This window comes from Triticum aestivum, chromosome 3B (genome assembly GCF_018294505.1).
Source record: "Triticum aestivum cultivar Chinese Spring chromosome 3B, IWGSC CS RefSeq v2.1, whole genome shotgun sequence".
Taxonomy (NCBI): domain Eukaryota; kingdom Viridiplantae; phylum Streptophyta; class Magnoliopsida; order Poales; family Poaceae; genus Triticum; species Triticum aestivum.
The window spans coordinates 546,961,828-547,033,916 of record NC_057801.1 but is presented as its reverse complement, the minus strand read 5'-3'; the positions used below and the strand labels follow the sequence as shown (position 1 = coordinate 547,033,916).

Genomic DNA, 72,089 nt, shown 5'->3' with positions numbered 1-72,089 from the left:
GATACATGTCAAATATACCACTCGTATGTCAGTTATCGACGTCCTTTCAGAAAAGAAGAAGAAAAAACAGTATTTTGAAACCTCAAAAGGTTCTGAAAAATATATGCATGTACATATCGATGTGTAGTATGTATATACATTTTCCCTAAATACATCTTTTCAGTTGAGGTGTACACAAAAAAAAGACACGTGGATTAAAATAGTTACTTCTTGTGTAGCCTAATGTATATAAAACACATCTATGTATATGCCCATGGGGAAATTGGATTTTTCTTTGAAATTTCAAATCTATTTTTTAACATTAAAAAAGACTCCAATTTACGCTCTCTTGTTTGTTTACACTACATGAACTAGTAAGTTGCATGTTTCTAGATTGCCTATTTTTTTGCATTAGGAAAACATCATGAAATATATATAAAAAATCATTCTCGACATTTTCTTTCCTTCCATGTTAATTATATTTGACAAGGCCCAACTCTCTAGGACATGGACTATCTTATCTCTTTTTTTTATTGGAGAATCAGATTCTTTGTACGGAAATAAAATGCTTCTAGAACACTATGAGACAATAGAGTGGTGGTTCATGTGGCGAAGTCTAATGAGATGAAAACTCTCTAACGGATCATCTCTCAACCACTGGATGGAGCATATCAAAGTTGTTGTGGTACTACATAGTGGTATAGGTAGACAAGTCAGGAATCTCTGTGAAAAATTAAATGGTTCAATCACTATAACAGAAACAAAGCAAAAAAAAATATCATTAAATGGTCTAAGTGAACATTATTCTCCTTGTAAATTGCATGCAGAAGCAGTGTGTAGATTTATCGATTTTACTCAAGTATTTAATCCTACAAATTAGACAAGACTTACAGAAAACATTCTTAAGAGATAGTATCCTCCAAAATTTCCATGAGAACCCTTTGAAGCGAAGAAACCCTAATATGTGTGAAGCGCAAAGAACTGGACTGTAATGTTCCATTCAACATGACTAACATTTATTTATTTCATCATAAATCCTACTCAATGAATTATTTGTTAATTATTTTGGAGTATGATCATTACAGGGTAATATTCCAGTCTAGTCAAGCAGAGCTGACGCAGAAAAATCAGATGCCCAATGATTGCATCGCAACTTAAATCTGTCTAATGTATTTAGCAACAATTTTTGCATCCTGCTTGACGACTGTCAAGTGATAAATATAATGTGCGACAAGGCCATTTTGATTGGTGTGGCCTTGTAGGGCAAGATAGCTTTGTACCAGTACACGTTCAAATTAACCACCACCGTGCATCACTTGGCAAACCTGCAGACCACAACAAAGCTAAATATTCTACATTCTTCAAGGAGGGAAATTTTAGTTTCTTTTTAATTGACTAGTACATGCTTGGCGAGGCATATTCTCGCGCACAACTGACCTGAGAAGCTGATTGTGGTTTGCTCTTAAGAAAGAATATGGCTCCCATAGTCCTGGTTAAATTTTTCATAACGATGTGCTTGGAGATGGGCTGACGGCCTTGTGTTGCTCAAAGCAAGTTCGACGTCTTCAGGTTTGAGAGGGCCAACCTCAGGCAGCTCTACACCACGAAGGGTAATAATATGTTTGATCAGATCGGCAAGAACAAGTCTAAAAACTTAGGCACTATTGTATTTTACAGGAAAGTACAAAGAGTTTTAGGAAATCAAGAAATCAAAACTAACCTTCCTCTGGCACCAGCTCATCACTGGCCTCAAGAACTGACATGAGACGTCTCAGTGGTTGCATGGCAGCTTCTTTGCACACGAGACGGATGTCTGAACCTGAGTACCCTTCAGTCTTTTCGACCAGGATATCATATGGGACCTCTAGATTTGAGGTCATTGCTGGCAAAAGTTCCTTAAACATGGCTTGCCTTGCTTCAGCTTCAGGAAGTGGTACAAGAATCTGATGAACGATGCCAAAAAAAATTGTGCAGTTAATTTATCAAATATATGGCATGGATTGTTTCCTACGTATCACACCTTCTTTCTTTTTACAATAAAGGCCTCACCCACACAAGCATGTCTTCCTACTTTGATCTGTCCATGATATGCAGTTGCAAATCAATGTTCTGTTGTAATGGGTTTGGGTATAGATAAACTATAAATAAGAAAAATGTTGATTTTAGTCTTACCGCCCAGTAAAGAAACAATATTATATGTTAGCATGCCCTCTTCTAATATTTACTACTAATCGAATACTCTGGATACATCTCAAGCATCCATTTTCATAACAGTAAGATATGCTCTTCTTGAGACTGATTGGAATTCAAATAAAAGCTTCTTCAGGTCTGACATATAAGCCCCACAAAAGAATATTCAACCAAGGCATGACTGAAATGAAAGGGTAGCTGTTTGGAAAAACAATTTGGAATAAAAACACAGTAGTAGCCATACCCGCTTCTCAAGCCGACGGAGCATAGCTGCATCTAATTCCCAGGGTAGATTTGTTGCTGCAAGCACAAATACTAAGTCGTTCGTCTTTGTTAAGCCATCCATCTGCAGTAAAAATTGGTGTATATATGACTAAACTGAAATCAGAAGCTTAGCACGCTTCAAGCTAGGCTTAGGAGATCATGTAGTAGGAAACCATGCATTAGAATACTAGCTTTATATTTGTGAACAAGTAGACACCTGAATAAGTAGCTCAGTCTTCAAGCGTCGACTAGCTTCATGCTCACTACGAGCTTCACCACGCTGACTAATAATAGCATCAATCTCATCAAGAAATATTGTTGATGGTGCATGATGTCTTGCAAGCTCAAAAAGAACTTTGACTAGCTTCTCAGAATCTCCTGCACTTGTACAAAAGAACATTCCATTAGTTATTCTTTCATCAAACAAACCTTAACTATGTTGCACATAACAATATAAATATGATATGATAAATGACCACCTGAACAAATTACCTAATTGTGCAAAGCATGCCTAAATTACCAGTTGTTATGCGATTAAAGTAATTTAATCAAATAACTGTATGCAGGACAGAGAGAAGTTAACAACACACACCACGCCATTTGCTGACAATTGATGAAGCCGAAATGTTGAAGAATGTAGTATTGCACTCAGTAGCAACTGCTTTTGCCAGCATTGTCTGAAAATAGAAAAGAGCTACTGCTTAAATACTTAAATAGGCAACACAAGGGAATTCTTAATAGCCAAAAAATGGTTGAAAAGAAAAGGGAAAACTATATAACTCTAAAATGTATACAAAAGACCCCTCCCCCAAAGAAAAAAAAACCCACACGTATCTATAATGCGAAATGGCACTCGGAATCACTTTTTTTCGAAAAGGAGGATGACCCCCGGCCTCAGGACGATGCATGAAGCTATTTTATTAATTATTCACCAAGACCTTACAAAGTAATACATCAATAAGTCTGAAGCCACCATCTCAGCAACATCTGTCGCTACTCCTATCAACTTGATGAAGGGGTGCAGATTGTCTGAGCCGCATACCCAGACATCACACCAAAGCCCAACATCTAAAGCCGGAGGCCCCAACCAAGCTGCATTGCGAGTTTGGGGCACACACCGGTCAGGCGCACTCTCGGTGGTCACTGAATGCGCACGTTGCAGAGGCCACCGCAACCGTCTTCCACCGATCCATCTTCAGAGCAGGTACTGACACATCGACCTTGCCAGCCATGCCGTCGACGCCACCACAGCGCTAGACAACGCCACCTCCGTACGTGCGTCCATCATCACACATCCGTCGCCGAGACCCTGCTGCGACATGCCGTCGAGACTCCACATCGTCGAAACCGTCCACGGGTCCCTCGAGCCAATGCACACCTCCAAGAATGACGCCCCCAAGGGGTGAGCGACACAAGAGCTCCACCGTCATCCGATCTACTAGTCTAGGGTTTCCCCTGGAGGTAGCTGCTAGAGGTCTGGAGCTTCTTCACGGCGATGCCTTCAAGAAGAGGGCGATGAAGAAGGACGCCGCCATTGCTGGCCTTGGCAACTAGCCAAGAGCAGGGTTTTCACCCGGATTTGCTCGACGAACCTCCATCCACCATCGTGTGCACCGGATCGCCACCTTCAGAGATCTCGACTACGGCCACCATTAGACACACGCTGACCCGAACCGAATCAACGGAGTTTGCGGCCATGGTGCCCGCGGCGGTCGGCACCACCAAAACGAGCACCATGGGGGGATGAATCACCGTCTGAAGAGGCCTAGCAGGAGCGCAAAGATCCCCACGACCGCACCGCGCTTGAAGACTGACCCACGCCGTAGGAGGCGCTGATCTGCCTTGCACCGATCCGCGCCGATCAGCCTGGTGCCGATCCGCGTTACCTGAGCCGCGCTGATCCGCCTCCATGTTCCACGCCGCCGGTGCAGCGCCAACTTGCCGAAGAGCGTCGCCGGAGCCGACCCGACCATGCGAGGGCCCGACGCCACCGACCACCGTGAGGGCTTTGCCCATGCGTTCCGGCCGGCGATGGGAAGAGAAGGGTCGGAGGGGGGGGGGGGCAAGAGTGGGGCGGCGGCGGAGCCACCCATGTCGCCCGCGCGGTGGTCGAGCAGGGGCCGATCCACTTTTTTCGGCCCGTACGTGCAAGCTCTAAAATTGGGAGGAGAATTTCACTTCCTGGCCTCTGCACCAACTAGGGATGCACACAACCTTTTAAGCATGAGTACCAGGATTTTTAATCTTGATTATGCACCAAGCCTAGTCCTCAATGATAAATGCGTGAGTACCAGGAAAGCCTGGTCATCAAGAATAAAAGGAACCTAAATTCGCCTTCGCGAGGATTTGAACCCAGGTGTTGGGTTTGTACATCCACTCCCCCAACAAGTTGAGCTAGGCACTCGGAAGCACTTGCTGCCTTTTATAAAAAATCATTCTTCCAATATTCTCACATGTAGATGCTTCTTGATTATGTTCAGATATCAAGTTTCGTGAAAATCATGATATTATTATTGTGAACTGGAAAATAAACAAACCCCAAAAAATTCACAACCTAAAAATGTTTTTAGCCCTTTTTTTTATGCAGACTACAAATCAACAAAAAAAATACAAAATACTTGACGTTACATGATTCCATCTCAGATTTTTTTTTGGATTTTCTAAACTGATCCTCTGAAAAATAAATTAAGTGACCATGTGAGCTTGGGTGCAGTAAACCTACAAGTATCCCTTACATATTAATTTTTGTACACATGACTATTGCTAAACTTAGAATGAACTATGATCAGAATGTTATCTCTACTATCATATCTCTTGCTACAAAATACAGTGAAGTAGTGATTTATAAAGTCCCAGGGTGTAGACATAAGAATACGTGGGAAATAAAAGGTATGTAAAGGAAAATATGGACATATATTTTTTGTGTAATAAGTGCACTAAGATGTAGACGTAACATCTGGAACAAGTTTACAACCTTCCCTGTTCCAGGAGGACCAAAAAGTAAGATGCCTTTCCACGGTGATAGTAGACCAGTGAAGTATCTGAATATTGTAAAAAATACGATTAGGAATAATTGACAGATCAATCATATGCAGTACGCCTTTAAAAGGTTTAGTATCGAGGTAGACAACTGGAGCGGGACCATTCCGAAAACTTCCAAACCCACACCTCAGAGCCCCCAGACCATTCCGAAAAAAGATCAGTGACTATTTTGCATAAAATGAGTAAACTAATACGACTACCATTTTCCAATCTGTTCCAATTATGTGTTAGACAAAAGTGATGGGTACAATTTGATAGAAGTAATTTATTTTTTCTAAAATACATTAAGAGTTCAACTATAATATGCTCTTCTCAAGTGTGCTTAGCAAAGCCGTTATTTTGCCATTCTTCATTAATTCATTTAAATACATAGGATAATTCATTGCGGTTGGTTGCTCTGCTCCCTATAAGCTAGAGAATCAAAAGAAAGGTGAACAAGAATATAAAAATTTATATGATATTAGGCATCAATTTTTTCTGCTACAAAAAGACCTTCACTGCCTTCCTTCTCTGAATTTCTTACTTATTTATAAAAGAGAAAACCATCACACAAAGAAGCTGAGAATCTGAAATACCACTAGGGAAGGGCACAATGATGGTACAGTTGAACACACTATGAGGTAATGTCCAAAGATTAACTTTAACCTTATGAATCATAAAGTACCAATCTTACTTTGGGTACTTTATGGGCATGACGACTGCTTCTTTTAGGAGACGTTTTGCAGTCTCTAGTCCCTTGATGCTTTCCCATTGCACATCAGGGCTCCCACGGATAATATCCCTGAAAGGAGGAGAATAAGTCGATAGCTAGACAATGTCATCCCTAATTCTATGTGAAGCTTAGATTACTCCTTACCGCAACAATGTCTCTGCTAAGTTACGCATTTCAGCTGACTCAAATTGAGGTAGGAGAGGCTTCTGGCTGCAAAAGTAACCTCCATAATTGTAATGTTCAAGAAGAGTAGATATTCTGAATAACTAAGATTTGAACATGCAAAATCATTTTTCAGGGAGAGCAAATGTTGTAATTGAAGTGAAACATAGTGGCAACTTAAGACTTTCCATATGTTAGTTTGCTGTGCTATGTAAGAATTTTTGGTGATGACGCCTTTTCTTTCTCTCCGTGACAATTACCATACGGAAGATAGCACAAAGATATGAAAAGAACTGGACCTGTGTTGGTCTTTTCTATACAGGAAATGAGAAACTGTTAATAATTCAAGTTATGCTCCAGCTAAAACCCGAATATCATGCCCAAAATTGTCCCCTTAAAGACATCCCCGGTAGCACCAATCCTAGATGGTTTCAAAATTCTCTTGCAAGACACATTCCAAAGTACTTTCACAACTCTATAAGCAAGATGTCCAGCGCAACATGGACAGTTAGTAAGGTTTGGCACCGGAAAATCTTAATCTCCAGTTGAACTAGGGATGCACCTGATGCAGCCGAGCCCCTTCAGAGGAACTGCATTGTGCACTCATGCATTCAACAAACCAGTCGAAATAACATGAATCAGAGTCCCACATTAATGGCCATATATACTTCCAAGCCAACTAGACCTCTCTACCCATTCCACAACAAACGCATTCCAAGAAATCAATAGCTTTCACTGAGTCAAACCCCCTTCATTTCGCACCAAAATTAATGCCCAAACCTACAGTTCAAGGTCTAATAAGCAAACCCCCCACCGCCGAGCACCTAAACAGTGGATCTTAGTCAAGACAAAAACGAAGAAATATCTCACATCACATCAGCATTCCCATCGCGAATCGCCGCCGCGCGCATCTCCGGCTGCCTGGCCTGTAACAGCAAAAACGGGATCGGGGTCAAGCGAACAGGACCAGACAAGAACACCCGCATGCACGTAATCGATCGCCAAGGAAGCCAGCACACAAACACACAGTGACACAGGGCACGGACCTGCTGCTCGTACTGCTCGTAGATGGCCAAATCGGTGGTCCTCTTCTTGACGCTCCCGTTGGGCGCCGCCCCGTTGGCGTGCCCGTTCTGCTCCGGCCCCTGCTTCTTGCCCCCGAAGAACGCCATCAAATCCTGAAAACAAGGCGGAGAGAACGAGCTGATGATAGGGAGAGCCAAGGCGCGGGATCACGAGATGCGAAGGAAGATCAAGCGAGCGGGGCCAGAGAAGCGTGTCTCAGTGACGCGCACCATTGCTTGGATCTGCCGTCTTCGTGTAAGGGCGCCGGAGGGGAGAGTGAGAGCGAGCGAGCCGACTAGTGTGCTGTTCGTGAGCTCGCTCGGACTCCCCGGAGAATCGGGAGGGGGGCGGGACAGGGACTAGTACCAGCGGTTGGTTGCCGGAGATCGGCGGGTGGGTCCCGCCTCGATTTGTCAAGATGCCACCCATGCCAGGGGAGGATCTGGATCCACGCGATACTATTTCCCATCGGCCTTCGGCACATGCGCTCGCCACATGTGCGCATGGGTTCCTCTCGTGGACTCACCAACCACACCAACAGGAATCTCTCCTGTAACTGAGTTTTTTCTTCTTCAGAAAAGACAAGATCTGTTATAAAGAAGTTCATCAGAAATACTAAGCACCCTAAATATAATAAAAATTACATCAAGATTCTAAGCCATTGAACAACCGCTACCGTCGTCAGAACGAGTAGCTTCCCTACCTTTGCCGGCATATCTTGTCGAGAACGGGTGAGAAGTCTTCGTGCACATATCCAAAGAGCCAACTCCTTGGAGACGATGTTTTTTTATAACCCTTGGAGCCGATGTTGAACCCTTGAAAATATCTGAAGTGTCTGAGATCTCACCGTCACACACATATGGCAAGAAAGTCTAACCTTGCCTCCCCAAGGAGACAAGAAAAATTTATGTCAAAGCTACTTCGACTCCGTCTTGGCGGACGAAGTCAATTAGAGCCCGAAATACCAGCTCGAAGGCGAGGTGCCGCCATCCGCCCAAGCGCCACCCCTACGAGGGCTAAAAGTCCCTAACCTAAATTACTAGCTGGGGCCCAGGCATCGGGGTCCCATGCCCCTTCATTGACCGCGAAGCGATAGGCAAAGGGCGAGGAAATCCACGACTCGTCGACAGAGTCTCAAGGGGACGGATTCTTCGTCCTAGCCGCCACTTTCATGAGAGAAGAAGGGAAAGAGAAGATTGGGTTTTGATTCAGATATTTAAAACAGTTCTCTCTTTAATATTAAAATAGAAGTCTTCTCAAACCACAAAACTAACTCCTTTTGAGCCAACGTAAGGGATCTTTGGTGCACCTTCTTCGACATACCTTAAAACAACCCCCCCCCCCCTCAATTCTATTTATCTTTTTTTCTCCCTCTTGTGCATACTCAAACAATTTGAACTCATATTCGGCATGAAAGCAATTCAAACTTGTATGATCCCACCACATAGAGTTCAACAACATTTTTAATCCATATTTAAAAAAATCACACTCAAATTTAAATTTAAACATAACATGCAAAGCAAAGTGATGATCATAAACATAGAACAGAAGTTTATCCAAAATTATCACACATGGAGCATCAAATGCGACCATTGTTGCCCTTAAACCTACCCACCTTTGATGCCAAGACATTTCCATGAGTGCCTCCGTGTGTGATCTTTGTTGTCTAATAAGGCCACTATTGTCCATAAACATAATCTTTTTACCCTTGATCCATTTTATGGGCCATCACCTCATCTCTAGTGATCATCAACTTCTCCAGCTCAATGGCAACCATGTGTTCTCCAGTGCCTTGAGCTCTATCCATCTCGCGGCCTTTTCTTCATTGGGATTGGAGTAGGAACCTAAAAAATATTCTCATTGGCCACCTTAAATGGCTTTGAGATTTGGATATAATCAATCCCGATGGCATCATTCATCATGTCTGTAGTCACAACACCATGAAAAGTATTATTCGGCTTTCTATTGATGCAATGTGTGTTGGAAAAAGAATATTAATCAGTGCGCTCGAAAGAGACAAATCATGGTTCATAGTATTCAATTTAAGGCACAACAAAAAACCATTTGCATGTATCATTTCTTTGGCATGATCTTGTCACCGTAAAATGAAAGTTTCAACAAGCAACGATGGAAGGAGTGCTTGCGAGCCTTTATAAGGCGATACTTGTGGGTGTTAGTGAGTTACTCTAGCAACATGTTGTCTTCTACATGCCTTTCAATCCCTTTTCATTGCAAAGTTCTTCTTGGCAAGCAAGTGTAAGCTAAATGAAGTAGAATAATTGTGAGTTGATTACTTTGTCTAAACTAATGAAAACTTTATGTTAATTATCTTGAGCTAACCCGCTTGCATAATAACCATTGTCATCGCTACAACTATGCTAAGTTTTCAGATGAAGAAAGTGTTGGGATATCTAGGTGTACCCATCGTAAGTGAACCAAAACCTTCATCTTATTTCGATTGTTTAAACCGAGTTCCTTACGGTTTTGTTCTTACTCGAGGACAGTCAAGGTTTAAGCTTGGGGAGGTTGATGAGTGTACTTATCCTTCCACTATTTAAACCGGATAATCGTGGATATTCCGAGAAAACCACTCTAATCTTATCACTAATGACTAATAAACGTAAATTACAAATATATTTGCTCAATTTGTTTTTACAGGAAATGGACCATTAAACGAAAGGAAATGAAGCTATACACGGGAATATGAAGTGTGGAGATCAAGCCAAAAAAATGGGAGGCGCCACAAAAGCAACAGAGGAGAAGACAATATCTGGTATGGGCACGAGCGCTTGTACCACCCTCCACTAGCTCTGTGACATCAGCCATGACACACTTTATAAAAGGCTCGTGGCCCCATTCGCAATAGAACAATCCCGTGGAGAGCAGAAGAGTCGCTAGGATCACTATCACCACCAACCACCATTTCTTGGAGAAACCCTAGCCATCGCCATCTCCATCTCTATAGCCATTCTCCCCACAATCTGCCTTCTTGTAGTTGATCCATCACATAACACGACATTTTAAGACTATACAATCATTCATATATCAATGTCGTCTACAATGGTTTCCATCTGTCATCTGATTGTGATGTTTGAGTAATTCCCTCCGGCAATGGGCCGAGGCATAGCCTTGCAGCCCTATGTATTTGTGCACATGATCATTGGCATTGACTTTACTTAATTGAATGTCATTTGTATGTGTTATTTGCAACACATTTGTCTCTTATCTCTTTCTCGTTCTAAGGCTCCGCATGTACCCAGAATCTCATAGATCTATCAAGGATGAGGTAAAGTACAGGGACACATGGAAGGCTATACCAAAAGTATGTGACAATGAGGATTAGTATGGTAGCCCAAAGCAACTCGACTATGAGGTGCAGTCGTTGAACACCCAATGCATTGGTCTGTAGAAATCCTTAATAAGGGCATCTCCAACAGCAACCCGCAAATTTCCTCCCGCATACGTCCACAGACATGGATGCAGGAGGCCGCTATCCAACCGCAGTTGCATACATTTCAAACTCTTTTTCAACAAACCGGATGAAATTCGTACAAACAATGTCAGATTTCATATAAGCATGACGGATTTCAAACAAACCGAATGAAAATGGTTACATTTTGGATATATTTTCAAGTAAAAAGGTAAAACTATGTGCACGTACGGTTGCGCGGAGCTCCACTCCCACGACAGGGATACACTAATCTACGGCCAGCTGTGGCAGATCCCTTTGTTTTCCCCATGTTTGGCAGCTCGCTAACCAGACTGTCGGGAGTCCCGGAGACATATCCCCCCCCCCCCGTATCTTCCCTATGTCCGGCTATTGGGAAACGTAGTAGAAAATAAAAAAAATCACACCTATGATCACCAAGATCAATATGAAGATGTATAACAGGTTGTGATCAACGATCGTTACCAACTCCAGAGTGCAGCGGGAGAAGAAGAGTCGGTGTAGATCATGCTCAAAGTCCCTTGAACATTGATGATGATCCCGTAAACCGCCCTCGAACCAAAGACCGAAAGCACGTCCTCTCTACTTGGTGTGTTAGGGAATGTAGTAATAATTCAAAAAAAATCCTAGGTGTCACCAAGATCAATCTAGGAGATGCTAGCAACGAGAGAGAAGGAGTGCATCTTCATACCCTTGAAGATCGCTAAGCGGAAGCGTTACAAGAACGCGGTTGATGGAGTCGTACTCGCGGCAATTCAAATCGTGGAAGATCTGATCCAAGCGCCGATCGGATGGCGCCTCCGTGTTCAACACATGTACAACCCAGGGACGTCTCCTCCTTCTTGATCCAGCAAGGGGGAAGGAGAAGTTGAGGGAGAACTCCGGCAGCACGAGGCGTGGTGGTGGAGCTCATGGTTCTCCCGCAAAGCTTCACTAAACTTAACGTAGGAGGAGGAGGTGTAGGAGGGGGAAGGGCTGCGCCAGGGGCTGAGGTACGGCTGCCCTCCCACCCCCCTCTATTTATAGGGTGAAGGGGAGAGGGGGCCGGCCCCCCTAGATGCATCTAGAAGGGGGGGCGGCGGCCAAGGAGGGGTGCTTGCCCCCCAACTTGGTGTGTGTGGGGGGGGGGCGCTCCCACCCCCTAGGGTTTCCAACCTTAGGCACCTTGGGCCCTTGGGGGGCGCATTCCCACCCATATTCAGCCCACTTGGTCTTCCGGGGTAGGTGGTCCCACCTGGTGGACCCCCGGACACCTTTCGGTGGTCCCAGTACAATACCGATAACCCCCGAAACCTTTCCAGCGACTGAAACTAGACTTACTATATATAAATCTTCACCTCTGGACCATTCCAGAACTCCTCGTGATGTCTGGGATCCCATCCGGGGCTCTGAAAAACTTTCGGTAACCACATACAATTTCCCATTACAACTCTAGCGTCACCGAACCTTAAGTGTGTAGACCCTACGGGTTCAGGAACCATGCAAACATGACCGAGACATCTCTCCAACCAATAACCAATAGCGGGACCTGGATACCCATATTGGATCCCACATGTTACACGATGATCTCATCGGATGAACCACAATGTCGGGGATCTAATCAATCCTATATACAATTCCCTTTGTCCATCGGTATGTTACTTGCCCAAGATTTGATCGTCGGTATCCCCGTACCTCGTTCAATCTCGTTACCGGCAAGTCTCTTTACTCATTCTGTAACGCATGATCCCGTGGCTAACTCCTAAGTAACATTGAGCTCATTATGGTGACGCATTACCGAGTGGGCCTAGAGATACCTCTCCGTCATACGGAGTGACATATCCCAGTCTCGATTCGTGCCAACCCAACAAACACTTTCGGAGATACATGTAGTGCACCTTTATGGTCATCCAGTTACGTTGTGACGTTTGATACACCCAAAGCATTCCTACGACATCCGGGAGTTGCACAATCTCATGTTCTAAGAAAAGATACTTGACATTAGAAAAGCTCTAGCAAACAAACTACACGATCTTGTGCTATGCTTAGGATTGGGTGTTGTCCATCACATCATTCTCCTAATGATGTGATCTTGTTATCAATGACATCCAATGTCCATGGTCAGGAAACCATAACCATCTATTGATCAACGAGCCAGTCAACAAAAGTCTCACTAGGAACATGTTGTGGTCTATGTATTCACGCAGGTATTACGGTTTCTGGTTAATATAATTATAGCATGGACAATAGACAATTATCATGAACAAGGAAATATAATAATAACCATTTTATTATTGCCTCTAGGGCATATTTCCAACAATCTCCCACTTGCACTAGAGTCAATAATCTAGTTACATTGTGATGAATCAAACACCCATATTGTTCTAGTGCTGATCATGTTTTGCTCGTGGAAGAGGTTTAGTCAACGGATCTGCGACATTCAGATCCGTATGTACTTTACAAATATCTATGTCTCCATCTTGAATATATTCACGAATGGAGTTGAAGCGGCGCTTGATGTGCTTGGTCCTCTTGTGAAACTGGGCTCCTTGGCAATGGCAATAGCTCCAGTGTTATCACAGAAGAGAGTCATCGAGTGTCGGTGTCAAAACCGGTGGATCTCGGGTAGGGGGTCCCGAACTGTGCGTCTAAGGCTAATGGTAACAGGAGGCGGGGGACACAATGTTTACCCAGGTTCAGACCCTCTCAAGGGAGGTAATACCCTACTTCCTGCTTGATTGATCTTGATGATATGAGTATTACAAGAGTTGATCTACCACGAGATCGTAGAGGCTAAAACCCTAGAAGCTAGCCTATGGTTATGATTGTTTATATCTATCGACTAGCCTGACCCTGGTTTATATAATGCACCATAGGCCTAGGATAACAAGAGTCCTAGCCGAATACGCTGGTGGGGCAGGAGTCCTTGTCTTGATCACCAAGTCTTGTGGAATCTTCCTTGTATGCGGCAGTTGTCCAAACTGGCCCATGAGTATATGGCCATGGGGGTCCTCGGCCCAATCTAACTGATCGGGAGACGACGTGCTGAGTACCCCCTAGTCCAGGACACCGTCAGTAGCCCCCTGAACCGGTCTTCAAGTTGGGAACGCTCCTCGACTCTTCTGAACTATTCTTCATCTTCGGTCGTCGATCTTGAAAACTGGTTCAACAAATCTTCTCATCTTCAATCTTGAGGATCGCTGAAGTGCATCTGAAGAGTTTATACGTCGGGTATCCGAGGAGCCCCTTTAAGTTTCTGGCCTTTATCAATGCCTTGTTATTTTTATGCCATACCTCGGGTTTGAAGTTGTTCCCAGGCGGCAGTGTCCTCTTGCATCCGAGATCCAACCCCGGACTGCATTCGAGGTATCTTTTGCAGCCGAACTCCAATGCCGAACTGCATCCGAGCTCCAACGTCGGATTATATCCGAGCTCCAACGCCAGACCATGTCCAAGCTCCAACGTCGGACTGTATCCGAGCTCCAACGCCGGGACTATATCCGAGGTGTCATAGATCACCTTGGTTCAAAAAAGTTGAAGGATTTTAGCCGAGCTTAATGCCGGAAATGCCCTCTATGGAGCTAGCCACTGGCACCCGAGATTTATGCCAGACTGCTTCCGAGGTGGTGCACCACCCCGGCCGTGGGCTGATTTTTGAATGGTGCAATTTATTCTCTGCCGAGATATATAGCCAGTATTTCCAGTAGCCCTCAAGGTGTGTGTCAGTCTAAAACCCGAGATGCACCTGAAGGAAAACATAAAACCTCTGTTCCTAGTAGCACCTAAGACTCAGGTCGATGCGCGAAATCGGCCTAAGGATTCCTAGCTCGGCAGCATACCCAGGAATAGAAATGCAGTGTAATATATTAGAGATAATAGTGATCGGTGAACGGGCCCTTGAGAGAGGGTCTTGAGAAGCTGCCGCAATATATTATCTTGATGCCAGATAGGTCCAGATGGTACATATTGTTGTCCGAAGATGTGTTTGCCCATAGTCCGGTCAAGCCGAACACTAAGCACTTTGAATGTTCTGCATTGAACAGGCAACACAGTAGCCCCTGAGACACTGGTCGGGTGGCAACACCAGATCAGGAGATCGGTGTGCCCCTTTAATATTTATAAATAATGAGCGCAAAGCCTAGTAGCCCCCGAGCCTTAATGTGGGAACGGGTGGCCGAATTAAGGATTGATATCCATAGTAAAATCACAGATTATGTGTAATGATTCTATGCATCCAATTACTCTATATAATTAATGCTCGAATCCGTATTGTACAAAACTTTGTTGACCGACCATCGGCTTCAACCTCTTCGGCCAGTAGCCAAGGAGTGTTTCCCTACTTTATAAAGCCGTTATAAGGGCAAAGATTTATGGAAAACAAGGCAATCCGGCCATACGGTTTTATAAACAAAGGTACGAGGAGAGATATGTTATATTACTTAATGTAAGAAACATCTTCCAAGGAAAATAGTCCCGCTACCGGTTCCTTTCTTTGGGTCGTCATGCTTATCATGATCATGAAACCTCACCTCCGATCAATGTGGGAGGAAAATATTGAGGATTTAGTTTGGGGAAAGTTCCCAAATTCTATGGTATTAATAAACCAAACTTCCGTCGTTGCCGACCAATGTGATCCTTTAAGATTGTTAGCTTTCGGCTTCATCCAGTCTGAGGTACTAACGCGGATGACCCGGTAGTAACAATCACACAGGTGCTCCCTTTACCGCCTAGCCGAACAATCGGGAACGTAGGGGTAAGCACAGGAGCCAGGCAACCCAGCCTGGCCAAAATCTTAAGTCAAATTGATGCATATTCATGGCTTTATAACGATGATTGTGGAAGGCGCCCCTTGTATATTAAATACAAATGCTGACGCTATGTTTATTTTGACTCCGTTGCGACCGCTTATCAGTTGAAAGTAGCCCATCATCGGCTTCTAACCCTGCAGGGTGTTTCCGCAATAACAAGACAACCCTTAGCCGACGTCTCGGTGCCCGAAGGCGGTTATGTTAGCGGAAACGAGGCAATCAGATATCCGGACTTTATAACTTTCACTTAGTCATATGAGCTTTAAACTGGGAAAGCTAGCTATGGGCCCCCGGCTAGTGTTCGGCAACAGCCAAGGTCAAGCCGTAAACACTTCGGTCAATGTTATGAATGGCACGTTGATGTCTACTACACAACCTTCTTCTTGTAGACGTTGTTGGGCCTGCAAGTGCATAGGTTTGTAGGACAGTAGCAAATTTCCCTCAAGTGGATGACCTAAGGTTTATCAATCCGTGGGAGGCGTATGATGAAGATGGTCTCTCTCAAACAACCCTGCAACCAAATAACAAAGAGTCTCTTGTGTCCCCAACACACCCAATACAATGGTAAATTGTATAGGTGCACTAGTTCGGTGAAGAGATGGTGATACAAGTGCAATATGGATGGTAGATATAGGTTTTTGTAATCTGAAAATATAAAAACAGAAAGGTAACTAATGATAAAAGTGAGCGTAAACGGTACTGCAATGCTAGGAAACAAGGCATAGGGTTCATACTTTCACTAGTGCAAGTTCTCTCAACAATAATAACATAATTGGATCATATAACTATCCCTCAACATGCAACAAAGAGTCACTCCAAAGCCACTAATAGCGGAGAACAAACGAAGAGATTATGGTAGGGTAAGAAACCACCTCAAATTTATCCTTTCTGTTCTATCTATTCAAGAGTCCGTAGTAAAATAACATGAAGCTATTCTTTCCGTTCAATCTATCATAGAGTTCATACTAGAATAACACCTTAAGACACAAGTCAACCAAAACCCTAATGTCACCTAGATACTCCATTGTCACCTCAAGTATCCGTGGGCATGATTATACGATATGCATCACACAATCTCAGATTCATCTATTCAACCAACACAAAGTACTTCAAAGAGTGCCCCAAAGTTTCTACCAGAGAGTCAATACGAAAACGTGTGCCAACCCCTAGCACAGGTTCATGGGCAGAACCTGCAAGTTGATCACCAAAACACACATCAAGTGGATCACGTGATATCCCATTGTCACCACAGATAAGCACGGCAAGACATACATCAAGTTTTCTCAAATCCTTAAAGACTCAATCCGAAAAGATAACTTCAAGGGGAAAACTCAATCCATTACAAGAGAGTAGAGGGGGGAGAAACATCATAAGATCCAACTATAATAACAAAGCTCGCGATACATCAAGATCGTGCCATAGAGAGAACACGAGAGAGAGAGAGAGAGAGAGAGAGATCAAACACATAGCTACTGGTACATACCCTCAGCCTCGAGGGTGAACTACTCTCTCCTCGTCATGGAGAGCGCCGGGATGATGAAGATGGCCACCAGTGAGGGATCCCCCCTTCAGCAGGGTGCCGGAACGGGCTCCCAAGAGGTTTTTGGTGGCTACAGAGGCTTGCGGCGGTGGAACTCCCGATCTATCTTCGTCTTCGATGTTTTTAGGGTATATGGGAATATATAGGCGAAAGAAGTCAGTCGGGGGAGCCTCAGGGGGCCCATGAGGGTGGAGGGCACGCCCAGGGGGGTGGGCGCGCCCCCCTATCTCGTGGCCTCCTCGACGCTTCCCTGGCTTGCACTCCAAGTTCCCGGGATTGCTTTTATTCCAAAAATAACTTTTCCAAAGGTTTCATTCCGTTTGGACTCCGCTTGATATTCCTTTTCTTTGAAACACTGAAATAGGAAGGAAACAACAATATGGGCTGGGCCTCCGGTTAATAGGTTAGTCCCAAAAGTAATATAAAAGTGTATAATAAAGCCCGTACTCATTCAAAACAGTTAATAAAATAGCATGAATGCTTCATAAATTATAGATACGTTGGAGACGTATCAGCATCCCCAAGCTTAATTCCTGCTCGTCCTCGAGTAGGTAAATGATAAAAGAAAGAATTTATGAAGTGTGAATGCTAGAAGGTGCACAAGTTTGATCAATGATAATTTCAATCACCTTTTCTAGCATGATTATATGTCATAACAGTAGTTCATCTCATAAAACTTCTCAAGATCAAGTAACAAGCTATTCACATGTTAAAGTATAGACCATAAACTTTCTTGAAAACTAGCAAACTTCATTCTTAGTCATCAAACAATTACAATTCATCTTATTTTCAGGAAGGGTCTATGTCAGAGCTTTGATTTAGCAAACTCCACATACTCAACTATCATATAGTCTTCCATGATTGCTAACACTCACGCAATACTAATGGTTATGAAGTTTTAATCGGACACTGAGAAAGATAGGGGCTTATAGTGTTGCCTCCCAACGTATTCACCTTTGGGTGATGTCAACAATAATAGTTCATGCTAACTTACATCCAATTGGATATATATATATCAGGATCTTTCCAACACGAGGTGCTTGCCAAAGGATAAAATGAAAAAGGGAAAGGTGAAGATCACCTTGACTCTTGCATAAAGTAAAAGACATAAAGTAAAAGATAGGCCCTTCGCAGAGGGAAGCAGAGGTTGTCATGCGCTTTTATGGTTGGATGCACAAAATCTTAATGCAAAAGAACGTCACTTTATATTGCCACTTGTATATGGACCTTTATTATGCAGTCCGTCGCTTTTATTGCTTCCATAACAAGATCGTATAAAGCTTATTTTCTTCACACTAATAGATCATACATATTTAGAGAGCAATTTTTATTGCTTGCACCGATGACAACTTACTTGAAGGATCTTACTCAATCCATAGGTAGGTATGGTGGACTCTCATGGCAAAACTGGGTTTAAGGATATTTGGAAGCACAAGTAGTATCTCTACTTGGTGCAAGGAATTTGGCTAGCATGAGGGGGAAAGGCAAGCTCAACATGTTTGAATGATCCATGACAATATACTTTAACTGAGATGTGAGAAAACATAACCCATTACGTTGTCTTCCTTGTCCAACATCAACTCTTTAGCATGTCATACTTAATGAGTGCTCACAATTATAAAAGATGTCTAAGATAGTATATTTATATGTGAAATCTCTCTTCCTTCAATATTCTTTCATGAATTGTTCAAATGACCAATACAATGCTTGCTAACCTTCAATAAATTTACAACCTCTACTTCTTAGATGTGAAGTCATTACTCCCCATGGGATAAGCAAATGAAACATATATAATTTCAGATTTATGACATTCAACTCATTCAACCATTTACTCATAGGATATAAGTGAAGCACACGAGTAAATGACAAACTACTCCAAAAAGATATAAGTGATGATCAATGAGTAGCTAAATAATTATGTAACTAAGTGAAGACTCTCTCTCATTTAAGAATTTCGGATCTTAAGTAATTTATTCAAGCAGCAAGCAAAGAAAAATAAAATGACATTGCAAGGATAGCACAACTCATGTGAAGAAGCAAAAACTTAGGTTCAACTGATACTAACCGATGGTTGTTGAAGAAGAAAGGTGGGATGCCTAATGGGTCATCCCCAAGCTTAGATGCTTGAGACTTCTTGAAATATTATCTTGGGGTGCCCTGGGCATCCCCAAGCTTGAACTTTTGTGTCTCCTTAATTCTTCTCATATCATGGTTTATCTTTTTATCAAAAGCTTCATCCACACCAAACTCAACAAGAACTCGTGAAATAGGTTAGTATAAACCAATGCAAAAACTTATCATTTTCTATTGTAACAAATCACTAAAATTATTATTCAACATTTCACACTAAATGTCTCTGCATATTTAATACTCCTATCCTCAAATAGAATCATTAAACAAGCAAACATATGCAAACAATGCAAACATAACAGCAATCTGCCAAAACAGTATAGTCTGTCAAGAATGCAAGATTCATCATACTTCCCTAAATCCAAAAATTATGAGAAAAATACTACGATGTAGAAGATTTATCATAGCTCAATATGCAAAAAGTTTCAACATTATACCATTCTCTGACTTTTCTAGGGAATTTTTGTAGCAGCGGTAAACTTTATGTTTTCAAACAGCAACATGTATGCTTGTAAAATAAGCATGGTAAAGGCTATCCTTGACTTCTTTATTGAAAATATAAATGCAAAACATTATTATAAATAACAGCAAGAAAATACTAATAAAATAAAATGACGCTCCAAGCAAAACACATATCATGTGGTGAATAAAAATATAGCTCCAAGTAAAGTTACTAATGAACGACGACGAAAGAGGGGATGCCTTCCGAGGCATCCCCAAGCTTAGGCTCTTGGTTGTCCTTGAATATTACCTTGGGGTGCCTTTGGAATCCCCAAGCTTAGGCTCTTGCCACTCCTTATTCCATAGTCCATCGAAACTTCACCCAAAACTTGAAAACTTCACAACACAAAACTCAACAGAAAACTCGTAAGCTCCGTTAGTATAAGAAAATAAAACAACCACTTAGGTACTGTAATGAACTCAGTCTAAATTCATATTGGTGTAATATCTACTGTATTCCAACTTCTTTATGGTTCATACCCTCCGATACTACTCATAGATTCATCAAAATAAGCAAACAACACATAGAAAACAGAATCTGTCAAAAACAGAACAGTCTATAGTAATATGTATCAAACGTATACTTCTGGAACTCCAAAAATCCTACCAAATTAGGAAGTCCTAAAAAATTTGTGTACCAATCCAGAGAAAAAAGAATCAGATCAAAAGCATGTTTCTGTGAATTATCAAAACTAAATTATTGGGTGCAAAAGTTTCTGATTTTTAGCAGGATCAACACAACTAGCACCATAAGCTATCCTAAAGGTCTTACTTAGCACTTTATTGGAACAGAAGCTATAAAACATGATTAATAAAGTAGCATAATCATGTGAAAACACAAAAACAGTAATGATAAATATTGGGTTGTCTCCCAACAAGCGCTTTTCTTTAATGCCTTTCTAGCTAGGCATGATGATGACAATGATGCTCACATAGAAGATAATAATTGAAACATAACGGGAGCATCATGAAGCATATGACTAGCACATTTAATTATAACCCACTTCCTATGCATAGGGATTTCGTGAGCAAACAACTTATGGGAACAAGAATCAACTAGCATAGGAAGGTAAAACAAGCATAACTTCAAGATTTTAAGCACATAGAGAGGAAACTTGATATTATTGCAATTCCTACAAGCATATGTTCCTCCCTCATAATAATTTTCAGTAGCATCATGAATGAATTCAACAATATAATCAGCACCTAAAGCATTATTTTCATGATCTACAAGCATATAAAATTTACTACTCTCCACATAAGCAAATTTCTTCTCATGAATAGTAGTGGGAGCAAACTCAACAAAATAATTATCATGTGAGGCATAATCCAATTGAAAACTAAAATCATGATGACAAGTTTCATGGTTATCATTATTCTTAATAGCATACAAGTCATCACAATAATCATCATAGATAGCAACTTTGTTCTCATAATCAATTGGAACCTCTTCCGAAATAGTGGAATCATCACTAAATAAAGTCATGACCTCTCCAAATCCACTTCAATAATTGTCACAATAATACTCAACATCCTCCAAAATAGTGGGGTCATTACTTCCTAAAGTTGACACTCTTCCAAACCCACTTTCGTCAATATAATCATCATAGATAGGAGGCATGCTTTCATCATAATAAATATGCTCATCAAAACTTGGGGACAAAAATATCATATTCATCAAGCATAGCTTCCCCAAGCTTGTGGCTTTGCATATCATTAGCATCATGGATATTCAAGGAATTCATACTAACAACATTGCAATCATGCTCATCATTCAAAGATTTAGTACCAAGCATTCTATGCATTCTTCTTCTAGCACTTGAGCACAATTTTCCTTTTCATCATACTCATGATAGACATTAAAAAGATGAAGTGTATGAGGCAAACTCAATTCCATTTTTTGTAGTTTTCTTTATAAACTAAACTAGTGATAAAACAAGAAACAAAAAGATTTGATTGCAAGATCTAAAGATATACCTTCAAGCACTCACCTCCCCGGCAACGGCGCCAGAAAAGAGCTTAGTTGACGGGGTGTGAGTGCCGCTTACCTAGCCTCCCCGGCAACGACGCCAGAAAAGAGCTTGATGTCTACTACACAACCTTCTTCTTGTAGACGTTGTTGGGCCTGCAAGTGCACAGGTTTATAGGACAGTAGCAAATTCCCCTCAAGTGGATGACCTAAGGTTTATCAATCCGTGGGAGGCGTAGGATGAAGATGGTCTCTCTCAAACAACCCTGCAACCAAATAACAAAGAGTCTCTTGTGTCCCCAACACACCCAATACAATGGTAAATTGTATAGGTGCACTAGTTCGGCGAAGAGATGGTGATACAAGTGCAATATGGATGGTAGATATAGGTTTTTGTAATCTGAAAATATAAAAACAGCAAGGTAAGTAATGATAAAAGTGAGCGTAAACGGTATTGCAATGCTAGGAAACAAGGCATAGGGTTCATACTTTCACTAGTGCAAGTTCTCTCAACAATAATAACATAATTGGATCATATAACTATCCCTCAACATGCAACAAAGAGTCACTCCAAAGCCACTAATAGCGGAGAACAAACGAAGAGATTATGGAAACCACCTCAAAGTTATCCTTTCTGTTCTATCTATTCAAGAGTCCGTAGTAAAATAACATGAAGCTATTCTTTTTGTTCAATCTATCATAGAGTTCATACTAGAATAACACCTTAAGACACAAATCAACCAAAACCCTAATGTCACCTAGATACTCCATTGTCACCTCAAGTATCCGTGGGCATGATTATACGATATGCATCACGCAATCTCAGATCCATCTATTCAACCAACACAAAGTACTTCAAAGAGTGCCCCAAAGTTTCTACCGGAGAGTCAAGACGAAAACGTGTGCCAACCCCTATGCATAGGTTCATGGGCATAACCCGCAAGTTGATCACCAAAACATACATCAAGTGGATCACGTGATGTCCCATTGTCACCATAGATAAGCACGACAAGACATACATCAAGTGTTCTCAAATCCTTAAAGACTCAATTCGAAAAGATAACTACAAAGGGAAAACTCAATCCATTACAAGAGAGTAGAGGGAGGGAGAACATCATAAGATACAACTATAATAACAAAGCTCGCGATACATCAAGATCGTGCCATAGAGAGAACACGAGAGAGAGAGAGAGATCAAACACATAGCTACTGGTACATACCCTCAGCCTCGAGGGTGAACTACTCCCTCTTCATCATGGAGAGCACTGGGATGATGAAGATGGCCACCGGTGAGGGATCCCCCCTCCGACGGGGTGCCAGAACAGGCTCCCGAGAGGTTTTTCGTGGCTACAGAGGCTTGCGGCGGCGGAACTCTCGATCGATCTTCGTCTTTGATGTTTTTAGGGTATATGGGAATATATAGGCGAAAGAAGTCGGCCGGGGGAGCCTCGAGGGGCCCACGAGGGTGGAGGGCGCGCCTAGGGGGGGTGGGCGCGCCCCCCTATCTCGTGGCCTCCTCAACGGTTCCCTGGCTTGCACTCCAAGTTCCCGGGATTGCTTCTGTTCCAAAAATAACTTTTCCGAAGGTTTCATTCCGTTTGGACTCCGTTTGATATTACTTTTCTTCGAAACACTGAAATAGGCAAGGAAACAGCAATATGGGCTGGGCCTCCGGTTAATAGGTTAGTCCCAAAAGTAATATAAAAGTGTATAATAAAGCCCGTAATCATTCAAAACAGATAATAAAACAGCATGAATGCTTCATAAATTATAGATACGTTGGAGATGTATCACCCGTCATTTAACATAATCATCGGATCACTGACCGGTTTACGCTTATTTTGATAGTCAGTTTTCGGCTTTCTCCACTGAGGTGCTTAACCATGCGAGCTGGAAGCACAATCACAGTGGTTCTCCCTTTGCTCACCTAGCTGAAAAAAGCGGAACGTAGGAGGCAAGCGCAGGAGCCGGGCAACCCAACTATTGACCGAAGACACAACTTGAAACCGATGCATATATAACAATATCCGAGAATGTTTTTGCCGAATCTCTAAAGGTGTCTGGCGTTGCACATTTACTATAAAATAGCTCATGTAAATTTTAAGAGCCCCCAAGTGACTTGGGGAAAAGAATTTTATGTTATAATGATTGTGTGTACCGAAGTACTTATATCATATTTGTGTTCACCCGAAATTTAAACGCGTCTTAACCGACCGTGGACTTCTCCCTCTTCAGTCAAGGACCGAAAAGTGTTATGTACTCCACCTGTCGAGAATATCGACGGTGTTTCTGATAACCAGGCAATCAGGCCATAAGGCTGTAACACACAAAGCGCGCTCAGGGAACTTATGCTATATTACTAACGAAGTGTAAGAAGCATCTTCAAAGAAAATAGTCCCTCCACCGATACCTTTCTTCGGTTGCTCATTGTTATTATGAGACTTGTGCAATAGATTTTTTTGTACTCATGAGTTCCGTTGTGTGTCAACCATGATTGAAAACAATAAGAGCGCTAGCTTTCGGCTTCACCTAGTCTGAGGTCCGAGCTCGGATGACCCGGTCGTGACAATCGCAGAGGTGCTCCCTTTACTCCCTAGCCGAACAATCGGGAACGTATGTGTAAGCACAGGAGCCAGGAAAACCAGCTTGCGGAACACTTAGGTCAATATGGTGCATATTGTGGCATAATACATGAACAAGGAACGAAGCCGTACAAGTATAATCATATGCAAGAGGAAAGGCTTCATAAAGGAAGCCCCCAAGTAAACGGTGTATTTGAATTTGTGTGTCACAAACAAAGTTTTGACAAGGAATTTTGTCACAAACAACTTTTTGCCAAAAAAGTATAATGCTTGGTCAAACCGAGCAAAATTCAAAACAGAAAGTCTTTGAGCATGAAAGCGACTTAGCTGGTTAATGTGCTCGGTGTTGATGACGCGATTCGGGCTTGTGGTGGGACGAAGACGCCCATTGATATGTGACATATCTGACAAGGTTCGCAGTCCTCGGCATGACCGAGGTCCCAGCCCCCAAGCCCGAGGTGTCCGAGCAAGGAGTTCAGCACTCCGGAGTAGTGACATCGCAGTCAAAATCGACTACCTGCACACATAAAATAGTGCGGTCCAGGAAATAATAATATATATATGTATATATAATCCTTGCATAATTGCTTTACACAAAAATAATTTATTTAAAGAGATGTGGCCTGGTGCCGAAGCCAATGTCGATGCAGGGCATCGGCGTGACGCAGTGAAGGCGTGACAAAGGCTGAATTTACAGGGCGGTCTGGGCTCCAAATGCGGCGTTCAATGAACTACAGACGGGAAACAGACTGAACCATCGCGCAACCATCGTTAATGTGGCCATCATTTAACAGACATGTGTACAGATGACGGAACAAACCAGAGTAATAATTTTTCAAAAAATAAACCCAAGCAAAAAAATTACTAGGATTAATAGCACCTGGTTTATCTGTTGCAGCAATCTGAAAAAAGGTTACTCCCAAAATTGGTACTTGATCCGCACACCCATTGCTTGGTGAGCGATGGAGCGGCGGCATGGCGATGCTGGCAAAGGTTGGCTTGCTGAGGCAAAGCCCCCGGTCCAGCTAATGTGACGAAGTTGGTCGGTTGACGATGCCGAAGTCTCCGGAGTAGGTCGATGAAGGGATGACGAAGCCCCTGATCCAGACGAGGAGACGGAGCAGGTCGGTGAGGAGATGTTGCAGCTGCCATGTCAGCCGAGGTGCTGAAGTAGTTTGATGTGATGGACATCGACTCGATGAAGCAACAGTTCGGCCATGCCGATGCAGGTCGTAACTTGTGACGTGGTCAATGCTGGCTTGATGAAGTGACCATGCGGCGATGCCGGTGTGCCCGCTCCGTGTAATCCGTGGGGCGGCGATGTTGGTAATGATTTATCCTTCACGACGCTGAACTCTTGTTCGGCTTGCCGAGATGATGATCCAAAGAAGTCGAGCTCGGCTCAACAAAGCGGCGACGTGTTTAGTGCAGGTCAGTAGCCGTGGAGCAACATTGTCGGCCCGGTTTGACACCTACACGATGGTGAAGACCATATTGGAAAAGACTTTATGGTATGTGTTTGGGAATAAAACACAATACCCCATAGGAAACTTCCTTCAAAAAGGATGTCTGAAATCCTGTTCATAAAAAAGATGAATTCGGGTCGGATTCGTTCTCGCGCAGAAAACAGATCCAAAAAGTGATGCACTAATCGGAAGGTTCCCGGAGTTTGGACGATCGGATTGAGCTGAAATTTTGAGGGGTGGTAGATATGGGAATTCCGCAGCAGATGAACGATTGGATCCCCCAAAGGACCTCTGAGCTGGGCTCTGGAGATCACGCCCTAAACTTGTCCATATTCCCATCCAGCTTTTACAAGGTTCTGGTATATCGTGGATTGCCAGAGATTCCTCCATCGGAACTCGTCAAAATTTTCCATGGTTCTTGTAGACCCAATTCCGCATAATTCCACCAAAGCAATCATTAAAACAACACTTGAGGAGGCGATGGCGGCGGATACAAATACGTTGTCCAGAAATACAACACGGTCGCCCGAGGGCAATGTTGACGTTGAGCCCCCGAGCTCCATGGATGATTCCTCCATGATCTTGATAGGGATCATTGTTGATGTTGATGAAGGCCCTCATCCGAACATGACGATCGGAGGTAGGGCGTAGTACTTGGTCCAGCCAAGGTGACCAGTCGAGCCGGTGATGAAGAAGCCAACGTCGCAGTTGGTTTGCAATTGAGCCATTGATCCTTTTGCCGATCATACAGCGGAACTCTCAATGAAAGCACCAATGTCGGTGTCAAAACCGGCGGATCTCGGGTAGGGGGTCCCGAACTATGTGTCTAAGGCTAATGGTAACAAGAGGCAGGGGACACAATGTTTACCCAGGTTCAGGCCCTCTCAAGGGAGGTAATACCCTACTTCCTGCTTGATTGATCTTGATGATATGAGTATTACAAGAGTTGATCTACCACGAGATCATAGAGGCTAAAACCCTAGAAGCTAGCCTATGGTTATGATTATTTATATCTATCGACTAGCCTGGCCCTGGTTTATAATATGCACCATAGGCCTAGGATAATAAGAGTCCTAGCCGAATACGTCGGTGGGGCAGGAGTCCTTATCTTGATCACCAAGTCTTGTGGAATCTTCCTTGTATGCGGCAGTTATCCGAACTGGCCCATGAGTATACGGCCATGGGGGTCCTCGGCCCAATCTAACTGATCGGGAGACGACGTGTTGAGTACACCCTAGTCCAGGACACCGTCATCGGGCCCGGTGCATTGGGAATCACTCCTAGGTCGGTGATAAACTCCTTCATCCAGACTCCTTCCTGCGCTGCTTCCGAAGCAGCTATGTACTCTGCTTCACATGTAGATCCCGCCATGACCTTTTCTTGCAACTGCACCAGCTAACTGCCCCACCATTCAAAATATACACGTATCCAGTTTATGACTTGGAGTCATCCAGATCTGTGTCAAAGCTAGTGTCGACGCAACCCTTTACGATGAGCTCTTCGGCACCTCCATAAACGAGAAACATATCCTTAGTACTTTTCAGGTACTTCAGGATATTCTTGACTGATGTCCAGTGTTCCATAAAGGGATCATTTTGGCACCTCCCTACCAAACTTATGACGTTCACATCAGGTCTAGTACACAGCATGGCATACATAATAGAGCCTATGGCTGAGGCATAGGGGATGACACTCATCTTTTCTCTTTCTGCTGCCGAGGTCGGGCATTGAGCTGTGCTCAATCTCACACCTTGAAATACAGGCAAGAACCCCTTCTTGGACTGATCCATATTGAACTTCTTCAATATCTTGTCAAGGTATGTGCTTTGTGAAAGACCAATGAGGCGTCTCGATCTATCTCTATAGATCTTGATGCCTAATATGTAAGCAGCTTCTCCAAGGTCCTTAATAGAAAAACACTTATTCAAGTAGGCCTTCATGCTTTCCAAAAGTTCTATATTATTTCCCATCAATAGTATGTCATCCACATATAATATGAGAAAAGCTACAGAGCTCCCACTCAGTTTCTTGTAAATACGAGCTTCTCCATAAATCTGTATAAACCCAAACGCTTTGATCATTTCATCAAAGCAAATTTTCCAACTCTGAGATGCTTGCACCAGCCCATAGATGGAGCGCTCGAGCTTGCATACCTTTCCAGCATTCTTAGGATCGACAAAACCTTCCGCCTGCATCATATAAATCTTCCTTAAGGAAACCGTTAAGGAATTCTGTTTTGACGTCCATTTGCCAGATCTCATAATCATGGAATGCGACAATTGATAACATGATTTGGAAGAACTTCAGCTTCTCTACGAGTGAGAAGGTCTCATCATAGTCAACTCCTTGAACTTGTCGATAACCCTTAGCGACAAGCCGAGCCTTATAGACAGTCACATTACCATCCGCGTTAGTCTTCTTCTTAAAAATCCACTTATTTTCTGTGGCTTACCGATCATCGGGCAAGTCCACCAAAGTCCATACTTTGTTCTGATACATGGATCCTATCTCGGATTTCATCGCTTCAAGCCATTTGTTGGAATCCGGGCCCGGCATCGCTTCTTCATACTTCAAAGGTTCACCATTGTCTAACAACATGATTTCCTGGACAGGGTTGTCGTACCACTCTGGTGTGGAACGTGTCCTCATGGACCTATGAAGTTCATTAGCAACTTGATCCAAAGTTTCATGATCATCATCATTGACTTCCTCTCTAGTCGGTGCAGGCACCACAGAAACATCTTCCTGAGCTACGCTACTTTCTGGTTCAAGAGGGGGTACCTCATCAAGTTCTACTTTCCTCCCACTTACTTCTTTCGAGAGAAACTCTTTCTCGAGAACGGATCCATTCTTGGCAACAAAGATCTTGCCCTCGGATCTGAGGTAGAAGGTATACCCAATAGTTTCCTTAGGGTATCCTATAAAGACGCATTTATCCGATTTGGGTTCAAGTTTTTCAGGTTGAAGTTTCTTGACATAAGCATCACATTCCCAAACTTTCAGAAACGACAGCTTAGGTTTCTTCCCAAACCATAATTCATACGGTGTCATCTCAATGGATCTATACGGTGCCCTATTTAAAGTGAATGCGGCAGTCTCTAAAGCATAACCCCAAAATGATAGCGGTAGATCAGTAAGAGACATCATAGATCACACCATATCCAACAGAGTGCGATTATGACGTTCAGAGACACCATTTCACTCAGGTGTTCCAGGCGGCGTGAGTTGTGAAACAATTCCACATTTCCTTAAGTGCATGCCAAACTCGCGACTCAAATATTCTCCTCCACGATCTGATCGTAAGAACTTTATTTTCCTGTCACGTTGATTCTCTACCTCACTCTGAAATTCCTTGAACTTTTCAAAGGTCTCAGACTTGTGTTTCATTAAGTAGACATACCCATATCTACTTAAATCATCAATGAGGGTGAGAACATAATGATAGCCACCGCGAGCCTCAACGCTCATTGGACCGCATACATCAGTATGTATTATTCCCAACAAGTTGGTTGCTCGCTCCATTGTTCCAGAGAACAGAGTCTTGGTCATTTTTCCCATGAGGCATGGTTCGCAGGCGTCAAATGATTCATAATCAAGAGACTCCAAAATTCCATCTGCATGGAGTTTCTTCATGTGACTGAGACTGACCAAGGCGGCAGTTCCACAAGTATGTGGGACTACATTATCAACCTTACATCTTTTGGCATTCACACTATGAATATGTGTAACATCACATTCGAGATTCAGTAAAAATAAACCATTGACCAGCGGGCAGGACCATTAAACATATCTCTCATATAAATAGAACAACCATTATTCTCGGATTTAAATGAGTAGCCATCTCGCATCAAACGAGATCTAGATACAATGTTCATGCTCAAAGCTAGTACTAAATAACAAATATTGAGGTTTAAAACTAATCGTGAAGGTAGATGTAGAGGTAGCATGCCGACAGCGATCACATCTACCTTGGAACCATTCCCGGCGCGCATAGTCACCTCGTCCTTCGCCAGTCTCCGCTTATTCCGCGGCTCCTGTTTTGAGTTACAAATGTGAGCAACCGCACCGGTATCAAATACCTAGGAGCTACTACGAGCGCTGGTAAGGTATACATCAATAACATGTATATCATATATACCTTTGGCATTGCCGGCCTTCTTATCCGCTAAGTACTTGGGGCAGTTCCGCTTCCAGTGACCATTTCCCTTGCAAATAAAGCACTCAGTCTCAGGCTTGGGTCCATTCTTTGGCTTCTTCCCGGCAACTGACTTACCGGGCGCAGCAACTCCCTTGTCGTCCTTCTTGAAGTTCTTCTTTCCCTTGCCTTTCTTGAAACTAGTGGTCTTATTCACCATCAACACTTGATGTTCCTTTTTGATCTCCGCCTCCGCTGATTTCAGCATCGAATATAACTCAGGAATGGACTTCTCCATCCCTTGCATACTGTATTTCATCACAAAGCTCTTGTACCTAGGTGGAAGCGACTGGAGGATTCTGTCAATGATCGAGTCATTTGGAATATTAACTCCCAGCTGAGACAAGCGGTTGTGCAACCCAGACATTTTGAGTATATGCTCACTGACAGAACTGTTTTCCTCCATCTTACAACAGTAGACCTTGTCGGAGATTTCATATATTTCGACCCAGGCATGAGCATGAAAAACCATTTTCAGCTCTTGGAACATCTCATATGCTCCGTGTTGCTCAAAACACTTTTGGAGCCCCGATTCTAAGCTGTAAAGCATGCCGCACGAACCAGGGAGTAATCATAACTATGCAACTGCCAGGTGTTCATAACGTCTTGAGTTGCTGGGAAAATGGGTGCGTCACCTAGCAGTGCTTCAAGGACATATTCTTTCTTTGCAACTATGAGGATGATCCTCAAGTTACGGACCCAGTCCCTATAGTTGCTTCCATCGTCTTTTAGCTTGGCTTTCTGTAGGTACGTGTTGAAGTTGAGGGCAACATTAGGGCCATTGGATCTACAAGATAGATTTTTAAGACAATTTTAGACTAAGTTCACAATAATTAAGTTCATCTAATCAAATTATTTAAGGAACTCCCACTTAGAGAGACACCGCTCTAGTCATCAAGTGATACATGATCCGAATCGTCTATGTCGTGTCCGATCATCACATGAGACCGACTAGTCATCAACAGTGAACATCTCCATGTTGATCGCGTCTACCTTACGACTCATGTTCGACCTTTCGGTCTCTCATGTTCCGAGGCCATGTGTGTACATGCTAGGCTCATCAAGTCAACCTAAGTGTTTCGCATGTGTAAATCTGGCTTACACCCGTTGTATGCGAACGTTGGAATCTATCACACCTGATCATCGCGTGGTGCTTCGAAACAACAAACCTTCGCAACGGTGTACAGTTAGGGGGAACACATTTCTTGAAATTTTAGTGAGGGATCATCTTATTTATGCTACCGTCGTTCTAAGCAAATAAGATGTAAACATGACAAACATCACATGCAAATCATAAAGTGACATGATATGGCCAATATCATCTTGCACTTTTAATCTCCATCTTCGAGGCGCGACATGATCACCACGTCACCGACATGACACCATGATCTCCATCATCATGATCTCCATGAAGTTGTCTCACCAACTATTACTTCTAGTACTATGGCTAACGGTTCGCAATAAAGTAAAGTAATTACATGGCGCTTATATTGACTCTGGTTGTCATGCTCATTGACATGCAAGTCGTGATTCCTATTACAAGAACATGACCAATCTCATACATCACATATATAATTCATCACATCCTTTTGGCCATATCACATCACATAGCATACCCTGCAAAAACAAGTTAGACGTCCTCTAGTTGTTGGTGCATGTTTTACGTGGCTGTTGTGGGTTTCTAGCAAGAACATTTCTTACCTATGCAAAAGCCACAATGGTGATATGCCAATTGCTATTTACCCTTCATAAGGACCCTCTTCATCGAATCCGATCCGACTAAAGTGGGAGAGACAGACACTAGCTAGCCACCTTATGCAACAAGTGCATGGTCGGTGGAACCTGTCTCATGTAAGCATACGTGTAAGGTTGGTCCGGGCCACTTCATCCCACAATGCCGCTGAATCAAGATAGGACTAGTAACGGTAAGAAAATTGACCAAATCATCGCCCACAACTACTTGTGTTCTACTCATGCATAGAATCTACGCATAGACCTAGCTCATGATGCCAATGTTGGGGAACGTAGTAATAATTCAAAAAAAAATCCTACGTGTCACCAAGATCAATCTAGGAGATGCTAGCAACGAGAGAGAGAGGGAGTGCATCTTCATACCCTTGAAGATCGCTAAGCGGAAGCGTTACAATAACACAGTTGATGGAGTCGTACTCGCGGCGATTCAACTCGCGAAAGATCCGATCCAAGCGCCAAACGGATGGCGCCTCCGTGTTCAACACACATACAGCCCGGGGACGTCTCCCCCTTCTTGATCCAGCAAGGGGGAAGGAGAAGTTGAGGGAGAACTCTGGCAACACGACGGCGTGGTGGTGGAGCTCGTGGTTCTCCGGCAGAGCTTCGCTAAGCTTAACGGAGGAGGAGGTGTAGGAGGGGGAGGGCTGTGCCAGGGGCTGAGGTGCGGCTGCCCTCTCACTCCCTCTATTTATAGGGTGAAGGGCAGAGGGGGCCCCCTAGATGCATCTAGAAGGGGGCGGCGGCCAAGGGGGGTGCTTGCCCCCCAAGTTGGTGAGGAGGGGGCACCCCACCCCCTAGGGTTTCCATCCCTAGGCGCCTTGGGCCCTTGGGGGGGGGGGGGTGGTGCACCAGCCCACTAGGGGGCTGGTTCCCACCCATATTCAGCCCACTTGGTCTCCTGGGGTAGGTGGACCCACCCGGTGGACCCCCGAACACCTTTTGGTGGTCCCAGTACAATATCGATAACCCCCGGAACCTTTCCAGCAACTAAAACTGGACTTCCCATATATAAATCTTTAGCTCCGGACCATTCCAGAACTCCTCGTGACGTCCGGGATCTCATCCTGGACTCCAAACAACTTTCGGTAACCACATACAATTTCCCATTACAACTCTAGCGTCACCGAACCTTAAGTGTGTAGACCCTACGAGTTCGGGAACCATGCAGACATGACTGAGACATCTCTCCGGCCAATAACCAATAGCGGGACATGGATACCAATATTGGCTCCCACATGTTCCACGATGATCTCATCGGATGAACCACGATGTCGGGGATTCAATCAATCCCGTATACAATTCCCTTTGTCCATCTGTATGTTACTTGCCCGAGATTCGATCGTCGGTATCCCCGTACCTCATTCAATCTCGTTACCGGCAAGTCTCATTACTCGTTCTGTAATGCATGATCTCGTGGCTAACTTCTTAGTCACATTGAGCTCATTATGATGATGCATTACTGAGTGGGCCCAGAGATACCTCTCCGTCATATGGAGTGACAAATCCCAGTCTCGATTCATGCCAACCCAACAGACACTTTCGGAGAAACCTGTAGTGCACTTTATGGTCACCCAGTTACGTTTTGATGTTTGATACACCCAAAGCATTCCTACGGCATCCGGGAGTTGCACAATCTCATGGTCTAAGGAAAGATACTTGACATTAGAAAAGCTCTAGCAAACAAACTACACGATCTTGTGCTACGCTTAGGATTGGGTCTTGCCCATCACATCATTCTCCTAATGATGTGATCTTGTTATCAATGACATCCAATGTCCATGGTCAGGAAACCATAACCATCTATTGATCAACGAGCTAGTCAACTAGAGGCTCACTAGGGACTTGTTGTGGCCTATGTGTTCAGACATGTATTATGGTTTCCGGTTAATACAATTATAGCATGGACAATAGACAATTATCGTGAACAAGGAAATATAATAACATTTTATTATTGCCTCTAGGGCATATTTCCAACACTCCCACTTGCACTAGAGTCAACAATCTAGTAACATTGTGATGAATCGAACACCCATATTGTTCTTGTGCTGATCATGTTTTGCTCGTGGAAGAGGTTTAGTCAACGGATCTGCGACATTCAGATCTGTATGTACTTTACAAATATCTATGTCTCCATCTTGAATATATTCACGAATGGAGTTGAAGCAGTGCTTGATGTGCTTGATCTTCTTGTAAAACCTGGGCTCCTTGGCAATCGCAATAGCTCTAGTGTTATCACAAAAGAGAGTCATTGGGCCCGATGCATTGGGAATCACTCCTAGGTTGGTGATAAACTCCTTCATCCAGACTCCTTCATGTGCTGCTTCCGAAGCAGCTATGTACTCCGCTTCACATGTACATCCCGCCATGATGCTTCGCTTGCAACTGCACCAGCTAACTGCCCCACCATTCAAAATATACACGTATCCAGTTTGTGACTTGGAGTCATCCAGATCTGTGTCAAAGCTAGCATCGATGTAACCCTTTATGACGAGCTCTTCGGCACCTCCATAAGCAAGAAACATATCCTTAGTCATTTTCCGGTACTTCAGGATATTCTTGACCGATGTCCACTGTTCCATACCAGTATCACTTTGGTACCTCCCTACCAAACTTATGGCAAGGTTCATATCAGTTCTAGTACACAACATGACATACATAATAGAGCCTATGGCTGAGGCATAGGGGATGGCACTCATCTTTTCTCTTTCTGCTGCCGAGGTCGGGCGTTGAGCTGTGCTCAATCTCACACCTTGCAATACAGGCAAGAACCCCTTCTTGGACTGATCGATATTGAACTTCTTCAATATCTTGTCAAGGTATGTGCTTTGTGAAAGACCAATGAGGCGTCTCGATCTATCTCTATAGATCTTGATGCCTAATATGTAAGCAGCTTCTCCAAGGTCCTTCATAGAAAAACACTTATTCAAGTAGGCCTTTGTGCTTTCCAAAAGTTCTATATTATTTCCCATCAATAGTATGTCATCCACATATAATATGAGAAAAGCTACAGAGCTCCCACTCACTTTCTTGTAAATACAGGCTTCTCCATAAATCTGTATAAACCCAAATGATTTGATCATTTCATCAAAGCGAATGTTCCAACTCCGAGATGCTTGCACCAGCCCATAGATGGAGCGCTGGAGCTTGCATACCTTGTCAGCATTCTTAGGATTGACAAAACTTTCCAGCTGCATCATATACAATTCTTCCTTAAGGAAACCGTTAAGGAATGTCGTTTCGACGTCCATTTGCCAGATCTCATAATCATGGAATGTGGTAATTGCTAACATGATTCGGACGAACTTCAGCTTCTCTACGGGTGAGAAGGTCTCATCATAGTCAACTCCTTGAACTTGTCAATAACCCTTAGCGACAAGCCGAGCCTTATAGACGGTCACATTACCATCCGTGATAGTCTTCTTCTTAAAATTCCACTTATTTTCTATGGCTCGCCGATCATCGGGCAAGTCCACCAAAGTCTATACTTTGTTCTCATACATGGATCCTATCTCGGATTTCATGGCTTCAAGCCATTTGTTGGAATCCGGACCTGCCATTGCTTCTTCATAGTTCGAAGGTTCACCGTTGTCTAACAACATGATTTCTAGGATAGGGTTGTCGTACCACTCTAGTGTGGAACGTGTCCTCGTGGACCTACTAAGTTCATTAGCAACTTGATACGAAGTTTCATGATCATCATCATTAACTTCCTCTCTAGTCGGTGCAGGCACCATAGAAACATCTTCCTGAGTTGTGCTACTTTTTGGTTCAAGAGGGGGTACCTCATGAAGTTCTACTTTCCTCCCACTTACTTCTTTCGAGAGAAACTCTTTCTCCAGAAAGGATCCATTGTTGGCAACAAAGATCTTGCCCTCGGATCTGAGGTAGAAGGTATACCCAATAGTTTCCTTAGGGTATCCTATGAAGACACATTTATCCGATTTGGGTTCGAGCTTTTCAGGTTGAAGTTTCTTGACATCAGCATCGCATCCCCAAACTTTCAGAAATGACAGCTTAGGTTTCTTCCCAAACCATAATTCATACGGTGTCATCTCAACGGATCTATACAGTGCCCTATTTAAAGTGAATGCGATAGTCTCTAAAGCATAACCCCAAAATGATAGCGGCAGATCAGTAAGAGACATCATAGATCACACCATACCCAATGGAGTGCGATAACAACGTTCGAACACACCATTTCACTGAGGTGTTCCAGGCGGCGTGAGTTGTGAAACAATTCCACATTTCCTTAAGTGCGTGCCAAACTCATGACTAAAATATTCTCCTCCACGATCTGATCGTAAGAACTTTATTTTCCTGTCATGTTGATTCTCTACCTCACTCTGAAATTCCTTGAACTTTTCAAAGATCTCAGACTTGTGTTTCATTAAGTAGACATACCTATATCTACTTAAGTCATCAATTAGGGTGAGAACATAACGATAGCCACCACGAGCGTCAACGCTCATTGGACCGCATACATCAGTATGTATTATTTCCAACAAGTTGGTTGCTCGCCATTGTTCCGGAGAATGGAGTCTTGGTCATTTTACCCATGAGGCATGGTTCGCAGGCGTCAAATGATTCATAATCAAGAGACTCCAAAAGTCCATATGCATGGAGTTTCTTCATGCGTTTGACACCAATGTGACCAAGGCGGCAGTGCCACAAGCATGTGGGACTATCATTATCAACCTTACATCTTCTGGCATTCACACTATAAATATGTGTAACATCACATTCGAGATTCAATAAAAATAAACCATTGACCAGCGGGCATGACCATAAAACATATCTCTCAAATAAATAGAACAACCATTATTCTGGGATTTAAATGAGTAGCCATCTCACATCAAATGAGATCCAGATACAATGTTCATGCTCAAAGCTGGTACTAAATAACAATTATTGAGGTTCAAAACTAATCCCGATGGTAGATGTAGAGGTAGCATGCCGACGGCAATCACATCGACCTTGGAACCATTCCCGACGCGCATCGTCACCTCATCCTTCGCCAGTCTCCACTTATTCCGCAGCTCTTGTTTTGAGTTACAACTGTGAGCAACCGCACCGGTATCAAATACCCAGGAGCTACTATGAGCGCTGGTAAGGTACACATCAATAACATGTATATCATATATACCTTTGGCATTGTCGACCTTCTTATCCGCCAAGTACTTGGGGCAGTTCTGCTTCTAGTGACAATTTCCCTTGCAATAAAAGCACTCAGTCTCACGCTTGGGTCCATTCTTTGGCTTCTTCCCGGCAACTGACTTACTGGGCGTGGCAACTCCCTTACCATCCTTCTTTAAGTTCTTCTTTCCCTTGTCTTTCTTGAAACTAGTGGTCTTATTCACCATCAACACTTGATGTTCCTTTTTGATCTCCACCTCCGCTGATTTCAGCATTGAATATAACTCAGGAATGGACTTCTCCATCCCTTGCATATTGTAGTTCATTGATACGTCTCCGACGTATCTACTTTTCCAAACATTTTTGCCCTTGTTTTGGACCCTAACTTGCATGATTTGAATGGAACTAACCCGGACTGGCGCTGTTTTCAGCAGAACTGCCATGGTGTTATTTTTGTGCAGAAATAAAAGTTCTCGGAATGACCTGAAAATCCACAGAGCAACTTTTTGGATTTAATAAAAAATATTGGTGAAAGAATCAACATTAGGGGGCCCACACCCTGTCCACGAGGGTGGGGGGCACCCCCTGCCTCATGGGCCCCCTGAAGCTCCACCGACCTCAGCTCCAACTCCATATATTCATCGCGTTTTACGATATGGAGCCGCCACCAAGCCCTAAACTCTCTCGGGAGGGCTGATCTGGAGTCTGTTCGGGCCTCCGGAGAGGGGGATCCATCACCATCGTCATCATCAACCATCCTCCATCACCAATTTCATGATGCTCACCGCCATGTGTGAGTAATTCCATCGTAGGCTTGCTGGACGGTGATGGGTTGGATGAGATTTACCATGTAATTAAGTTAGTTTTGTTAGGGTTTGATCCCTAGTATCCACTATGTTCTGAGATTGATGTTTCTATGACTTTGTTATGCTTAATGCTTGTCACTAGGGCCCGAGTGCCATGATTTCAGATCTGAACCTATTATGTTTTCATGAATATATGTGAGTTCTTGATCCTATCTTGCAAGTCTATAGTCACCTATTATGTGTTATGATCCGTTAACCCCGAAGTGACAATAATCGGGATACTTACCGGTGATGACCTAAGTGTTAATGCTTTGGTTTGGTACTCTATTAAAAGGAGGCCTTAATATCCCTTAGTTTCCAATAGGACCGTGCTGCCACGGGAGGGTAGGACAAAAGATGTCATGCAAGTTCTTTTCCATAAGCACGTATGACTATATTCGGAATACATGCCTACATTACATTGATGATCTGGAGCTAGTTCTGTGTCACCCTATGTTATAACTATTACATGAGGAATGGCATCTGATATAATTATCCATCACTGACCCAATGCCTACGTGCTTTTCGCATATTGCTCTTTTCTTACTGTTGCCATTGTTACAATTACTACAAAACTGCTACTGTTACTTTTGCTACTATTACTGTTACTTCCATACTAGTTTGCTACTAAATACTTGCTGCAAATACTAAGTTATCCAGGTGTGGTTGAATTGACAACTCAACTGCTAATACTTGAGAATATTCTTTGGCCCCCCTTGTGTCGAATCAATAAATTTGGGTTGAATACTCTACCCTCAAAAACTGTTGTGATCCCCTATACTTGTGGGTTATCAAGACTATTTTCTGGCGCCATTGCCAGGGAGCATAGCTCTGTTTTTTCAGTCACTCTGGATTTATATCTGCTGGTCACTATGAGGAACTTGAAAGATGAAAGAACTAAGATTTATCCCTCAACTACGAGGGGAGGTAAGGAACTGCCATCTAGCTCTGCACTTGATTCTCCTTCTGTTATGAGTAAACTTGCGACACCTAAACCTGCTTCTCCTATTAATTCCGATATGTCGCATGTCATTGATGATGCCACTTCTGCTATGCATGGTACTTATGATGAAACTACTTCTATGCTGATACTACTATGCCATTAGGTGAATTTCTTGATGAACAACTTGCTAGAGCTAGAGAGAATGAAATTATTGAAACTAATAATATTGATGAAAGTGATGATGAAGATTCTCCCCCTAGATATGAATTGCCAGTTGTGGCTAAGGGTTATGTTATGGATGAAGAAACTTCTAGAGATTTTCTTGCTTGCAATGATAGATCTGATCTTAAGAAATTATTAGCTAAGCTGAAACAAAAGTCTGTGAATGCTAGAATGAAATATGACCCTGCTTTTGCTACTTCACCTATCTGTGTTACTGATAAGGATTATGATTACTCTGTCGATCCTGAGATAATTACTTTGGTTGAATCTGATCCTTTTTATGGCAATGAATCGGAAACTGTTGTGGCACATCTTACTAAATTGAATGATATAGCCACCCTGTTCACTAATGATGAGAAATCTCGTTACTACTATATCCTTAAGATTTTCCTGTTCTCATTAAAGGGTGATGCTAAATACTGGTTTAATTCTCTTGATCCTGGTTGTGTGCGTAGTCCCCAGGATATGATTTATTATTTCTTTGCTAAATATTTCCCCACTCATAAGGAACAAGCTGCCTTGAGGGAAATATATAATTTTGTGCAAATTGAAGAAGAGAGTCTCCCACAAGCTTGGGGGAGGCTTCTCTGATTACTTAATGCTTTGCCTGATCATCCTCTTAAGAAAAATGAAATGCTTGATATCTTTTATAATGGACTAACCGATGCTTCTAGAGACCACCTGGATAGTTGTGCTGGTTGTGTTTTCAGTGAAAGAACTGTTGATCAAGCTGAATTTCTATTGAATAATATGTTAACTAATGAAAACAATTGGACACTTCCTGAACCAACTCCTAAGCCAACCCCAAAGAAAAGAGGTGTTCTATTTCTCAGTCCTGAAGATATGCAAGAGGCAAAGAAATCTATGAAAGAGAAAGGTATTAAAGCTGAAGATGTTAAGAATTTACCTCCTGTTAAAGAAATACATGGCCTTAATATACCACCTATCAAAGAATTACATGGTCTTGATAACCCGACATAGGTAGTAAAGGTAAATTCTCTCTGTAGATATGATAAAGTGGAAATCCCGTCTACTAAGTTTGCTAGCCAATGCTTGGATGAATTTGATGACTTTATGGCTAAACAAGAAAATTTCAATGCTTATGTTGGTAGACAATTGAAGAGTAATGCTTATATGATTGGACACTTGAGTGATTTTATGGCTAGAGTTAAAGGTGAACTTAAACTCATTAGTAAACATGCTTCTGTAGTTACCACCCAAGTAGAACAAGTGGTTAAGGCTCAGAATGATTTGCTCAATGAATTAAATAATAATAAACATGACTTTTCTGTTAGAGTAGCAACTAGAATAGGTAAAATGACTCAGGAACCTTTGTATCCTGAGGACCACCCTAGGAGAATTGAGCAAGATTCTCAGAGAAATAATGTAGGTGCACCTAGTCCTCCTAAAAAGAAGAAAAAGAAAAATGATATGACTTTGCATGCTTCTAGTGAACCTTTTATAGACTCACCTGGGAATCCCAATGATATTTCTATTTCTGATGCTGAAACACAATCTAGTGATGAACATGAACCTAGTGATAATGTTAATGATAATGTTCATGTTGATGCTCAACCTAGCAATAACAATGATGTAGAGGTTGAACCTCTTGTTGATCTTGATAACCCACAATCAAAGAATCAACGTTATGATAAGAGAGACTTCGTTGCTAGGAAGCGCGGTAAAGAAAGAGAACCATGGGTTCAGAAACCCATACCTTTTCCTCCTAAACCATCCAAGAAAAAGGATGATGAAGATTTTGAGCGCTTTGTTGAAATGATTAGACCTATCTTTTTGCATACGCATTTGACTGATATGCTTAAAATGAATCCTTATGCTAAGTACATGAAAGATATTATTACAAATAAAAGAAATATATCAGAAGCTGAAATTTCTACCATGCTTGCTAATTATACTTTTAATGGTGGAATACCTAAGAAACTTGGAGATCCAAGAGTACCAACTATACCATGCTCCATTAAAAGAAACTATGTTAAAACTGCTTTATGTGATCTTGGAGCCGGTGTTAGTGTTATGCCTCTCTCTTTATATCGTAGGCTTGAATTGAATAAGTTTACACCTACTAAAATATCTTTGCAAATGGCCGATAAATCAACCGCTATACCTGTCGGTATTTGTGAGGATGTGCCTGTTGTGGTTGCAAACGTTACTATCTTAGCGGACTTTGTTATTCTTGATATTCCTGAGGACGATAGTATGTCGATTATCCTTGGTAGACCCTTTTTGAATACTGCAGGGGCTGTTATTGATTGCAACAAAGGCAATGTCACTTTTCATGTTAATGGTAATGAGCATATGGTACACTTTTCGAGGAAACAACCTCAAGTTCACAGTATCAATTCTATTGGAAAAATTCCATCGATTATTATTGGAGGTTTTGAATTTCCTCTTCCTACTGTCAAGAAGAAATGTGATATTTTTATTATTGGGGATGTACATATCCCCGTTGAGGTAACCTAGTGTCATTTCGAAATTTCTCCGGTTTCATGCGATTCGGAATGAGTTTGTTAACAAGACTTGATCAACCTTGTTAGTCGATTCCTTTTGATGAGCATGAGATGGATGAAGTTAGAAGGCACAACTCTCTGTACCCTCCTTTTACTTTCTGTTATTTAGATTAAATAAAGTAAAAATAGTATTTTCTGTCTGTTTTCTGAATTATCCATGCAATAAAGAATATCCCAAAAATAAAAGTTCTCCAAATGCCCTGAAAATTAAATATGATTTTTTCTAGAATATTTGAGAATATCTGGCACTGAGAACATAGTAGGGGGAGCAAGCACCTGACCATGAGGGTCCAGGGCGCGCCCCCTGCCTCGTGGGCCCCTGGTGGCCCCCTCCACTTATTCCTGCACCCATACTCTTCTTCTTCCTCCCAAAAAAATCACCAACCAGCTCAAGCACGAGTTCTAGCTCAGCTTGCTGCCATTTTCGATCTCCTTGCTCAAAGCTCCATTCACAAAACTGCTTTGGGGGATTGTTCTTTGGTATGTGACTCCTCCAATGGTCGAATTAGTTTTTGTTCTAGTGTTTTATTCATTGCAAATTTTTGCTGCCAAGGTGACCTTGTTCTTGAGCTTGCATGTCAAATTTATATGGTCCCAAGTAGTTCAAATGCATGATATAGTCTCTAGGCACTTGTGGGAGTAGTCGCTATCAATTTTGTTGAGTTTGGTTTACTTTTATTTTGAGTTACTAAAATTTTCAGAAATTTTTCAGAGAAAGAAATATGTCTAGGAAAATGTACCAAGGTGGTTCTTCAAGAAAGCAAGGACCCAGGCTCGCAATACGTGAGCAGGACGATGAATCACCAAGGGAAGCTTACGTGCGGCCTTGTGAATGGCCGTCAGAAGAGTTTATGGTCAAAGCAGGCATCAAGGATGAATTTGATACATATGTGCATCATGCTGATCTTGAGGACTTCATGCAAGATAAGTGCCCTCAATCCTACCATTTAACTGATTCCTTTGTGAGAAGGTTTAAATTTACATCTTCATGCAATTCTCACAATGTCCTGTTTGATCTTTATGATAAATCTTATACCATGGACTTAGAAGATTTTACTACTGCTTGTAAACTCCCACAATGGGGTAGTGCTAGTGAACCTCACAAATCTAAATTTGAAGATTTTCTTGCTAGTATCACTGTGGGGGAATCCAGAGAAATAGCACAAGCTACCATAGGGAGCATTCATTTTCCTGCTATACATTATTTTGCTCTCTTTATAGCTAGATGCATAAATGGTAAGGATGAGGCATGTCATATGTGTTCGTGATCTTAGTGTTCTCAGGAATGCGGTGTTAGGAGATAAACAATATAACCTGGGGGCCATCGTTTCACGTAGGTTGCATAATAATGGTTTAATTGGAGATTTCTTTGGTGGGATTTATGCAACCCGTGTAGCTAATTTTCTTGAGATACCCATACATGAAGGGGATATGGAGTTGCCTCTTGCTTATTTAGATTATAATGCCATGATTAGCCATCAGTTTCTTGAGAGGAATGAACAATTCCTCCAGTATCGACTAATCTTTGACAGACATCGCACTGTCCATGTTGCTCTCTGTAGCGACCAGACCTCAAACAGTCTGATCTCTGTGCATTAGTGTCATCCCTGGATCAGTAATGCTGACACACACAGTACTTGAAGGATTTATAATAGAGTAGCAATCACACACTTATTACATAGAATGTCTCAAAAGAGAACTTATTACAATAAATATGGCTTAAGGCCATCTAAATACGATAACAGCGGAAGGCTTGGAAGATAAAGTGAGTCCATCAACTCCAACGGCATCACTGAGTGAAAGATCACGACCTAAGGCACCTTACTCATTGTTTGAAAAGTCTGCAACATGAACGTTGCAGCCCGAAAACAGGCCAGCACATGGAATATGCTGGCAACGTAACACAAGAGAGTAATGAACAGAATAATGCTATCACTACATGCATATATGGCTGGTGGAAAGCTCTATGGTTACAGTTTTGCATAAAGCCAATTTTTCCCTACAACAAAGGAATAAATTTTTTTAACTATCATGGTGGTTGTTAAACATTGAGAAGGTTCTCCCAACTCAATCCCAATTAAGCATCATCATTAACCCAATCAAGTTATATTAAGAGTGATGAGATCCACATGATAATCCAAGTACTAGATACTCAAAATGTCCATAACCGAGGACACGGCTAACCATGATTAGTTTCTACACTCTGCAGAGGTTTGTGCACTTTTCCCCACAAGACTCGAAACATCCATGGTCGGAGAAACGAGATAGAGTCTTTCTGAAACAATAACTCTTTACTCTGGGTGGACAGTTACACCTACTTTCCCCTACATCTGCTAGCCCACCATTGAAAGAGGTCTTGCAACGTACTCAACTATGCTAGAGCCCATAATAGCTTGTGACTGCACACGGAAGTTTGTAGCACGAATAATCTTATGATCCCTTTGAGCCTGGGGGGCGGTCCGTAGGAGAATCACATGGTACCCCGGGATTTCCAAAAATACAGGCAACACTGGGTTCCCCAGGTGCCTCAATCCACCCAGATGTGTATTAAAGTAGCCACCTTAAGTTAACCATTAAATAACAATACTCACATCTGTCATGGATACACTCACCCAATCCACTTCTACAAGCATAGCATAGCAATATAAGCAACGTAGAAGTAACTCCCAAAGTTTGATAATAAACAGGGCAATAGGTACTACCTCATCTACTTCACAAAACCCACATGTTAATCAGATCCTAATCATGCAATTGTTTGAGGATTGATCTAATGCAATAAAACTGGGTAGTAAAGAGGTATGATCAAAGTGTTACTTGCCTTACTGATGATCCGTGAAACCTAGAGACTCGTAGTAGCATGCTTCACACTCCGGGTACTCTATCGCAAACAAACAAGCATACAATAAGCACTCAACTAGAAGCACGGGTAAAACTCAATAAGAGATCTAACCAGAAAGTTCAACTTAAGAACTCCGGTTTGCAAAAAGAATCAGATCAAACGAAGCAACAAAACTCAAACTGCGAAAGAAACAAGCTCCATTTACTAATCTGGACTTAAGTCAAATTTTACAGTAGCAAAAACTTGTTTGAGTTGGTTAAACAGAAAGAGGGCTTCGAGATGAAGATTTGGGCGCTTGAATCGCCTGATTCCGATAAACAAGCGAAAAGATAAACTAAAACAAAAATCGGGGCAGAAATCACGATCGAAAATAATCGCGGAAAAACCCTGGAAAAAAAACTGACGAATAGGCTAACGAACGAATGTTCGCTGTCTGCGGCTAAATGGTGAAAATCGATCGTTAAAACGAATGAACGAACGGGCGTTCGCTAATTAACTAAACCAAAAAAATGATCTAAAAAAAGGAACTAGGGTTTAAATAAAAAACCGGTCGGTTTTTACCTAAACCAAAAAAAACCGGTGGCGCATCGGATCGGATCGGCGGCTCCGGCGACGAGGCGGGGTGGTGCGGGGCGGCGGCGACGGCGGGGAAGTGCGGCGGCAACACACAGGCGGCGGTGGCGGCGGCACAGATGGCGGCGATGACGGCTAGCGGTGGTGCTCGGGAGGCGTCGGCGTCGGCGAGGCAGGCGGCGATGGCTCCGGCTTGGGGCTTTTAAGGGGGGGGGGCTTGGAGGAGGGGCGACGGGGCGGTGTCGGCGGCGGCTCGGACTCCCTCCTTCCGTACAAAGCTTCGAAATGGGCCATCTTCAAACTGTCTTGATAACTATTATTGTAAGAGAACTCTGCATACGCCAAATTGTCGTCCCAACTAGATCCATAATCTAGCGCACAAGCTCTCAACATGTCCTCCAGAATCTGATCGACTCTCTCGGTCTGTCCATCTGTCTGTGGATGAAAGGTTGTACTGAACTCTAGCCTGGTACCCAAAGTTTCTCGCAACTGATTCCAGAACTTTGAGGTAAACTGGGTTCCTCTATCTGATACAATGATCCTTGGAACTCCATGCAGACATATGATCCTGGTCATGTATATCTTTGCCAACTTAGCACTAGTGTAAGTGGTCTTCACTGGGATGAAATGAGCTACCTTCGTCAAACAATCGACTACAACCCATATTGAGTCATAGCCTGAACGAGTCTTGGGCAATCCCGTGATAAAATCCATGCCTAGCTTATCCCACTTCCATTCGGGTATCGGCAATGGCTGTAGCAATCCTGATGGCTTCTAATGCTCTGCCTTCACTCTCTGACATACATCACAGACTGCTACATACTCCGCAATATCCTTCTTCATTCTGGTCCACCAGAAGCTGTCCTTTAAATCCAGATACATCTTGGTATTTCCTAGGTGAATCGAATACGGTGAATGATGGGCCTCCTGCAGAATCAACTTCCTGATCTCCTTATCATTGGGCACATATACGCGGTCCTCAAACCATAAGGTATCGTGCTCATCCTCATGAAATCCTTTAGCCTTTCCTTTGCTCATCCTCTCTTTTATCTCGGCAATCTCCTTGTCCGTCTTATGAGCTTCTCTGATCTTATCCATCAAAGTAGACTGAATCTCCAATGCTGCTACATAGCCTCTCGGAACTATCTCCAAGCATAGCTCGCGAAGATCCTCTGCTAACTCCTGGGGTAACTTTCCGGTCATGAGTGTGTTGACATGGCTCTTGCGACTCAACGCATCAACTACTATGTTAGCCTTTCCGGGATGATAATGCAACCTCATATCATAATCCTTGATGAGATCCAACCATCTCCTTTGCTTGAGATTCAACTCCTTTTGCATGAAGATATACTTCAAACTCTTGTGATCCATGTACACCTCACAATGGTTTCCGATGAGAAAATGTCTCCATGTCTTCAACGCATGCACTACGGCTGTTAACTCCAAATCATGTGTAGCATAGTTCAACTCATGGGGTTTAAGCTGTTGTGAGGCATATGAAACAACTCTTCCCTCCTGCATAAGCACCGCTCCAAGTCCTCGACGAGAAGCGTCGCAATACACTTGATAATCCTTGCGTTGATCTGGCAGAATCAACACTGGTGCTGTAACCAAACATTTCTTCAACTCCTAAAAACTGGCCTCACATTCCTCAGTACAATTGAACTTGGTGTCCTTCTTCAACAACTCTGTCATAGGCTTTGCAATCTTCGAGAAATTCTTAATGAACCTTCGGTAGTATCCTGCGAGTCCAAGAAAACTCTGGATCTCTCCAACTGACGTGGGTGCTTCCCAATTTGTCATGGTTACAACCTTGGTGGGGTCTACTGCTATTCCTTCTCTGGATATAACATGTCCGAGGAATCCGACTTCCTTCAACCAAAACTCACACTTGCTAAAGTTGGCATATAAATGATGTTCTCTGAGCTTTCCAAGTACCAAACGCAAATGCTCCTTATGTCCTCTTCATTTTTCGAGTAAACCAGAATATCATCTATGAACACTGATACGTCTCCAACGTATCTATAATTTATGAAGCATTCATGCTATTATATTACCCATTTTGGATGTTTATGGGTTTTACTTTACACATTTATATCATTTTTGGGACTAACCTACTAACCGGAGGCCCAGCCCATATTGCTGTTTTCTTGCCTATTTCAGTGTTTCGAAGAAAAGGAATATCAAACGGAGTCCATATGGAATGAAACCTTTGGAGAAGTTATTTTTGGAACGGAAGCAATCCAGGGGACTTGGAGTGCAAGTCAGGGAAGTTTCGAGGAAGCTACGAGATAGGGGGGCGCGTCCACCCCCCTGGGCGCACCCTCCACTCTCGTGGGCCCCTGAGGCTCCCCCGACCGACTTCTTTCACCTATATAAGTCCACATACCCTAAAAACACCGAAGAAGAAGATAGATCGGGAGTTCCGCCACCGCAAGCCTCTGTAGCCACCAAAAACCTCTCGGGAGCCCGTTCCGGCACCCTACCGGAGGGGGAACCCATCACTGGTGGCCATCTTCATCATCCCGGCGCTCTCCATGACGAGGAGAGAGTAGTTCACCCTCGGGGCTGAGGGTATGTACCAGTAGCTATGTGTTTGATCTCTCTCTCTCTCTCTCTCTCTCTCTCTCTCTCTCTCGTGTTCTCTCTATGGCACAATCTTGATGTATCGCGAGCTTTGCTATTATAGTTGGATCTTATGATGTTTCTCCCCCTCTACTCTCTTGTGATGAATTGAGTTTTCCCTTTGAAGTTATCTTATCGCATTTAGTATTTAAGGATTTGAGAACACTTGATGTATGTCTTGCCGTGCTTATCTGTGGTGACAATGGGATATTCACATGATCCACTTGATGTATGTTTTGGTGATCAACTTGCGGGTTCCGTGACCTTGCGAATCTATGCATAGGGGTTGGCACACGTTTTCGTATTGACTCTCTGGTAGAAACTTTGGGGCACTCTTTGAAGTACTTTGTGTTGGTTGAATAGGTGAATATGAGATTGTGTGATGCATATCGTATAATCATGCCCACGGATACTTGAGGTGACAATGGAGTATCTAGGTGACATTAGGGTTTTGGTTGATTTGTGTCTTAAGGTGTTATTCTAGTATGAACTCTATGATAGATTGAGCGGAAAGAATAGCTTCATGTTATTTTACTACGGACTCTTGAATAGATAGAACAGAAAGGATAACTTTGAGGTGGTTTCGTACCCTACCATAATCTCTTCGTTTGTTCTCCGCTATTAGTGGCTTTGGAGTGACTCTTTGTTGCATGTTGAGGGATTGTTATATGATCTATCTATGTTATTATTGTTTAGAGAACTTGCACTAGTGAAAGTATGAACCCTATGCCTTGTTTCCTACCATTACAATACCGTTTACGCTCACTTTTACCACTTGTTACCTTGCTGTTTTTATAATTTCAGATTACAAATACCTTTATCTATCATCCATATTGCACTTGTATCACCATCTCTTCACCGAACTAGTGCACCTATATAATTTATCATTGTATTGGGTGTGTTGGGGACACAAGAGACTCTTTGTTATTTGGTTGCAGGGTTGCTTGAGAGAGACCATCTTCATCCTACGCCTCCCACAGATTGATAAACCTTAGGTCATCCACTTGAGGGAAATTTGCTACTTTCCTACAAACCTGTGCACTTGCAGGCCCAACAACGTCTACAAGAAGAAGGTTGTGTAGTAGACATCAAACACCACAACGAACTTATCCAGAAACTCCATAAACACCTTGTTCATCATGTTCATAAAATAGGCAGGTGCGTTAGTTAGACCAAATGACATAATGGTATACTCATATAGCCCGTACCTTGTGGTAAAAGTTGTCTTAGGTATATCATGCTCTCAAATCTTCAACTGGTGGTATCCTGATCGCAAATCAATCTTGGAAAATACCTTAGCTCCTTGCAACTGGTCAAACAAATCATTGATCATCGGTAGTGGGTACTTGTTCTTGATTGTTACTTCATTCAATCCTTGATAATCAACAACCATCCTCAACGATCCATCCTTCTTCTCCACTAGAAGCACTGGTGATCCCCAAGGTGACAAACTTGGGCGAATATAGCCTTTATCTAGTAGCTCCTTAATATGCTTCTTAATTTCCTCTAAATCCTTTGCGGGCATCCTGTACGGTCTATTAGATATTGGCCCTGTGCCTGGCAAAAGCTCAATCAAAAACTCAATGTCTCTATCCGATGGCATGCCTGGCAACTCTTCTGGAAATACATCAGGGAAATCCTTCACCACTGGTACTTCCTCCTATACAACTCCTGATAAGGAATTCACTTGAGTCCTCTTCGACACATGCCGGGATACATACTTGATCCTTCTTCCTTCTGGGGTGGTGAGCAAAATCGACTTACTGGCGCAATCGATGTTTCCTCCATACATCGATAGCCAATCCATACCCAAAATCACATCCAAACCTTGTGACTCCAAAATTATTAGGTCTGAGGGGAAAACATGCCTACATATGGTCAATGACATCTGAAAACATTCTTGGCTTGCCATATATTTCGCTCCTGGCGAGCTTACTAACATAGGTGCTCTAAGAACTTTGGTGGGCAGTTTATACTTATCCACAAATCCCCTTGATATGTATGAATGTGATGCACCAGTATCAAAAAGAACGATTGCAGTAAATGACTTAACCAAAAACTTAACTATTACTGCATCTGGCTGGGCTTCAACCTCCTCCACATTAACGTGGTTCACGTGTCCCCTGTTGAAAGGGTTCGGCTTCTTCCCAGAGCTTACATTGCCATTTCCATTCTTAGCTTCAGGACATTCATTGGCATAATGTCCAGTCTTCTGGCACTTGTAGCAAGTAATGTGTCTCAGATCCTTCTTGGCGGGTGTTGCTGGGTTGGAACGGTTCTGTCCGTTGCTTCCTCCATTACCATTCCCATTCTTGGGGCCACTATGGTTGTGCGAACTCCCTCCATTGTGGTTGTGACCTCCATGGTTATGCTGAAAAGGTCCTCCCGAGTTTGGGGTAACACGAGGCCTCGGCTGAGCTCCAGAATAGTACTTCCCTTGTCCATACTTCCTATTACGGTTGTCAATCTGCTGCTGCTTCCCTTCAATCATGAGAGCTCTATCTAGCAACTCCTGTTAGTTGTCGAAGGTTGCCACCATCAACTACATGCTCAGCTCATCGTTCATTCCTTCCAGAAACTTCTCCTGCTTAGCTGCATCTGTAGCAACGTCGTCTGGGGCATAACGTGCTAACTTACTAAAATCATCCACATATTGGCCAACTGTGCGTCCTCCTTGGCGCAAGTTGCGAAACTCATGCTTCTTCATGGCCATAGCTCCTGCTGAAACATGGGCAGTACGGAAAGCCTGCTGAAACTGGTCCCATGTGACAGTGTCGATGGGGTAAGTGGCTGTGAAATTCTCCCACCATGATGATGTGGGTCCATCAAGCTGATGTGCGGCAAAACGCACTCTCTCCGCATATGTGCATCCTGTAGTGGTCAACTCCCTTCCAATCTTACGGAGCCAATCATATGCAACTATCGGCTCGGTGCTGCTGGAGAATACCGGCGGATTCAGCCTTAAGAAACGGGCTAAGTGGTCAACAGGTGGTGATGGTGGGTTGTTGTTATTGTTGTTCCCCTGATTCTGATTTTTGACTAGTATCTGCATCAATGCATTCTGCTGCTGGATCAACTGAGTGAGCTCTGGTGGGAAAGCAAATCCATTGTCGCGTCTCAGAGGCATCTGAGGGTTTAGAAAAGATGAGGAAATAGAATAGAATGAGGTCTAGAGAGAAAAACACTACCCATATGCACATGAGACAAACACAATCATATCACTTCAATCAATTCAAACAAGGGCATACAACGGTCTAACTATCGTTATAAAAGTGCTCGAACTATGTTATATACATGGGGGAATACTACTACTGTTATGGTGGTTGACTAGAAAAATTGATCGGTGGAAGACTCCATGATATCTGCTCCAGCTTCATCAACATAGTCATCATGGCTATCATCAAGGTCCGAGTCGGTGTCGTCGATGATGATGTAGTTCTTCGGGCAAGTGGAATCGTCGTCTTCTCCTCCTGGCGCGGGGTCTCCCATGAATATTCCTAGCTTCTTCTTCAGATCGTCATTCTTCTCCATGAGCATCGTCATTTCCTCCTCATACCCATCGCGTGTAGTCTTGAGTTCTTCCTCCAGTTCCCTGATCCTGGTTATTGCCTTCTTCAGATCTATCATGCCTGCGCATATCTGGTTCTCCTGTTGGTGAATGTGATGGTTTAACTCCTGGATGAAAGTTGCAATAGATCTATCCTTCCTGGTGCTGATCATTTCCCATTGCTCATCTCGGCGCCCATAAATCTGGTAGATAGTATCCTTGAGATCCTTGTGGTAAACTTCTCCAATACGTCCCATGGTGATGTGGGCTGCCATGCTCTTTCCTAGACTCCAGGTTGGTGCATCAAAGGAAAACTCTATGGGGCCAGTGACTGGTATGAACGTCCTTCCTGGAACCTGAACTCGAATCATCCAACGCTCCTCTTATGGTAAAGTGGCGATGTAGGTCCCGGTGAAGCTTGGTAGTCCGACGTTCAGGTATCTAGTAACTTCCTTCAGATGTCGTCCAAAAGGTGTATCTTCATCCGGTTGAGTGAACTTGTTCCTTGCATCTGCCATCCTAAAGAGTAGAAAAGGAGAGGAGTCAGAAATGAGAAGAGAGTAGTGATTTAGGGCTTTAGCTTAGTGGTCGTGTCCTACAGTCAGCGTGTGCTCTGATACCATCTTGTAGCGACCATACCTCAAACAATCTGATCTCTGTGCATGTCATCCCTGGATCAGTAATGTTGACACGCATAGTACTTGAAGGATCTATAACAGAGTAGCAATCACACACTTATTACATAGAATGTCTCAAAAGAGAACTTATTACAATCAATATGGCTTAAGGCCATCTAAATACGATAACAGCGGAAGGCTTGGAAGATAAAGTGAGTCCATCAACTCCAACGGCATCACTGAGTGAAAGATCACGACCTAAGGCACCTTACTCGTCGTCTGAAAAGTCTGCAACATGAATGTTGTAGCCCGAAAATGGGTCAGCACATGGAATATGCTGGCAATGTAACACAAGAGAGTAATGAACAGAATAATGCTATCACTACATGCATATAGAGCTGGTGGAAAGCTCTATGGTTATAGTTTTGCATAAAGCCAATTTTTCCCTACAACAAAGGAATAAATTTTATTTAACAATCATGATGGTTGTTAAACATTGAGAAGGTTCTCCCAACTCAATCCCAATTAAGCATCACTAATCATCAACCCGTGCGTCTGCACGGGCTAGTATTAATAATTTCTTATAGGGAACTTGTAAGTTACTTCCACATACCAACATTGTGTTTGGAAATTTAGATTAGTTCATCCGTTGCAACTTAACTATTCGAAAGTCGACGTTTAGAGCCATCTAATCTTCATGATCCGATGACTATTACTGCTGACTCAGAACCAAGTATTCGTAAGTCCGTTGAGATATTTTAATAATTTGTTAAGCATTGCACAATAATTACAATTTTTTAGAATATTCAAGATGTTCCGGTTAAGCACATAATTGAATGAAAAAGGGGAACTTGTTTAAAAAGTATTATCAAATTGCCCAGTTGGTAAGTGGATACATGGTTTAGGTGTTTTCCAACAATATATTTTTCCATCTTACACTTCAACGCGTTTATCCATCTTGATTTCCTTAATCAGCTGTGCATAAACTGAATTACTTCTTCCCAACAGGCAATAGCTCTCCTCCATGGTCAAAATATACCATACAAATAGCAACATCTCCGCCCTCTAACGTCTTTCTAGAGATTTCAACAAGTGACTACATACGGAGCAAAATGAGTCAATCTACACTCTAAAATATGTCTATATACATCCGTATGGGATAGTTCATTTGAAATCTCTAAAAGGACAAATATTTAGGAACGGAGGGAGTATTAATTTCTTCAGGTTGGCGCCATGACTAATCCTTCCATTATGTAATAAGTTAGCATCACGTAGTCACAGTCGAGGAACACCAATGTTTGTGACGTGCAGAAGAAATTAGTCAATGCATCGCTCCAATTTCCATGATCATGATTCCGCTGATGCTGCTGCCTCGCTACTCCGTGTACGCCAGCAAATTCCTACAGTAGGGGGTGTAGGTTTAACTCCTCTCCTGGAGGAACAACATTTGCTTACATTGTCAATGCCGTAAAATGGCCAAGGCCAGGTCCACTATGTGTTGCGCCAAAATAAAGACAATGCAACCCAACTGAACAAATCATGGTAAGATGTACTGTATCAAACCTCATAATATAATACACCATATATTATTATTGTGCACAAAATTATTTGTTAGGAAAACATTGCTCTGCGCTACCTGTATAAACGAAGATTGTGGCGCTAAGTAGTACAACCAATTACATTATACTCTGGCCGTCTCAAAATAAGTGTCACTTATTTAGTACAACTTTATACTAAAGTAGTACTAACTCAACAACAATACTTTGGGACAGAGGGAGTATATATTTATGCTACTCAATCTGCTAGATGATGACCACGTGAAAACTAAGTGATGCTGAAAAAGAAGGGAGTAAAAGTTATAACCTCTAGTTTTGAGTGTGGCAGTTACATGGTACTTCCGTGTAGTTACAACAATTTAAATCTGAATAAAAAATGCAGGGAAGGTATGATGATACATTAATGGAGTTATAATATAGTGTAGACTAACCATGTAGTTCATGAACGCCATCCAAAATGGCGTAATTTGGCCCTGCATAGCACCACTCAGATATATGAATTGATAAATAATGCAATGAAAATAGGTAGATTTAATACTTTGGGGTGCACCATCCTGTTGCGAAATGCAGCGAAAGATTAGGCCTTTAAATGCTGCAGAGAAAAAGATAAAAATAGTACTCACGTATGAAGTAATACGGACATATGTGCATTGGGAAAAAAGGGGACAACACAACTTTAGTCTAACAATGAAAATCTTACTCCTGAAAATTGTCCAAATGCAAGATAGACGTAGCAATTACATCGAACAACTAACTAAATTAATGCCACTGAATGTGATTTATTTAATTTGTTTACTAAATATATTTTTACATACGCTAATTAGGCAAGTAGTGGAAAAGAGTTATCATCGTTCTGAGCTTATTAGGTTCAGATTACATCAGTTTACATAATAGCCACAAAAATTTATCATTATTAGAAGTAAAAAAAAAAGATCTAGGTGCTATCTTAATAGTTCTCTAAAGATCACATAAATAGCTCCTCTAACTTTCATAGCTTAAATCGGTACCACTGAAATGTTTCAACCTTTTTTAATGAGATTGACTTTGTCCAAGATTGTATTCTAACTTGTCCATAATAAAAATACAAATAGTGTTAAGACATCTTCTCGATCCAACTTGCAGTACCATGGAATTAACAATCCAAAATATTAATAGTTTTCAGTTTCAGATTCTAGAAACTTCTATACAGACATGAATATGAATGGGAGATCACGTTTACACATGCTGAAAGAAGGAGCATAAGAAACAAAATCACCTTGTGCTATGTCAGCCATAAAAGTGGTCGAGAAATCGAGATGTGATTACTAACTTAGCCACTATAACAGCAATCTGTATAGCAAGTGTACATGACAAACTTACAATTACATTCCTCTATAACTCCTCATTCCTCACATGAAAAACCATTGCCATCATATAACATTGTCATGGACCATAAGGATATCTCACTGTGATGCACTTTTTTAATAAGAACTTACTGAATTAAAAAATAAGAAAATTTTGTGATGGGAAGAGGGGATTAACAATGCCAGTTAGGAGGAGACAGCTATGCTGGTGCGTACCCTTAATTATGCAGATTATCATAGGCCAGCTATGTTCGTGCTTACTATTAGTTATGCAGATTACTATCGGTTGTTTCCGTTACATCTGCCATGGCATATGAGGCTGCTACGATGTAAATGGTAGAGCACACAAACACTTGGTGCTCTCAGCATACATCCTGAACATGATACGTGATGCTGACATTCCTCAAGTGACGACAGAAATTAGGACAGAGGCGTATCAACCTCGGCCTTGCTGAGAGCAGGCAGGAACCGAAAAACTCATCTGCAATTAAACAGGTAGCTTGCAAAAGAAAGAAGGATAGACAACCAGATTATATGACGAAATCAGGAAATAATTAATTCGAACAATAGATCATGGCTGTAATAAAGTTGGCTCCAAGGGTTTCACTTTGGGTACCTATTTGATCTATTGTATATATGTACCAGGAGAAACGCAATCTGACCAACACACCTATAAGTGAAATAATGAGAAAAGGCAGGATCAAGATGTCCTCTCACCATGTTCTGACAGTGCAACGCCAAACAACAATTCCGGTGTTTGTAGAGAATGCACCATCAGCTTCTGACATCTTGCATCTGCGTCTTTATCACCATATGAACACATAACTTCCAGATTGAATCAGAAACACAGGAGAAGGGAGCAAAAAATCCGTTGTTGTAGTAACACCAAACTGCAAAGAACTAAAAAAAGAGGAGGATATTCATCTAATCACCCTCGTCATGCTGGCTAGCCATGTCCTCCTTTCAGAAAACTGGATGAAGATTCCCTTTTTCTTTCCAAGAGAGAGGGAGAGAGGGAGAGAGGGAGATGAGATGACGATCAGATTTAATCTAAATAAATCAATGTCTGGACGATCAATCGTCCTAAAGCTCAATTACATGATCCCTAAAAGAATATGTGATATCAACTTCTCCAGCTTGAATCAGCACGTGGATCAGAGAAAAAGAAGAGATTACGCTGCTTACTTGAGATCAATAAAAGCATGTTCGGAAGCAAAGTATAGGGTTTCAGCCATCACAACTCTGATGTGGATGATCCAAACTTTGGCCATGGCTGCTGCTATGGAGTCTCCTCGGGGAGGCAGAGGCGGCTCTTCTCCATATCAATCGGAAGCAGGCATTGCCAAATCTAGTAGACATGCCCATATTATCTTTTCTGGAGCAATCGAGAGAGATGATGGGGGGGGGGGGGCCCGTAGGTCAAATTTAGGAGAGCAATCGAGAGAGATGATGGGGAGGAGCCCTCACGTAGGTCAATTTCAGGAGATGATGCAGAGTTTTTTTGTTTACATAAGAGACCAAGGGCAGGACGACTCATGTATGATGGGACAGGAGATCACGTTTCTATATTTCATCCAATGGCTACAGATACATCATATTTTAATTGGATGGCTGTAATTTCTTAATTCTAAGGATTAACGTGGTGTCTTGTTTGGTGCCTCCAATTAGTAAATATAAGATATAAGATCATTAACCCAATCAAGTTATATTAAGAGTGATGAGATCCACATGATAATCCAAGTACTAGATACTCAAAACGTCCATAACCGGGGACACGACTAACCATGATTAGTTTGTACACTCTGCATAGGTTTGCGCACTTTTCCCCACAAGACTCGAATACATCCATGGTCGGAGGAACGAGACACAGTGTTTCTGAAACAATAACTCTTTACTCTGGGTGGACAGTTACGCCTACTTTTCCCTACATCTGCTAGCCCACCACTGAAAGAGGTCTTGCAACGTACTCAACTATGCTAGAGCCCATAATAGCTTATGGCTGCACACGGAAGTTTCTAGCATGAATAATCTTATGATCCCTTTGAGCCTGGATGGCGGTCCATAGGAGAATCACACGGTACCCCGGGATTTCCAAAAATACAGGCAACATTGGGTTCCCCAGGTGCCTCAATCCACCCAGATGTGTATTAAAGTAGCCATCTTAAGTTAACCATTAAATAACAATACTCACATCTGTCATGGATACACTCACCCAATCCACGTCTACAAGCATAGCATAGCAATATAAGCAACGTAGAAGTAACTCCCAAAGTTTGATAATAAACAGGGAAATAGGTACTACCTCATCTACTTCCCAAAACCCATATGTTAATCAGATCCTAACCATGCAATTGTTTGAGGATTGATCTAATGCAATAAAACTGGGTAGTAAAGTGGTATGATCAAAGTGTTACTTGCCTTGCCAATGATCCGAGAAACCTAGAGACTCGTAGTAGCATGCTTCACACTCCGGGTACTCTATCGCAAACAAACAAGCATACAATAAGCACTCAACTAGAAGCACGGGTAAAACTCAATAAGAGATCTAACCAGAAATTTCAACTTAAGAACTCCGGGTTGCAAAAAGAATCAAATCAAACGAAGCAACGAAACTCAAACTGCGAAAGAAACAAGCTCCGTTTACTAATCTGGACTTAAGTCAAATTTTACAGTAGCAAAAACTTGTTTGAGTTGGTTAAACAGAAAGAGGGCTTCGAGACAAAGATCTGGGCACTTGAATCGCCTGATTCCGATGAACAAGCAAAAAGATAAACTAAAATGAAAATCGGGACAGAAATCGCGATCGAAAATAATCGTGGAAAAACCCTGGAAAAAGAAAAACTGACGAACAGGCTAACGAACGAACGTTCGCTGTCTGTGGCTAAACGGTGAAAATCGTTTTTTAAAACGAACAAACGAACGGGCGTTCGCTAATTAACTGAACTGACAAAAACGATCTAAAAAACGAAACTAGGGTTTAAATAAAAACCGGTCAGTTTTTACGTAAACCGAAAAAAACCGGCAGCGGATAGGATCGGATCGGTGGCGGCTCCGGCGACGAGGCGGGGTGGTGCGGGGCGGCGGTGACGGCGATGTGTGGCGGCGATAGCAGGGAAGTGCGGCGGCGGCTAGGGGTGGTGTTCGGGAGGCAGCGACATCGGCGAGGTAGGCGACGGCGGTTCCGACTTGGGGCTCCAAGGGAGGCCCCGGGTCGGCTTTTAAGGGGGGGGGGCTTGGAGGAGGGGCGACGAGGCGGCGTCGGTGGCGGCTCGGACTCCCTCGAGGAGTCCGGCTTGGGGACGAAGGCGATGTCGGCGGCGACAAGGGTTGGGCTGGCCGGCTCGGCTGGGCTTCGGCCCAGTCGGGTGCTGACTTTTTTAAAAAAAAATTAAGATTCCGCCGGAAATAAATCCTAGAAAAATAAATAAAAATCTAAAAATGCCAAAACAAATTTTCCCCGTCTAAATAAAATATTTAGAACAAGAAGAACATTTTCTTGGCCTAAAATGCAATTTTGAAAACGTGCAATTTTTCTAAATCAAAAAAATAGCAATAAAATCCAAATAAAACATTTATTTGATTTTAATATTTTTCCTCTAATATTTCATTTTATTTTGGAGAAGTCATATTATCTCCTCTCATATATTTTTATTTTAGAAATATTAGAAAAGAAAAATACTTAAAACCAAATGATCCTCTTTTCAAAATTTGAGAAAACTCAAATATGAAAATAACGAAATCCCCAACTCTCTCTGTGGGTCCTTGGGTTCTAGAATCAAGCAAAAATGCAATAAAATATGATATGCAATGATGATCTAATGTATAATATTCTAAATAAAAAATTGGGATGTTACACTCTCCCTGCTCCTGGTTTCTTTGACTTTCAGGCAAAAAGGAGATACTTTATAACCAGGGAGGAGGCAAATGAGTACGAGAAGAGGACGGAGGCAGCCCGCCTCCAAGCTACAGCTCGTGAGGCAATGACTGCTGCATCTCACTACGACCCCAGCTACCACTTTGATCCGTGGGCATAGACCAACTTAGGCCAAAAGCCTAAACTTGGGGGAGTACGTATTTCTCACCGACATTACATTCATGTTCACACACCCATCTTAGTTGTCGGTGCTCATACTTTTTCATTGTACTATCCATGCTAGTCTATTTCCTTCTCTTGCTTTCTTCTTGTGTGTTTGAATAACCTTGAGAAAACCAAAAAAAATAGCTAGTTTATTTTCCATGCTTGTAGTAGTAATTAAAAGAAAACCCAAAATAATTTCTCGTTCTTCTTTTGCTTGTTGGGAGCTTTCCCGTGTAAATAGTTTTATTTCTTTTCTTTTCTTTGGGGTCGAGAGGAGAAGACCATGATGAAAATGTTGAGTGGCTCTCATATGCATTATTGTTGATTTAACCAAGAGCCCACATTACCTTGTCTTCTCCCTTGAATTGAATGCTTGCAGATTCCAGCTTAGTCCAATGCATGTGCGCTATCATGATTATCCACACCGTTCGGTTGTGCGAGTGAAAGGCAATAATGATGATATATGATGGACTGATTGAGGTGAGTGAAGCTGGTATGAACTCGACCTCTTTTTTTTGTAAATATGATTAGTTCATCGTTCCTGATTCAGCCTATTGTGAATGAACATGTTTGCAATGACAACTAGAGATTATAGTTGCTTATGCCATGCTTAATTAGCTAGAAGTTTATAATGGTTTACCTTGCGTGCCAACATGCTATTAAAATGCTTGTGATGTGGTATGATAGGGTGGTATCCTCCTTTGAATGATTTGAGTGGCTTGACTTGGCACATGTTCACGCATGTAGTTGAAACAAAATCAACATAGCCTCCACGATATTTATGTGCATGGTGGATTATATCCTACTCATGCTTGCACTCAGTGTTTGTTAATTTTAATGCATGTTCATGATTGTTGTCGCTCTCTAGTTGGTCGCTTCCTAGTCTCTTTCTAGCCTTCACTTGTACTAAGCGGGAATACTGCTTGTGCATCCAAAATCCATAAACCTCAAAGTTATTCCATAAGAGTCCACCATACCTTCCTATATGCGGTATCTACCTGCCGTTCCAAGTAAATTTGTATGTGCCAAACTCCAAACCTTCAAATGAAATTTTGTTTTGTATGCTCGAACAGCTCATGTATCAACTAGGGCTGTCTGTATCTTCCATGCTAGGCGGGTTATTCTCAAGAGGAGTGGACTCCGCTCCTCATTCACAAGAAAATGGCTGGTCACCGGGATGCCTAGTCCCATGCTCAAATCAAATGAAAATAATTGCAAACAAAAATCCCCCAGGATTGTTGTTAGTTGGAGGCACCTGTTGTTTCGGGCAAGCCATGAATTGATGATTGTTGGTGGTGGGGGAGTATAAACTTTACCATTTTGTTTGGGAACCGCCTATAATGTGTGTAGCATGGAAGATATCGAGATCTCTTAGTTGTTATGTTGACAATGAAAGTATGCCACCCAAAATATTATTTATCTCCATTTCAAAATCGAGCTCTAGAACCTCTACAAATCCCTACTTCCCTCTGCGAAGGGCCTATCTATTTACTTTTATGTTGAGTCGTCACCCTCTTATTAAAAAGCACCCGCTGGAGAGCACCGATGTCATTTGCATACATTACTATTAATTTATATTGGATATGACTATGACTGGATTTCTTTTACCATGAATTACAATGTTTAGTCAGTCCTTGATCTTCAAAGGTGCTCTGCATTTATGTTTTGTGGTTTCAGAAAGGGCTAGCAAGATACCATCTTGTTATATCATATTATGATTGTTTTGAGAAAGTGTTGTCATCCGAGATTTATTATTATTGCTCTCTAGTTGATTATGCCATTGATATGAGTAAACATGAGACCAAAGTGCTATTGTGAATATGGTTAGTTCATAATCTTTGCTAAAAACTTGAATGTTGGCTTTACATATTTGCAACAACAAGAGCAAACAGAGTTTGTAAAAGTTTTTCTTTATCACTTTTAGTTTATCAACTGAATTGCTTGAGGACAAGCAAATGTTTAAGCTTGGGGGAGTTGATACGTCTCCGTCGTATCTACTTTTCCAAACACTTTTGCCCTTCTTTTGGACTCTAACTTGCATGATTTGAATGGAACTAACCTGGACTGACACTGTTTTGAGCAGAACTGCCATGGTGTTATTTTTGTGCAGAAATAAAAGTTCTTGAAATGACCTGAAAATCCACAGAGCAACCTTTTGGATTTAATAAAAAATATTGGCGAAAGAATCAACGTCAGGGGGCCCACACCCTGTCCACGAGGGTGGGGGGCGCCCCCCTAGGGAGCGCCCCCCTGCCTCGTGGGCCCCCTGAAGCTCCACCGACCTCAACTCCAACTCCATATATTCACGTTCGGGGAGAAGAAAATAGGAGAGAAGGATTCATCGCGTTTTACGATACAAAGCCGCCACCAAGCCCTAAACTCTCTCGGGAGGGCTGATCTGGAGTATGTTCAGGGCTCCGGAGAGGGGGATCCATTGCCGTTGTCATCATCAACCATCCTCCATCACCAATTTCATGATGCTCATCGCCGTGCGTGAGTAATTCCATCGTAGGCTTGCTGGACGGTGAAGGGTTGGATGAGATTTACCATGAAATTAAGTTAGTTTTGTTAGGGTTTGATCCCTAATATCCACTATGTTCTGAGATTGATGTTGTTATGACTTTGCTATGCTTAATGCTTGTCACTAGGTCCCGAGTTTCGGATGTTGGGTTCCGGCAGACCCTTAAGGTTTGAACTCTGGGGTGCACGCGAAGATCTTCCCCCTACCACCCTACGTCCGATCGCCACGCGAGAATCTAAGCTAAACGATGAACAACACGAGGGACACAAGATTTATACTGGTTCGGGCCACCGTTGTGGTGTAATACCCTACTCCAGTGTGTGGTGTGGTGGATTGCCTCAGGGGCTGCTGATGAACAATACAAAGGACGAACAACCTCGCGAGAGGTGTTCTTGAGCTGGTGTGATGAACTGCTTGGATGAGTTTGGTCGCCTATCGATCTAATGAGAACTCCCTCAGATCTCCTCTACTATGGTGGCTAACCCTATATATAGAGGCCATGGTCCTCTTCCCAAATATTGAGCGGGAAGGACGCCAACAACGGCCATTTTGAAGGGGAACATCTAGTACAAGTTATCCTAACTAAAGTTGGTCTTCGGCTGCCAAAGGCACTGGCGATGACGCCGTCTTGGGATCCACGGTGACCTCCGTCCTGCCGCCCTGTAGGTCTTGGTCTCGTTGCAATTAAATGGCAACCTTTGCCTGATGCCTCGGTACTCCACGCGTGTGCTTGCCCCCTTTGCACCAAAGAGGAAACAAGGACACTGCGCGGGCCGGCGCCCGCCTAGTCTTGATCATCATGGCTTGCGTCATGAGCACCTCGCGAGGTACCCCTGCCTTGATCTCTCCGCCTCCTCGGGAGCCTGTCCGGCGAGGCCGCTCCTGAGGAAGCCTCGAGTCGTCCGCCCCGCGAGGCTTGGCCCCTCGCGAGGGTCTTGAGTATTGCACTGATGAAGATGGGCCGTACTGGGCCACCACTCGAGCCATGCTGCAGGCCGCAGGCAGGCAAGTCTGGGGACCCCCATTCCCAGAACGCTGACAGTAGCCCCCGGGCCCAAGGCGCGCTCGGACTTGGCTTAGCAGAGAAGCGAAGGGGCAAGTGCGGAGCGCCGCAGGCCCCATCAGCTTACGACCTTGGGTGTCGTGTGGCGGTTGATTGGACGTGGGCGTCTCCGCTACCCCACGCTCCCTCATTACGCGCCTGGCTAGGCAGCCACGAGGCTTGTACACAGTTATTCTCCCTTTGCTGCCTGCATGCTTCTTGTTCCCTTTTCCTCCTTGAGCCTCTGCTTCCGCCTCCAATCCATCTTGAGTTCTTCCACCTTTTCCGTTGCCATGGTGCCAACAAAAAAGGAGAAGGGGAAGAAACTTGCGCCTTCGTCCAGCGCACCTCCGGCGGCTGCTCCCGCCGTCAACAAGTCACTCATACTCAATCTGGAAGCCTTGGAGAAGGTCTGCTCCACGCTCGCCTCCAGCTTCAATGAGTGCGGGAAGACGACGGTCTGGCCCGCATCCCATGCCTCCTTCGACAGGATCGTCATGGAGGTCCGATTCTTTGTCGATGCCTTGTGGGCGGGCCTGGTTCCCCCCTTTTCCGCTTTCTTCAATGCGGTGCTCTCCCATTACCAGATCCACATGATGCATCTTGGTCCCCAATCTATTACCCTGCTTGCCGTCTTCGCATTCGTCTGCGAGGCCATGGTGGGGATTCCTCCTTCCGTTGCCCTTCTGCGCCACTTCTTCTCTCTGCGCTTGTCTGACCCTTCCCAATGTTCGGGATGCGTGAGCTTCCAGGCCGTGCCGGAGACGGCTGCCTCGGGGATCGATTTTGGCCTCCCACCTTCTGTGAGCGGGTTCCAAGAGCGATGGTTGTATGTGGACGTTGGGGTGCCCAGCCCCCTGCTCACGCACCCGACATTGCCTGCTATCCCCAATCCTGGTTTGGGTCACGAGGAGCTTATGAGACCCCAACTTGCTTTCGTCTGGCATCGCTTCGAGAGGCTGAGGACGCTCGGGGTGACAGCGCCCTAGGTGGTGAAGGAGTTACTCCAACGCCGAATCGCCCTTCTCCAGCGCCATTCTCGCCCAATGTGGGCCTTTTCTAGGCGTCAGGACCGCATGAGGCTCCAAGAAGAGGGTCTCGAGCCTCAAACGCTGAAGAAGGTTCTGAAGGTTTTGACTGGCGACCCCTCCCCAGGCAGTGTCCGTCATGGGGGCGCCCTCTTGTATCTCTGCTCGAATAGGGTAGAGTTCATGAGGCAGATGCCCCGTTTCGACGAATGAGGGTTGTGCCCGGCTGGCCTCATGGGGCCCCGCGAGAACCCGGTTGCTGCAGTCCTTCCCCCAGTCGCTCGCGCCGACCTTGCCACAAGAGTCGTTGCAGGGAGGCAAGCATTGGCAGGAGCTGGGGGGCCTGATGTCAAGGTGCTGATGTTGCGCGGGGCTCCCGAGGCGTCATCCTCCGGAGCTTGCGGAGCCCCCCTTGAGGTGATAGCTGAGGAGGGGGCGCGACTTGCGGCTCCCGAGGCCGAAGCCCCCAAGGCCTCGGCAGGCCACCAAGGGGTGGCACCTGATCGCTCCCCTCAGGCTGGTGCCCTTGATGTAGGCCGCCCTGATGCTCCGGCTCCTATGCCGTGCGCCGGCCCTCACGTCGTGAGCTTGGGCCAGTTCCGCATATATTTCGAGGCCCTTCGCAAGAGGAAGGAGGCTTCCAGTGGTGATGATCGCCCGTGCCGCCCATTGAAGCACATGAAGTACTTCGCCGTGGACGAGTAAGTCCCTCCTTCTTATTGTTCCTTGTTTGCCGTTCCCCTTGCTGACCGTGGCCTTTCAGGACCCCCCTTGCCGAGCCCGCGAAGCCAGCCAAGGAGCCACTTCCTCAGGCTTCTCCTCCACCGCCGGTCTTGATCGCCCCAAGTCTGTGTGCCACCCTCGGCACGAGCTCAGGTGGAGAGGTAGGCCGGCCTGCGGTGCACCGTGTACTTGTGGGCACGTCGCCCCTCCTTCGCGAGCTCTCCCTGGACTCAACCAGCTGGCCTCGGGCTCCTTCACTGATCATTGGTGGTGAGTGGTTGAGGTCGATCTTCGGTTCCTCATCGGGAGGTGAATCAACGCCTGGTTGGGTCCCTTACGGGGCCCGCCCGGAAATCATGGGGATGCCAGCCCCCAGCCCCCTGCCGAGAAGGGGCGAACCTCTCCAGGGTCCTCCGCCAGCGTTGATGGAGGAGGATGACGTTGACGACGTGCTCAAGCATGCGCGTGAGAGCAGCGCTGTCCGACGAGAGTTCCTCCAGAAGGCGACAGACACAGTGAGCCAGCTTGGTGCAGAGCTTGCAGGCCAGGACGCGCATCTCGAAGCTAAAGGCCTGTGGCTGATCGAGGAGCAGCGCAAGCTGAAGGCAGCTGTTGGTCTTGCGCTCCATCAGCGTAATCTTGACAACGCCAAGGCCGAGGCATCTCTGGTGGCCTCTCGGGAGGTCTGCGCCTGGGCCATCGAGGAGGCTCAGGAGGCTGATAGGCGTTGTGAAGCCACAGAGGAGCGCGCGTGGGAGCTCCAAGACTGGTGCAACTCCCTGGAGTAGCAGGTGGAGTTGCGCCTAGCCGCCCTTGCGTCGCTGAAAGGGGCGCCCGCTAAAGAGGAGGAGCTTCGGAGGCGCGAGGAAGTGCTGACATTGGAGGCTGCAGAACGCAACCTTGATCTTGAGTGGTTGGAGATGGGGGAGCGCCAGGTCACCCAGGCTGAGGACGACGTCGGTGCGCGGGAGGCCCGGATCCAGGAGGAGATCGACCGTCGCGTGGCGGAGGCGCGCGCCGGCCTTGAGCGCGAGTATGAAGAGAGGCTGGAGCTGATCAAGGCCGAGGCCGCGGGCAGAACTGCTGCCCTCAGGACCAGGTTGACCGAAGCCACGCAGCGAGCCGAGGCCTCTGCAACCGCCCTAAGCACGACACAGGCTGAGCTGGCCTCCTCCCAAGCTGAGTTGCTCCTTCTTCAACGACGGGTTGATGATGCTGAAGCCGTTGCGCGAAGGAACGAGGAAGAGATTCGCCAGCAGCAGACGCTGGAGCACATGCATGGCCCCATGCTCCGAACACTCAGGGAAGGGCCAATGCGGCCTTGGGCAACATCTGCGAGGTAGCCGCCGAGGAGCCACGTGTGATCAATTATGCTGGCAATCTCCGATTCTTCATTGACGTAGTGACGCAACTGGAGAACCGCTCCGAGAGGTCTCGCCAGCTGGTGGAGGAATGGAGCCGCGGCCTGCTTGCACGGGCATTCTCTCGTGTCTTCAGCTATCTCCAGAACATCGACCCCCTCTTCGACTTTGACGCTGCCATCGCCCCGGTGCCTGTGGCTGTCCGAGGCGACCTAGCACAATGGGTGGAGGACAATGTAGATGCACTCGTCCGGGCCTTGACTTCTGATGACGACGGAGTGATCGTCGCCGCCGACGAAGGCGACATGGTGAACGGTGGAGAAGACGGTGCTAACGACGGTGACGGGGAGGCCAGCGATAGCGACAGTGGTGCCAGTGATGCCTCTGGAGACGCCCTGGGGGATGCGGTGAGCGACATGTCTGATTGATCCCACGCTCCCTCCTGCTGTTTATCCTGTGCAGGAAGAGACTCGGGCGTGGCCCTGAAGGTTGTAAGAGCATTTTGGGAGGGGAATCCCCTCATGTAAAAAGATAGTTGGCTATGCGCCATTGAGGTTGGTGCCAGATGGGCGCCCGCATGATGTTTAGATTTCTACGATGAGTTCATTGTCGTGATTTTACCTTTGCCTTGGCGGGCCCTGAATAGGCCCGCAACATCCACCCGAGGGTCTCATGAAGGTCCTGTTTGGCCCCGTGGCGAAAGCCTAGCGGGAGCGAACGCTAGCCACAGGATGGTGGGCGCGCATGCTTGGCCCTGCCCTGCTTGCGAGGGGCTCGCGAGAGGGAGGCGACCGGTGTGAATTCCAGCTTGAACGAAAATCGGAACAAGAGAAAACACACGAACAAGACAAGACACCCCTCCCCGCATACGCAAACACAAATTTGACTTCAACTTAGATCTGAAACGAGAAAGCTTGTTCGCACAAAAGGAAGCAAAAGCAAAAGGCCGCATCCGGCACCTAGTCTAGTCTTTGACGTCTTCTCACCAGCGCGGAGCTAAGTGCTGCCACTGGGCGTGGGCGGGAGCCCCCGAGGCCCCTTGATAACCCGCAGGTATACGGGATAGTTGTAGCCTCTTTTGATAAGTAAGAGTGTCGAACCCAACGAGGAGCTAAAGGTAGAACAAATACTCTCTCAAGTCATATCGGCCACTGATACGACTCTATGCACGCTTGACGTTCGCTTTACCTAGAACAAGTATGAAACTAGAAGTACTTTGTAGGTATTGTTGGATAGGTTTGCAAGATAATAAAGAACACGTAAATAAAAAGTAGGGGCTGTTTAGATAAAGATGCAATAAAGTAAATATAGCGAGTGTGGAAAATTGGTGGTAGGAGTTGTGAAATTGTCCCTAAGCAATTGACTATGTTACTAGACCAGTAATCACTATTACAATTCTATTTGAGGGAGAGGCATAAGCTAACATACTTTCTCTACTTGGATCATATGCACTTATGATTGGAACTCTAGCAAGCATCCGCAAATACTAAAGATTCATTAAGGTAAAACCCAACCATAGCATTAAAGTATCAAGTCCCCTTTATCCCATACGCAACAATCTCCTTACTCGGGTTTGTGTTTCAGTCACTCACGCAACCCACTATAAGCGAATCATGAACGCATTGCAACACCCTACAGCGGGAATCCCTCACGCTTGCGCGACACAGAGGGCACCATAGGATAACACCAATAATAAAACATGCAACTCAAAGCAATCATAGAAATTCATCAATCACCGATAGGACAATGAAAATCTACTCAGACATCATAGGATGGCAACACACCATTGGAAAATAATATGAAGCATAAAGCACCATGTTCAAGTAGAGGGTACAGCAGGTCGCGGGAGAGTGGACCGCTATAGATAAAGGGGAAGGTGATGGAGATGTTGGTGAAGATGGCAGAGGTGTTGGTGAAGATCACGGTGATGATGATGGCCCCCGGCGGCGTTCCGGCGCCACCGGAAGCAAGGGGGAGAGAGGCCCCCTTCTTCTTCTTCTTCTTCTTCTTTCTTGACCTCCTCCCTAGATGGGAGAAGGGTTTCACCTCTCATCCTTGGCTCCCATGGCTTGGGAGGGGCGAGAGCCCCTCCGAGATTGGATCTATCTCTCTGTTTCTGCGTTCCCAGATTCTACCCCTTCATCGTTTCTTTAATATCCAGAGATCCGTAACTCCGATTGGGGTGAATCTTTCGCCCAGATCTTTCTCGTAAAATTAGCTTTCTTGCAGCAAAAGAAGAGCGTCAACCGCCTTACAGGGGGCCCAGGAGAGTCCAAGGCGTGCCTGTCTCCCTGGGGCGCGCCCCCTATCTCCTGGCCCCCTCGGGCACCGTCTCGCGTTGATTTTACTTCCCAAAAATCATAAATATTCCAAAAAAATCTTCGTCCGTTTTTATTCCGTTTGGACTCCGTTTGATATGGGGTTTCTGTGAAACAAAAAACATGCAACAGAGAGGAACTGGCACTGGGCACTGGATCAATATGTTAGTCCCAAAAAATAGTATAAAAAGTTGCCAAAAATATATAAAAGTTGAATAATATTGGCATGGAACAATAAAAATTTATAGATACGACGAAGACGTATCAGCATCCCCAAGCTTAATTCCTGCTCGTCCTCGAGTAGGTAAATGATAAAAAAGAATAATTTTTGATGTGGAATGCTACCTAGCATAATCTTGATCATATGTCTAATCATGGCATGAATATTAAGACACGAGTGATTCAAAGCAATAGTCTATCATTTGACATAAAAAATGATAATACTTCGAGCGTACCAATAAAGCAATCATGTCTTTTCAAAACAACAAGGCCAAAGCAAGCTTATCCCTACAAAATCATATAGTTTGGCCATGTTTCATTTTCGTCACACAAAATGCTCCCATCATGCACAACCCCGATGACGAGCCGAGCAATTGGTTCATACTTTTTAACGCGCTTCAGCTTTTTCAACCCTCAATCAATACATGAGCACAAGCCATGGATATAGCACTATAGGTGGAATAGAATATAATGATGGAGGTTATGTGGAGAAGACAAAAAAGGAGAAAGTCTCACATCGACGCGGCTAATCAACGGGCTATGGAGATGCCCATCAATTGGTGTCAATGCAAGGAGTAGGGATTGCCATGCAACGGATGCACTAAGAGCTATAAATGTATGAAAGCTCAACAAAAGAAACTAAGTGGGTGTGCATCCAACTTGCTTGCTCATGAAGACCTAGGGCATTTGAGGAAGCCCATCGTTGGAATATACAAGCCAAGTTCTATAATGAAAATTCCCACAAGTATATGAAAGTGATAACATAGGAGACTCTCTATATGAAGAACATGGTGCTACTCTGAAGCACAAGTGTGGAAAAAGGATAGTAACATTGCCCCTTTTCTTTTTCTTTTTTCTTTCTTTTTCTTTCTTTTTTCTTTCTTTTTTCTTTCTTTTTTCTTTCTTTTTGGGTGGGCTTCTTTGGCCACCTTTTTTTGTTTAGGCTTCTTTGGCCTTTCCTTTTTTTCCTTTTTTTCTTTTTTCTTTCTTTTTCATGGGGCAATGCTCTATAATGATGATCATCACACTTTTATTTACTTACAACTCAATATTACAACTCGATACTGGAACAAAGATATGACTCTATATGAATGCTTCCGACAGTGTACCGGGATGTGCAATGATCTAGCGTACCAATTCCTGTCATCTCTCTAAATAGATATAAGTGAAGCAAGAGAGTTTAATTCTTTCTACAAAACATATGCCCCCGCTCTAACAAATATAAGTGAAGCAAAAGAGCATTCTAGAAATGGCGGTTTTCTATGTGAAGAAAAACAGGCAATCCAAACTTCAAATGATATAAGTGAAGCACATGAAGCATTCTATAAAGCCATACTCAAAAGATTTAAGTGAAGTGCAATGAGCATTCTATAAATCAACCAAGGACTATCTCATACCAGCATGTTGCATAAAATAAAAGTGAAAACTAAATGCAAAAGACGCTCCAAGATTCGCACATAATGCATAAACGAAACGAATACGAAAACATACCGATACTTGTTGAAGAAAGAGGGGATGCCTTCCGGGGCATCCCCAAGCTTAGACGCTCGAGTCTCCTTGAATATTTACTTGGGTGCCTCGGGCATCCCCAAGCTTGAGCTCTTGCCTCTCTTCCTTTTCCTCATATCGAGACCTCCTCGTTTAGACACTTCATCCACACAAAACTTCAACAGAAAACTCGGTAAGATCCGTTAGTATAATAAAGCAAATCACCACTCTAAGTATTGTTGCAAACCAATTCATATTTTGTTTTTGCATTTTGTCTACTGTAATATAACTTTTTCATGGCTTAATCCACTGATATAAATTGATAGATTCATCAAAACAAGCAAACTATGCATCAAAAACAGAATCTGTCAAAAACAGAATAGTCTGTAGCAATCTGAACATCCACCATACTTATGTACCCCAAAAATTCTATCAAAATTAGGAAAAATAAACAAGTTGTATAGAAAGACAGTGCAAAATGAATCAGAACCAATTGACATTCCAGTTAAAAATGTAAAATCGCACACTACAGCCAAAATTTCTGTCCTGCACCGTACAAACCAACAAGCACTGTAAACATCCTAAAGGCAAACCTTAGCACATTATTTTTATGATACAATGGAATTGTACAAGGGGATAATTATTTTTGATGAAAATTTTCTGTAATCAAGATTCACAAAGTTTCCGTGAGCATGAACAAAGTTCAAGGAGCTCTCCCACTTCAACAATGCTTGTCTCTCTCACTTTCACTTTCCTTTTTGAAAAGTTGTAGGTTCCCCTCTTTATTTTTTTTTAAACTATATAAAAGCACTCAAAATAAATAAATGACTCTCTAAAACTTCCGGGTTGTCTCCCTGGCAGCGCTTTCTTTAAAGCCATTAAGCTAGGCATTTAGTTCTCAAGTAATGAATCCACCCGGATCCCAAGGTATATCAAAGACAATTTTAATTAACAATGATTTGTAATTTAGTAGTGAGCACAAAGTAACATATATCAAGAAACAACAAAGTCTAACTCTCTTCCTATGCATCGGCATGTCATAAAAGAACAATTCATGCACACCAAGTAAAGGCCAATGCATAGTATAAACAGTTTCTTGCAATTCTATCGTGTTGGAAACATAGAGAGGTGGAGAAATAGTTCATCTCTGATAATAATTGCAAGTAGGAGCAGCAAGCACATGCATATTACATTCATCAAAATCATCATGTGCAACGGTAAAAGGCAACCCATCAATATAATCCTTAATAAGCACAAACTTCTCCGATATAGTGTAGTTTGGAGAATTCAAAAAGATAATAGGATATCATGCGTGGGTGCAATAGCAACAATTTCATGTTTAACATAAGGAACTATAGCAAGTTCATCTCCATAAGCATAATTCATATTGGCATCTTGGCCACAAGCATAGGAAGCATCATCAAAAGGGGATATTTCAAGAAAATCATCGGGATCATAACAATCATCATAGCAATCATCATAGTAATCATCATAGCAATCATCCTTCGTTAAGCATGAAGGGAAATTAAACAGTGTATGAGTTGAAGAGTTACTCTCATTAGAAGGTGGGCATGGGTAGCTAATCCTCTCTTCCTCCTTTTGTTCTTCGCTCTCCTCATCATCTTTTTCATCCAATGAGCTCACAGTTTCATCAATTTCTTCTTCCATAGCTTCCTGCAAAATATTAGTCTCTTCTTGGACAGCGGAGAATTTCTCAATATATGGTTTAACATAGGCATTAGAAGCATAATTATCATAACAATATTCAAGTATGGCAAAACTTTTAGATTTGTAAAGAGTAGCATCATACTTTTCAATCAAAGAAGCAATTTCAAATGCACCCTTAAAAGCAACAAATTCTTCAATTTGTTGAAAATCATCGTAATTATAAACACCCTTAGCATACGAAGATACGATTCCATTATCAAACTCACATTGGTAGGGAAGGTGCTTCTTAGGGTTTTTAGAACAACAAGTAACATCATAAATTTCACATAAATTCCAAGCATAGCATTGCAAACGTTGAATTTGATCCCATAATAGTTTCCCTTTTTAAGATATACGGTGTCGCACATAACAACCATGCTCATCTAAAGATTTTCCCTCAACTAAGCTAGTTGGGGTTTCAGCACGAGCACAAAGGGATCGAAGATGATCCAAGTAAAAAGCTTCAGTAGTATGATAGATTTTGAGTGGTTCTTCAACCATTGGAGCAGTAGGTACAACTAATTTTTTTGGTATTTTGCGTTTCCTACCCATAACTAAAGATAGAAAACAACTAAGAACAGCAAATAAAAATTACTTAGTGATAAAGAAAACACGCACACACAAGAATATTCACCCCACGCTATGACTCCCCGGCAACGGCGCCAGAAAAAGGTCTTGATAACCCACAAGTATACGGGATAGTTGTAGCCTCTTTCGATAAGTAAGAGTGTCGAACCCAACGAGGAGCTAAAGGTAGAACAAATACTCTCTCAAGTCCTATTGGCCACTGATACGACTCTACGCACGCTTGACGTTCGCTTTACCTAGAACAAGTATGCAACTAGAAGTACTTTGTAGGTATTGTTGGGTAGGTTTGCAAGATAATAAAGAACACGTAAATAAAAAGTAGGGGCTGTTTATATAAAGATGCAATAAAGTAAATATAGCGAGTGTGGAAAAGTGGTGGTAGGAGTTTTTAAATTGTCCCTAAGCAATTGACTATGTTACTAGACCGGTAATCACTATTGCAATTCTATTTGAGGGAGAGG

General features: G+C 43.4%; 1 protein-coding gene and 1 long non-coding RNA gene across 3 annotated transcripts; both read right to left on the bottom strand.

The window, feature by feature from the left end:
- Nucleotides 1-961: 961 nt before the first annotated feature.
- Nucleotides 962-7,857, bottom strand: LOC123070826 (katanin p60 ATPase-containing subunit A-like 2). Of its 2 annotated transcripts, XM_044494185.1 has the most exons (12): nucleotides 7,645-7,857; nucleotides 7,396-7,527; nucleotides 7,220-7,275; nucleotides 6,332-6,397; nucleotides 6,149-6,256; nucleotides 5,408-5,474; nucleotides 3,026-3,110; nucleotides 2,651-2,811; nucleotides 2,414-2,515; nucleotides 1,700-1,922; nucleotides 1,417-1,575; nucleotides 962-1,304 (listed from the first exon to the last, which is right to left on the bottom strand). In XM_044494185.1, exons 1-11 carry the CDS (start codon nucleotides 7,645-7,647, stop codon nucleotides 1,442-1,444), a joined length of 1,137 nt encoding a protein of 378 aa, XP_044350120.1. In that variant the 5' UTR covers nucleotides 7,648-7,857; the 3' UTR covers nucleotides 962-1,304; nucleotides 1,417-1,441. The 2 variants fall into 2 exon arrangements, with proteins under 2 accessions (XP_044350120.1, XP_044350121.1); XM_044494186.1 differs by lacking the exons at nucleotides 5,408-5,474; nucleotides 6,149-6,256; nucleotides 6,332-6,397; ... (1 more) ...; nucleotides 7,396-7,527; nucleotides 7,645-7,857 and adding an exon at nucleotides 4,320-4,541.
- A 44,821-nt stretch (nucleotides 7,858-52,678) lies between these two features.
- Nucleotides 52,679-55,943, bottom strand: LOC123065684 (uncharacterized). Its single transcript, XR_006431111.1, has 3 exons — nucleotides 55,273-55,943; nucleotides 53,644-53,685; nucleotides 52,679-53,088 (listed from the first exon to the last, which is right to left on the bottom strand). It is a non-coding gene; the product is annotated as an uncharacterized lncRNA (long non-coding RNA).
- Between the last annotated feature and the right edge of the window lie 16,146 nt (nucleotides 55,944-72,089).

Bases quoted from the DNA above. Each gene is read 5' to 3' on its own strand.
- LOC123070826 (XM_044494185.1), bottom strand. The intron at 7,276-7,395 runs GTCCGTGCCCTG...TTGCTGTTACAG, and splicing joins ACGAGCAGTACGAGCAGCAG to GCCAGGCAGCCGGAGATGCG. The intron at 6,398-7,219 runs GTGAGATATTTC...TTACTTTTGCAG, and splicing joins GATGGGAATGCTGATGTGAT to CCAGAAGCCTCTCCTACCTC.